The following is a 71,596-nucleotide window of genomic DNA, read 5'->3' on the forward strand; positions in this document are numbered from 1 at the left end:
AGTCACTGATTACATAATTTAAACATGAGCACTGTGCATTAAGTAAACATTAATTAAATATTAATTAAGCATTTTGTATGATATGGTTATTTCAAACCCATTAAAAATAATTACAGATAATCATAAACATATAATGAAATAATCAAATAATTTGCAAATCAATGGACCTTTCATCAGAGTTTGGCATGATTTGTTTTCCAGCAACTCTCAACAAAACCTGACGTTTCTGTTTCATTTGGGGTATTTATGATGCTGCATTCAAACACCCCATTCCCCTGCACCGTGTGTCAATGTTTCATATAAACAAGGCCTATTGTTGCAACATTTTTCACCCCAAATGAGGAAGATTAAAAAAAAGGATGCATCTTTTTTTCTCGTTTTATCAAGCCTTCTGGTACCACATCTGTCAATAACCCAGCAGCCGAAGTGGAAGCGAAGGAATATTTTTGCGCAATCTTTTATTCATGAGAGCGTTTCATGAGCTCCTTGTTTAATTCTGTAATCCAAAAGGCCCCGAACAGAAACACACCATGTAACCATCAGACCTGTTTATAGTCCCTTATGTATGAGGACGAGGCTCGCTGCAGCCTCTCAGTACAAACACTGCTCTTTTGAAATCCACAGTCCTCAGCCAGAGTAAACAACGATTCAATAGAGAGCTAGTACAATATCATCCCTCATTCACCGTCGCTCCCTCTCTGCTCTCATTGGCAGCAGCGAATATTATGAGAGGTGAAAAAAAAACATAGCAAAGTGCAGTTTTGACAGATGTAAGAAATCTTGAGCACAAGATGTGAACGTCTCCTGGGACTTTGTGCTTGGAAGAGAATTTAAATTGTTGTTATAGGAACAGCCAGCAATGTGTCCAAATCTCTTTTTCCTCTAATGACCTGATAATGTCTGAAGCCATATGCAGAAAACGTGGCGTGAACCTGGATGCTACACATGATGGGGATATATCATTTAAATCGCTCAACACATCATGTGTTGTGAAAAAAACATGTCCACTTATGTCAGTTCAGAAAACACCTCAGTTTCCTGTCTTGAACAGGAAACTCAAACAGGAAACTCAGTTGTTTTGTTCTTTCAAATAGTTGCCAGATAAGTGTAAGTATTTTTCCTTGCCTAATTGAAATGCCACAGGCGTCTGTGAGAAACCGAGGCCAGCCCTCTGGAGCCGGAGCCAAGCGAGCTGCACAGTTGCGGCGACAGCGTCTCCAAGGAGATTGCAGCGTGATTCTAAAGAAGTGCCTCCATGTTTCTGCCCTGTCTACAGTGTGCAGCACAATGCAAGTTGATTGTGTAACCTGGGAGTAATTTCAGTCACGCCTGGTCCCACGCTGACAGACTTCAACGGGGACCCATGAAGCAGAAAGCGAGGGAGGTGGGGACAGAGAAACCCACCGTGCATTGATGGCTTGTTAGAAAGTCTTATCAAAGAAGCCTTCACTTTTGGCTGAAAGACAAGTTTAAAATCACTTTGCGTCATTAAACATATTTGAGACGTATTTTGAAGTTTTGTAGAGACACAGGGATGTGTCTGCACATTCGAAAAAAAAATATTTTTACTTTAAAAAACATAACCTTATACAGTCATTTTTAAAGGCCTTAATATGACAGTCAAACCAACTTTATCTTCATTATATTTTAGTCCCACCTATGCAACTACAGTCTATCGGAGAAAACACCAGCAGTCGGACAGTTTGTGATGACTGCAGTATGAAGCAAAGTTTTAATCAGTGTGTCTGCTTCACTCAAGCGTTTGAGCAGCGCTTGAACTGGAAACAATAAGCGCAAGTACTATTATTCACGTTCGTATCTGCGGGGGGTTCTGGCTGTTCTGAAGTGTATTTCTCCACTACATTAATTTATAACGTAGAGCCTTTTATGTGATCCTGGATAAACAAAACGTCGCCTCTTCTGCAAAAATGGAGTTAAAAGTTAAAGGAAAATAGACTTGTGTGATGATCTGCGAGGAGGTTCTCTCCTGCCTGCCGCTCATCTCTTCTGATTTAATACTTAAACACACCGTCATAAACAATACTGACATTTCTTTCTTCTTTTTAAAATATACCTGTTTTATGGCTTTGTATTATGGGAGGGGGGACAACACGCAGCAAAGGGCGAGAGGTTGAGTTTGAACCCTGGGCCACTTCGAGGACACGGTCTCTGTAACTGTGATGCAAACCCTCCTGACACTAATTCTTATAGATTATCAGTGTGGTTTGTTGCCGGCTTTGCTTGCAGAACACAGAAAGCTTGTTAGAATTGCTCATACGCTCAGAGTACGCCAAAGAATGAAATGTAAAAGTGGAACGTGCTGTGTACCTTCTCTAATCACACACAAGCCTAGAGCTTATCTTTATACTACCCTCATGAATTTATAACGAATATCCTTACGGTGCTCCTAGATAAGCAGGATGTTGTTTCTTCAGCAACAAGAAAGTAGACAGGCACGTAGATCTCTCCTGCCTGCAGCAAGTGTTAGTGTGTAAATACGTGAAAACACAATCACGAGCCGCAGCGACACTATTTTTAATTTATTATCAGTGTGTTTTCCTGCCTCTGAACTGTGCATCGCAGGGCACGTCGTCTGGCCAGCCCACCAGGTCAATGTGGGCACTGAAAGGGAGCGCTTCTGTGCACTTAGCTGCCCCTCTGCTTCTAAAGTCGTCCTGACTTGATATGAAGATGGCAAACAAGAGCACCAGCTGCTTGTGAGAAGTGCCGGTATGCAATGATCAGTAATGATACACCAAAGAGTGAACTGTAAGTGAAAGGTAATAAAAAAAAGGGGCAAGTTTCACAACATTGCGAATCTCATAACCATATAAAGGACATTATGGCAGGGCCTTGGGTGAACCATTTTAGGTAAATGTAAATGACTGCAGTCTGTTTTTATCGATGTTTGACACAGCGTCCCAACTATTTTCGGATCAGAGTTGGTGGTCAAAACTCTGTTCACAGCGTGTGCTTTGTTCGGCTCGCAAGAGGCAAGAAAATTGATTGCCAAAGTTTGGTGACATCCTCTCAAGCAGACTAGACAGCCCTGCTTCTAAAATGAAACAAACATGTAATGTAGAGTTGCACACTGAAATTGTGGCTGATAAATTGGAGGCAATCCAGCTCCATCAACGCAGAGCTCCAACTCATTCATAGTAATTCACAGTCTACACTACCCTGAGGCTAAACTGCACATGCCTGATCTCTCGCCTTTACGCGGTAAGTGGAAGGGTGCAGAGGGCCGTCTTGCTCACCATTTATGGACATGTCCAAAACCTTCAGAATTTCTTGTGTCTCATATTTCACTGGTAGTCTATTTACTTTGATCCCTGATCCTGAAACAGCTTTACTTGGGTACTTCAAGGTTATAGAGAATTTAGACCACATCACACGCACACACATTGTTTGACTGTGTGTGCAAAACTCCTACAAATGAAATGGCTTTAAAAAATGCAGGAAATGTTTTCACCACATTTGGTAAGACTCAAGGATGCCCACACTGAGGTCTGGTGAGTAACACTGACTGTAAACAAGATTTGTTTGTTTACACCACATGGCACGCGTAAAAATCCACATGTCTTGTTTGAATAATTTAAAGGGAACAAATGTGTCCTTTTTTTTCCATATTCAAATTTTTATTTTGCGTTTATTATGGAGTAATTTTATATGCTTCATTGCTAAAAACAACACGTGAATTCCCATGTGCCAAACTAGGAAGTTTAGGCAAAAATGATCTCAATGTATGACATAGTGAATGTGATGTCACAACGTCACACAATTAAAGGTGAAATACATTCAGGAGCAGTATTTTCTGGAGGGGAGAGGAGCTTCTGTTGGTGTGTACTTGGATTCTTTTAACTTTAAGGAGTTTTTACGTGCCCAAGAACTAACATAAAACATGAAAGGAAAGGAAAAAATTAAGAAGCATAATAGGTTGTTGTTAAAACAAATACAGAAATTGACTATTAATGATAATCCCAACTCAGGGTTTAGTGGCATTACATCACATGATCTTCATCACCAGATAGTTTCCCTTGTTATCATGAAACATAAATATCCACGTAAATTTTATACTTGGCACTTAAGGACTTTCTGTCTTTTTCATGACCATGTTACCCAACATAGAAATTTGAAAATGTACACTTCCGCAACAGCTGGAGCTTGTTTTGTCAGCTGCTGATTCAAAGGTCAAGACTGAACTTTAAAACTCAAAAAGATAAATGAAACAATTACCAGCCTAAATTTTCGCGGTAAATATTCTTTAGATCGTGCCTCTCTGCTTGAAGCACAGCACTGCACTGTTGTTGCACCGGTTTATGATGCAGTGAATCTTTTTAATGGACATTTTGGATAGGTTAATTTCTGTTTTCATTTGCAAATATGTGGCGTGGATAACTGCATTAACTGGTGATTGTTGAAATTGTCTCTGATCATCTGGACACTTGTTTTCTTGCCCTACGAGACTCCAAACTGTACAGTGTGTAAAAGTTAAAGTAAAATGAGTAGAATGTTATTGGAAACTTATAATAAATTAAGCTCAAATGTACTTTAAACAAAAATATAGAAAAACATCTTTTCCCTTTGATCTCTGGTATGTGACCTTTGCCCTCTCAGGTGAGATTTCTTTCCCCTGACTCCATGCCCTCTCTCCAGCTCCCCATTGTGTCGCCATGCAGACAGTGTGTTTCCTTCCTGTCTTTGTTAAGGCTCCCCATATGAAGCAAATAAGCAGGGATCGTTGGCCGAAGATGGATGATGTACCCTGTAGAGGAGACGGCTCGAGGACGAAGAAATATGTTTGTGAAAATTCCTGAAATACCTCGAGTAGGTAAAAAGAGTGCAGCAGGAACACCAGCTGTGATGTGAGAACTGACATAACATTCAACAGTGGCATTGTTTGCGAGGCATTTTAAATCATGCTATTATATTCATATCCTCATATTTACTCCGACACAAAACCACACAAAAACAACACTTTATGTTCAAAATACCATTTTGAACGAGCCTGGACTTAACCTTTGGCAAGAGGCAGTAAATTGTGTCCTATAGCTCTTTTACAGCCTCCCACCGTAATGCTGGAAGTGTTAGTTTACTCTGCTGATTTATGTCGCAGGTCGGTATTTGCTGTAGCGTTCTATCCATATGTCTGACTTGAAAGGGGTTTCAATAAATCAGCCCGCCCTCTGTCTCTAGCAATGACTCAATCAGAGGCCATTCGATGGGTGTTACTTCCGCTATTCTGAACGGAATGATTAAGAACTGCCTGGTAGAAGAGAAGCTAACATCCTCAGTCATGCATCGATCGATTATACTGTTGTTTTCTGCTCCTGTTTTAGACAGTGTGTGAATAAATCTTCACCTGCTTGTGACTAAGAACAGAATTGGATTGCATAAGTCAGAAGAAATGTACACATTATAACTTTGGCAGAATTATGAATGAATTATGATTCATGCTTCAGCACCCTGATGAGGAAACCATATCATGCTTCTCATGGCATGACACGATGTTTAGTGCTGATTCTGACACTTCACAATACACTACACAAAGATGTGAGTATTTACTGATGAACGAGTGAGTAAGTAACTACGCAAAATAAATGAACTAACATTCTCAACAGATTGTGAATGAACAACAGCACTGACATTATGTCAAAGATGTCTGTGTTGCAGAGACATCAAGTTAGCATGATAACCAGCTAGCCCTGGAAAGTTAATAAGAACACATAACATTTGTTTTAAGAAATCTCTTTGCAAATTTTCTGGAAGAAAATTCATGCTTGGTTTCAAAAGCTTTTCAGGCGACCTTAATTGCCCCATTAACTCGTTATGAGACACATTACTTTAAAACTGGACTTTAACAAAATAAACCTCACCAAAACCATATTGGTTTGTCTTTCCACAATCACCTTACACCTACTGCTGGTGCTTGACTGATCTCTTTGTCCTCTGCCATTCCACGCATCTAATGTTCCCACCTAGTGTGTGTTCTCGCCTCTGACATAATAGTCTTGTCAGCATCACTGTAAATTACCTTCATACTGTATGCCCTGTTGTCAAACTGACCTCAGTTGGTTTTGAAGGCTCCGTTTGTTCCAGTTCGGTGTCCAGCTGAGTTCCTTCTCTCTGCCCCTCCCCCTTTGATCTGAATCCCAGGTCCAGCCAAACTCTCGGGCCTCTGACTCCACAGCTAACTGAGCCATGAGCTAATAAGCTAACAGTAGCTAGCCACAGTCAAGAAAAGCCAACAAAGAGCAGCAGTTCCTTATTGGTAGAGCCAACACATGACCCACACAGGTGACCCGCACAGTGGTTAGTGTGTCCCCATGAGGAGCAGCCAGCTGGTCAGAATGGACTGCAACAGCTGACAAGGGTGATGTGTTTACTGGAGTAACTACAGATCACAATTCCCGGCATGAACAGCAGAGAAGCTGGAAAATACAATTCTAGCAAGCGGACCGATCACAGACATTGTGGATTGTGTTGCTGTAATGTGCAGTTATGTTTCTGGGTAAGTGAACATCAGGCTATGGTGTAGGGCATGCACCTGGGCAGAGGTTACACTGTAGGTACGGTGTAGGTTCAACGCAGAGCATAAGTCAAGCTGTACTCTGATTCAAGGACTACATAGTTGATGATGATGAGTTACTGAAGAACAAACTTCTCCTTCATGATTAAATAAAAAGGTTTATTAATGGTAAGGTAATCATGAGTTAAAAAGGGACCGCAAGAAGTGTAATTCATTTTTAATTCACAGACACTTAAGTACTTATCATTACCTAACATTTAATCAATATTATATGTCCCAGTCTGTTCCTTGAGTAACTAATCATTATCTACTAGTTCTTGAGTATGTGGGTATCAGAATAACAAACGTGCAAAGCCTTCTCTAGAGCCAGTTTGGTTTGTTCATTTTGAGCTACTATAGAAACATGGTGGTGCACCATGGTGGAAAAGAACCAGCTGCCTTAAGTCATTTTGGTTATATGTACATTTTTCGAAAAATAATCCTTCTGACAAGAAAGTAATGACATCCATCAGTCTATAGATTGTGTAACAGATTCCATGACAGGTTCATAAGTAATGGATACAATTTTGCCTTCAGGGTCTTGTTAATGGCAAGAAAATTGAACTCCTCAGACTTGGATGTTTACATTTTTCATGTTGTGGTGTTTATTTAAAAAAAGTAAAAAATATGCACCATATGCATTACAACGCCGTGGAAGCTAGTGTGTGTGTCTGTGTGTGTGCGTGTATGACCACTTGCACACAGATTGAACACAAATTTTCTCATGAACTTTGACTCTTGCTGTGTTTAGCGCCGAGGACTCGTGGCCTTGGGTTGATTCACAGAATTGTGGCTGAGTCAGGCTCCGTCTGCTCGGACACACCAACAGGAAAAAACACTCTGATAGAAGCCGCGGGGGGTTTTTACCAACAAGAGGACTTAAACTTGTAACCCACACTTGCTCAAATTGTTTGCCCCTGATTATGAGTTTGTTTCCCTGTCATGTAAATTCACAGTTGACTTGATTGAATAGATTTTCTATCAAACTTTTTTTCAATTTGTGAGCACATTCATGCAAAACCTGTCAAAACATACAATCAGTTTAGTTCACTGCCACTAGGGCACTGCTCAGGATTATCTTTCCCATACTGATCTCCTGCTCATGTCCTTGCATAGTTTTCTCAGCATCTCTCTCTCCTGTGTTAGTAGCACGGGTGGCCGGGCCATGTGAGAAATGAAAAGAGGACTTTGCTTCCCAGTGGAGAGAAAGAGTTGGACCTGGACCAGCCTCGGGTCAGGAGAACTTCTCTTCTGTACACCCCTAATCATCTTTCCTTTAAGGGCATGTTTATGTTTGCACATTTTTCCCCTTCGATTGTGCTGAAGGAGGCTAAACTCATGAGAATGCTGTTGGTTAAGTCTCCTTGTGTCCTGCAGTGCCTCTCTTCCGCACGCTGTGTAGGCACAGTCTCAGCACCCTACCTTTCTCATGCCCATTTTTAGGCCCCAATCTGGCACAAAATACATAGCACAGACATTGTTAAGTGGTAAGTCACTTGATCCAGAAAAGATTGTTTGTGGGAAAACACTATTTGCATCTGTATCTACCATAATGATGCTGCAATGAGTAACCGTGACGGGAATCAAAAAAAGAAAAAAAAACAAACACTGGGAATGTTAAACTACAATGATTACTCTACATCCTTCAAAAGAAAACAATGTGAACACTCTGTCTTTCCCTGAAGCTCCTGCAGACAGCTGTACTGCTGAGCGTAAGGTGTATTTCTGTCCGGGACAGATCTCCAACTTCTCATTCTTACTTCGTCTACTTTCACTTCCACCCTTTTTCCCTCTCCTTATTCACATTTTTCTAATCCTCTTTCACACATTCAGACTGAAAATCTGACCTCAGTCAACTCATTCTTTGTCCCTCTTTTCTTATCCCTGCCATCACCCAGCTCTGTGTCTTCCAGGAGTGCTTGGAGGCGTTTCCGCTCCCAAACATCCCCATGAGCTCTGTTCTCCCTAGTGGGATATTAATAGGAGAGAGGAGGGGGGACATTGAAACACACTCCCAGGAGAGATGAGGGTGGGAAGTAAGAAGTGGGGAAAGGGCCGGGGCCCCACAGTTGCCGGGAGCAGTGGCCATAAATCCATCATGTATGAACTGCACGCACACACACAGACATCGGCAAGCAGATTAGAGTATGTTCTTGAAGAGGAAATATTGAAATAAAACAAGAGAGAGACAATAAACAAAGAAACTTACTTAATATTACATATCAACACTATTTAAGCACACTTTATTCTCCCACAGAAAGTGCATAAATATCTGCAGTCATCTCTTTTAAGAGCAGAAAATCTCTGAACTGAACATTTTTCATTGTTGAAAACTAAGAATACTAAAACATACTTTCACCCCTACTCTGTTTACAGATAGTGAACCCAATATGTTTGATTTCATGGATTTATATAGTGGTGTTATTGAGCTTAAAGTTGGATTTATACTTAAAGTTCTGATATGTAGGAATTTGGCATCCCAAATGTTTCCAACAATGTTCAACCCAGAGAAATCCACAAGTTTACTAAATGTAACAGTGCGTTCCATTAGGTCACCGTCACCACTTTTGAGAAAGGGAAGTTGGCAAACGAGACTAAATTTAAGGCGAATAAAACTTTAAAACATGACCTCATCGTGTATATCTGTGCCTGAGTCATCGGCAGTGGTGGTTGTTCTAATGGTGAAACAGCAACAGTGAATTGAATTTGATGGCAGGAACATTTGTGTTTATTTATCACAATAACTAACTAACTGTACTCTAACTAACATTAATGTGCAGTGGCACACAGCACTCACCCCTCTCATCTCTGTAATGTCTTCATGAAGTAGTCAGCAGTCAACATTACAGAACATAAACACCTGAAAACGGAGGTCAGCTCTGCAGATCGCTGCTGCAGTCAGGTTGATGGTTGGTTACAATTTTTGTCTGTATTGAACACAGACAGAGTGCCCAGGTCTGAAATATGAAACCAGCACCTGGGGTGCCTTCAACCTGCATTATTTCTAATGGCCAGTAGGAGGCACATCCTCGACTTTTTAAAAGGAAGTCTGATGGCATGTAAGCTTATGAGAAGGTAACCCCAACAGTTTCCCTGTGAGTTTATGTTAGGAATTTATTGTTTCGGTTTTCTTAAATATAGCGTGACATTCATTTTGTAAATTATGGTCCCATTTCCAGTAAACTAGATGCAGGGTAAGCAGGGTAAGCTTTAAGGCATGACTATTGATATGTCCCCATATTCTCAGTCAGATCCAATCAGAATAACCTCCCCAGCTCCTCCCTCTTGTCCAAATATGGCCACTTCTGGCACCAACAAGATGGCGACAGCTGTGATGCCAAACTTGAGGCATCAGAACCCCAAATCATTGGGCGACGTCATGGGGGGTTTACAGTTGGTTACAATAATGAACACATGGTTAAGGTTAGGGAACCGAACCTGGTTATAGTCTGACATTTTGTTGTCTGACTAATCCACTGTGGATCACATTCTAACATGGACTTTGGTGGTCTATAATACTTTGATTTTACTTCCTCCTTTCAATTAAGTATGTAGTCTCTCCAAATAGCCTACAATAAGGGGATACAAACACTTGCTGATTTATAATACTGGGTGACTCAAATTGAAATTGCCAGTAAAATATTAGATTAAATAAATAAAGGCCACAATAATTACACAAGTTTGTCAATACCTACATTTTGAAATATTCATTTAACAGTTACAGCAAATTAGACTGATTGTAAATAATAATAGACATATTTTATAGATAAAATGTTATTTTGTATCCAGTTCACCATGGCTGTTTTATTGCAATTGCTCTGTATAATTTAATGACACCTAGTCTCTGTTATCTATTTTAAATGATCAATTCTTTAGGAAACCTTACCTGAATAAATCTAAACCCTTTTAACAAGTTTGTCACCTTGACATGTGGAGTGGTCAACAAACTTTTTAAATGTGCCTAAATGTGAGGGGTGCTTCAAGGTTTGTGTCTTATCAGGCAAACACATTTGGGGAGTCGAGGTCATCTTAAAGACCGAGGAACTGTTTACCAACTCAGCATGTTTACTCCAGAGGTAACAATGGATCCTCTAGTGTCAGCAGTATTGCAAATCAATGTTTTCTCTTGTCCGCCTGCAGTGATGGATCACTTTAGGGGACCTCAAAGTGACAAAGAATGAAGCTGTTATGTATATACTGTATAAGCATACCCATCATTCTTGACTTATCTTAGATCTGATGGATAAAAAACTGAAGATTCTGTCGGTGTGTCTGTGCTTCAGTTCTTCCACCACTGGCAGCAGCCATCAAGCAGCCATTCCCCGCCTCCTTCACGACTTCTAAAAATGACACAGATTGTGACCTTAGTCGTCTCACTTCTCCTTCTCTGTTTGCTCCGCTTTGTTTTATCAGACATCAGCAAAAGTCGCCCACCCACAGTTTTGTCAGCACTGGCAATTTGGCCAAGCACCAGACCAGTTATTCGGCTCCAAATGCCATTTTTAAACCTTTATCTCTAGAGCAGATTGACAATGGCTCCAATTTGAGCCCAAACAGGAAATAAAGGGTAAACAAAACTCCTGTTGTAGAATTTGAGCAAGTTACTACGAAATCTTGCAGTCCCTGTTTTGGTGCAGGCATATTGGCATTTATTTTTTTTTATGCAGTCTTGGAACTCGTTGGCTTAAATCTGAGATGATTTTTACCTCTGGGGGTTTCTGGGGTAGCTAGCGGATATCCGGATAACAGATATCCGGGTCAAGACTTCCTCATCCATGTGCCAGTCATTGTTTAAAGTCCGATTGGCAACTTGACACGAGAAATTAGTAAGAAAAAAAAGTTAAATCTTTGTCAGACAACAGCCAATGGATTTTGAGATTGCCTTTCAATCGCATTTCGATTGACTTGAAATGCCTTCCAACTGCTGCTTGCCAAACTGACTCTTAACCTGCATGCGTTTTTTATAATTTCAGTAAACAGCTTTCTTTCATATCTACAGTGTGATTTAAAATACGGAACCCCCTAAAACAATTGATGAGTAATATTCTCTTACCACTTTCATTCCAGGGTTTCACTTTCATTATGTTTGTTGTTGGTGTGGGACATCTGAGAACAGATTCACAGCTAAGAGAAATGATGAAACCGAGGACACCAATGTGGGAGGACAGTGATCTATGGAGCACCACAGCAGCTCAGTGGTGGCTGACAGAGTTGACAAGTGGAGGTGAAGATGGGCCTGTCAGAGGGGAGCGAAGGGCAGATAAGAGCTGGCAAAGACAAAATGTTTCTCTTTGGCTGCTGTCCTCATATCTGACCCTTTCTTTCAATTAGTAATAGTCAAATAACAATGACCTTTGAACACATGCATTGACACATGCACACGCACGCACGCACGCACGCACACACACACACACACACACACAGAAGAATTGTGGCCATATGATTAATTCCAATTGAACATATCAAGAGATGAAGTAAGTAGAATAAGACAGACATGAAAACTTCCACGAGAATTGAGGATAAAGCAGCACTGTTCATTCAAATTCTTCAATTAAAGAAACCAAGCAGCAGAAGTGAGAGTAAGTCTGTCAAAAGCGAGTCAGGAACAACAGATGCAAATTAGCTGCAAGCCAACTCTGGTACAACTTCTTTTAATACATAAAAAATTCTTAACCTTCAAGTCGCAAACAATTCTCAAGTTACTGTTGTAACAAACAGCACAAGTCAAGTTGAACTTAAGAGAACCTTCCCTTAAGTTTCTACCTTTCAGGAATTGATTGAGAAACGTTTCTCGAACTTTACATGGATTGCTGGGATGTTTTATCCCTCGAAAATGCAAATATTTGTCCTTTAGAGTCACCTGTCTCAAGCCTCAAGTGAATACAATCCTCAAACTTGCGATCACTCGGGTCCCCCATCTCTGCTAACTGGTTAAAAGTTTCATTCAACAAAACAAAATGTTCTATAAAGGATCAAAACTAATGGAGCTATTAAAAAAAATATCTAAATTAAATTAAAACAGGATTTGGTGCAGGGTATTGTTTTCACTCATAAAGGATGACAAATGGGTAGAGAAAGTTAAACAGTGGATAAAAGAGGGAAATCCTGAGAGTGGAGCTTGTGGCAGGAAGTCAGAGGAATTACTCCAGTAATCAGACAGCTGTTGATAAAACTGCTGCAGCCCGTAATTGTAATAAAGCGGCAGGCTGAGGACTTTTTGACTTTTTGAGAAATGCCTTGAAAACAACTCATCACAGCTGAGTGCCGCTACTGATGACGATGAGATGAAACTTTTATGATCCCTGTGGAAAATAAGGGACTCATTTAAAATGCCCTCAGCCCTGTGAGTAGTGCAGAATAATTGAAAAGCCTAGAGTGACATTATTGATTTTTTTAATTTTTAGTCACCACACAAGCTGTAAACAGACCCAAAAAGTAGGATCCTCGAAAACTGCTTGTGTCTTACTCAACCATAAGGTTTTTTAAAAAAAGTAAAAAATCTTATTTCGGCTTCTTTTAAACTTCCTACATTGAATTAATGTGGGATTGCTTGTTGCATTTGGCATTTTGTTATCCCGTTACAGGTGACAAGCTGGTCTTAACTCAGATGTGGTTTATAACAGCAGATTACATGGACCCATTTCTCAGTGAGCTCATCGTGCATCACAAGGAGCCAAGTCCAAAAGTAGACAGGACTAGTATTGATTTCCTTCCTGATTTTCAAAAAGGGAAGTTAAACCTTCAGTGCATGATACCATCCGTCTCGAAGTGTGTGGGGAGAGAACATCTTTTCCTCACTTCAGGACATGGTTATACAATATCCTACATACATGCGTGGTCTTTGTTATTTTTTCCTCTCAATCCTGACCAAGGGTGAGTCGATATTCTCCGCTTTTTTGTTTGCTTGTGTTTGTAGAGTGCTTGTGGGTGTAAAAGCGACGGTGTGTGTGCAGGAGGGTGGGTGCATTTGTGGCCTTGACATTTCAGAATTGCATCGCAATCTAGTTCAATTAAAGTCCTTGATGTCTTTCACAGTGTCTTCCAGCACCCTTAAGGTCACTGGCTTCTATGGAGACAATGTGACTTTGTCCTGTAGGTATGACATCCAAACTCAGAGCGTCAATTTCCTAAGTTTCTGTTGGGGACAAGATAAGGTGCCCATATCCAAATGCTCCAAGACCATTCTCTCCTTCGAGGAAGGGGCTGTGCGTTATAGGAAGTCCCCCAGGTACAAGCTGCTGGGAAGGCTGGCAGACAGAGACGTGTCCCTGACCATCGTGAACGCTCAGTGGACTGATGCTGGGGTGTACGGCTGCAGGGTGGAGATCCCAGGGTGGTTCAATGACCATAAGGCCAACGTACACCTTGTCATGGAGGAAGGTAATGCTCATGAAAATCATACTGGGTGAACCATGTTATCATGTGTTAAATGTCCACTTTGTAAGAAGGTTTATTTTTGAGTTTCATTCTTATCTCGTCACATACTGATGCTTTTGTGTTGGCATCAGAACAGACCTACAATCCCAAAGCGTCAGTATTTAAGCTGGCTTAAAGTTATTTCTTTCATTCCAGCTCCTACAGAACATCCCGTCACGGAGGACAGGACACTTGGAACTCAAGGTGAACGATCAAATATATTATGTTAAAATCTCTTAATGTCTTTATGAATCTTTTGTTTTTTTAGGGAGAAAACACAGTGTAAATCACTGCATAACATTTTAAATAAACTTTATTTTTTACGTGAGTGTAACTCACCATTTCAACTGGTTACAGAAAAATTGACCACATCTGCACCTCAAAATGAAGAAGTTGATGATGCAAGACTTGACCTAATTGGAAACCCATTGGAGGAAACAGCTGAGGTATGGTAGTATTCATTTTTTAAATTAAGAAATTAATTTATTGGTTGAAATAAATATTCACATTAGAAAATGTATACAAATAATTATACTTTTTTTACTGCACAGGAGGCCCCACGAGTGAATGAAGTGAAAACCTACGGTGTTTTTACGTTTGAGGTAATGTTTTTAAATGAGAAATTATATAAAACTGAAGGAAAAATGCACTCCTCGTCTAGAGCGTTCTTTCAATTAGACTTAAAAATGAGCCCGCGGCTTTGATGCAGTCTGTTTAATTAATTTAAAACCAATGTTTGGGCACATCTGGTCTTCTTTAGGGGTATTTTTCCTTAGAAATGATTAGACAAAAGTTGAATCCTAATTATAAACATGCTTCTGAAATTATAAGTGTGCATCTTTCCTGTCTTTTTTATAACAGACGATATATATATATATATTCAACTGTCTGTGATATTGCACATGTGTAGGTGTGAGTTTAGGCTGGAAGTGAGAAATGGAGAGTACAGAAATATATTACAGTTTTCAATATACCATGTATTTATGGCACATATTTCAAACAATGTACCAATTATATTTGACCTAGTCCCTCACGATAAGGTTTATTTTCATTGCAGGAAAAATTCAAAGCCTCCCTGGCAGTCGGAGACATTGGCAGGGCGGCAGCTATTTTCCTCCTCACCATAATCGTAATCCTCGTCTTCATTTTCCGTAAGTGTTGAAGGGCTTATGCTTTGTGACTCATGTGCCACTCAGATTAATTTTACACATTTAACGTGGGTGTCTATTGAATATCTGAAGTCACTGCGTGCTTCTTCCTCTTATAGACAGAGAATATCGTTAAATGTTTGCATTTCCTCAAACCAGGGCGAGGTTTTCTGCCAGGGAGGAAGCTTCAAGAGCTCAACACCTCAGCTGCTGAGAACATCTATGAAAGTATCCCAAATCTTAACTGATGGTCAACATTATGAGAACAGAGGAGTCTGCCGATTTATGATAGCTAAATGTGTCTGCTTGTCATGTTCTGAATCTATCCACATATTAAACGCTTATCTGTAAAAAAATAAGGAGGAATAAGAGAGCGGGAACATAAACCATTTCCCCAGTAAAGCAGCTTACAGTGTCCCTCTATTTTCAGATTGCATTGACAGAGGCCAGTGTGAGTCACACATGGCTGAGAAGATGCAAAAATATCCTGCAGATTAATTCATTTGCTTTTATTTTCTATCTGTCTGCTTTAGTAGCAAAATTTATCTCTAATATCTTAAAAGCTTGTGGACGGTTTATACTTGTGGACACGATGCCACCTTCTGGATATTTTAAAAAAAACGAAAGAAGATTCCACTCTGAAAACGATGCACAAACATTGTTTAGGAAAGGAGATGGGAGGGCCAGAGAGAGGAAACTGTGGGATAAATGTGTATTCCCACCGTTTGTTTTGAAGACTGTCTGAACATCTTAAGTGTATATTGAAAAACTCTGCTCACTAAAACTTCAATAAAACACATTATAGACAAACTCAGTATTTTGTTTATGAAAATACTAAATCCACACTCCACACTGTGCTCGATCCTAACTTTAACTCCATATTTCCAGTTTATGATGAAATTGATTAATGGCTGAATTTCACAGTGAAGCACTGTAAAACAATTCTCTTGGTAAGATGAATGAAAATTGGTGTTTCACTTTCTGCTCCCTCTTGTTATCAGGGAAATCAGAGGTGACAAAATAACTTCTGAATCAGTGAGATAGATGCAAAAACTGATTAAAAGAATAAAAAAACAAAACAAAAAAAAAAAAAACAGGCAGGCAGCAAAAGCTAAGAAAACAAAACATTCAAGAACAAAACCAAGTGCAAGCTGAGCAAAACAGCAAGAGGAACACTGGCAAGAACACAGATGAAACATGAGGAACAAACACAGAGAAACTGAAACCAGAAAGATAGAAAACACATGGACAAAATACACAAGAGGCTATTCAGGGACAGGTGAAACTGATCCAGACAATCACAAGGGAGGGAAAATAAGACAGTGACAGGAAGTAACACACCATGGCACATGAGGATTAACTTTACAAAATAACGGAGGACACAATAAAACTGAATGCATCTTCTTATTTATTTATTTATTCATCCTCGTTTGCACTAAATTGTCTCCTGTTTTTTTTGTACTGTTGTTGGATGTGCGGTGTCCTTGAGTGCTTTAAAAGGCGCCTTTAAATAAAATGCATTATTATTATTATTATTATTATTATTATTATTATTATTATCATGACAGGCGGTGACTCTCTGGTTTGCAGCACCTTTGTATTTCATGACTGATGAGGGAAAATCAGCTGAAATATGTGAACCTTGTTTTATCGATGGTTCAGTGTGTATGATTCAAGGTGTATCAATTGGCGTAAACTGAACAACATAGTTAAGTTCATTACCTTAGAATGAGCCTCCAGAGGGAGAGATTCCTCTGTCTCGGAGTCTGTTGCACCTTCAGGCTAAGTCCATTATGGAGAAACCAAATACTGGCTCTGTGTTTCATGTTTGGGCGGGTGGGTGTATTTAGTTGTTTGCAATCTGACAAGGTGACACTAAATCCTACACACTGGACATTTGAATTGCTGCTGCCGTGTGCAACTCTCACCTGTCAGGTGTTTATTCTGATGACTATAGCAGAGCACACCTGTGAAACCAAGTTGATGCTTAAATGAACCTGTCTGAGCTAATGTAAAAATCTCTCTCTCTCTCTCTCTCTCTCTCTCTCTCTCTCTCTCTCTCTCTCTATATATATATATATATATATATATATATATATATATATGTATGTAGATGAATAAATCAATTAAATTTTTCTGTTGAGGAAAGTTTATCAAACTTTAAGGGGGGAACCAAAACAGCAACTTATTTGTAATTTTGAAATATTGCTGCTGTTAGTTGTACCAGACACATGTTAGTGGGAGTGATCAAAGAGGAAGTTCTGCTCTGGGTTACCAAACATCCAGCAGCGCAAATGTTTACTCATCAGTCTAAGAATCATACAAAAGTCCATGGCCCTTTAGTGAACCAGACTGTCTGCTTTCATCAGTGTCATGTTTCAAGACCTAGTGAATACATGTTTTGGAAAAGGAAGAATATTATGAATCCAAAACTTTTTGTGTTCGTGCTCACATGACAACAAAAGTTAGCACTGAAATTCTGAGAGTGTCTTGAGTCTTTTGAGAAGTATTTTGAATAATTCTTACTAGTATTTTAAAGACACTCAGTAGACATACCTCCGCCAAGGTCAAACAGTCAATTTCTGTGCTCACTCATAGATACCAGCCACCTAAATGTGCCCTATTTATCTTGCATCCATGCATTACTCCCTGAGAAATGTATACAAATTTGAAAAAAAAAAAAAAAGTTGAGAGTAGTTGTGAAAATCCCTGGGTCCTTCTCTATAACCAGATGAAAGACCCATCTTCCATCCAGGTTTCGTGGAACCAACCATATACAATACAATAACCTCTTTGACAGAGGTAAGAACGTTGTTCAGCATTTTACTGCAAAATGGCTGTTGATATGAAGATCTTTACCCAAAAGAGAATTTAAGAATGGTTAAAACCTCACAGTTGTTCTCCTATGTCAGTCAATACATAAGAAAAACTACTCTTTGTGTTCTGCCTAACACCCCACAGCTGTTCTCACTGTAAACCACAGCCTCTTGGGGTTTATTGCTATAATAACAATCCAATTTAATGTCATTTTGTACTCATGTGGGATTGGCTTAAGGCTGGAAGTAAGATAGTGGACAAAGCAATATAGTAGTATCCAAAGTACAACATAACTTTGAATATTCTGCATATTAAGATTGTGTTTAAGATTATGTTCCAATAACATTTAATGCAGCCCCTCACGATAAAGGTCATTTTCGCAGATGGAAGAATTCAAAGCCCTCCAGGGAGTGGGAAACATTGGTGGGATGGCAGCAATTTTCTTCCTCACCATGATCATAATCCATCATAATTTATTTTCTTTAACTTTGAAATGGATTATAGTTTGTGACTCATGTACCATTCAAATTAATTTTACCCATCCTTGGAATACAGTTCATATGTGATGATTTTGCAGAGAAATCCAATGCAAATTTTAGGTACCAGTTCAGGAAAGTGCAGTGGGCTTCATTAAGTTGGAGTGGATTGTTGGATGGGCAGCATTTAATTTCATCAGACTGTAGCACTAAATGTATTTTTCAACCAGCTGTCCACAACAGCAGCCTTCCCCTTAACTAAAGTGTTTTAGTTGCATATCCTAAACGACAGACCAACATTAGTGTATTTACCGTAACAGCAATCTTTCCCCAACATTTACAACACACTGCACTTTAACACACAAACTGTAATGTCTGCAGAAATCAATTTATTGTTAAACAGCTATCAATGCCGATCTTCAACAGGACATAATATGCTCATTTTCATGTTCCATATTTTATTTTGGGTTTCTACAGAGTAGGTTATATAGTTATGCTTTAATTCTCAAAAAACACGTCAGTTTTCTCATACTGTCCAGTGCTGCAGTGTTGTATTCTCCCCTCTGTCTGAAACACTCTGTTTTAGCTCCTGTCTCTTTAAGGACCCCTCCCTGAATACCCAGGTTGCTCTGATTGGTCAGCTCACACACACCTGAGCCAGCACCACTAACAACAACATAGCAGCTTTGCTTAATCATTTCCCACATGACAAACAAGCTGCTAGGCATTAATTATGCAAATGTGTGACTCTGTGACCTAGTGTGATGTCACAAAGTCACAGAATTAAAGGCAGGACTACTGACAGGGCGTTTCAGGAGCTGTGTTTTCTGTAGAAGAGAGGAGCTTCAAATGCTGTATATAATACACTGAAGGAAAGAAACAAATAGTGTAATATGTCTCCTTTAACTCAATAAAATATGAAGGTATAAATACAATGGTTTAGCTATTTTTAGACGTTTTAATGTCACATATAATATCTTTAAATATATTGTATGTATATATTAGACAGATAAATAAACAGTTGGCATTGAACATTACATTCCATGAACATGTCACTGTATTAAACATGCTGAGAACATTTACAACAGTGACCAAAACCTTGAGTGTCAGTCAGCATTACAGGAACAACAGAGTCTGCAGATTTGTCTGAGGAAGCAGTGCCTTTCCTGACGTTTGTTGACTTTATTTATTTTTTCAGCCTTAGAAGGAAAACCTTTTGAACTCTTATCTATTCATCAGTATGGAACAACATGTACCAAATCCCCTAAATGAGCAGCTTATTGGTTCCTACTATTCTCAGTCTGTAGTGAAATGTGTGTCACATGTGGTTTAGAAGATGCAAAAATATCCTGGAGATTAATTAATTCTCTTTTCTCATCTTTCGTTCTGTTTTTTCACTCGCTGGTGAACTTAATCTCACTGCATGAAAAATCTTGTGGATGGTTTATACTTGAGGATACAATGCCACCTTCTGGACTTAAAACATCATAATCTAAATTTCAGAGGAGACAATTTCCCCTACGAGAGTCCGATGTAAACAGTCATAAATGATAATTTGCTGTTGTCATACATATAGGCTCAATTTGAATCACATTATCAACACACTTTTGTTTGATATTAAAATCAATTGATTTTATGTAACTCAATTTAATCACACTCACATAATTTTCCATTTTGGGACTTGCTCTGCCAAAATTCACTGTGAAAGCTTTTATACTGTATTTTACAACGTTTTCACATTTCAGTGAGAAAAAGTTGCTCCTTCTCTGTTTCTGTTCTTGTTTTCACGTGAATTCTCAAGAAACACACATTCACCAAGAATACTGATTTTGTTCCTTTTTTTTCACTGTATATTTTGTGTAGCAGTTTAAGCAAACTCAGGGGTGTGGCGTCTTTTCTGAATATGAGAGGGAAATGCCCTTTTTGTGGCTGTGATGCTGTTTACAGGAATTCCAAATTTAATGACTGATGTGAGAATATCCTGTTAAAGGGATATTGCGGTGTAAATTTGATCCATGGTCTAACACACCATGAAACTGTGTTAGACTCCCTCTCCAGAGATAAAGTTTGCAGACAGCTAGCTAACGTAGTTTTAGCATCCTCAGAAACGACCGCACGACAACAATACATTGCAGTAAATGGGTCCAAATATAAAACCGCTATCAAAAAGCCACAAATAATGCTCAGAACAGCACCAAACTTCAGCAACATTAGAAACAGGGTTCCAGCACATATTTCGATGCATCAAACATTTGATATCGTCGATTATCGAGTGCAGTAGAGTCCCGCAGTAATGATAATCATTGAGCTGCGGAACTCTACTGCACTCGGTAATCGAACCCACAAGGCTTCCCCACAACAAGGAAGGCTTCTCAAGTGGTGAGTTTTGTTTATCTATTCCAACAAATCGGACAATGATATCAAATGTCTGATGCCTTGAAATATGTGCTGGGACCCTATTTCTAATGTTGCAGAAGTTTGGTGCTGTTCTGAGAATTATTTGTGGCTTTTTGATGGCGGTTTTATATTTGGACCCATTTACTGCAATGTAATGTTGTTGTGCGGTCGTTTCTGAGGATGCTAAAACTACGTAGCAAGCGGTCTGCAAACTTTATCTCTCGAGAGGGAGTCTAACACAGTTTCACGGTGTGTTAGACCATGGATTAAACTTACACCGGAATATCCCTTTAACTACGGCTCGACTGTGTGCTTTTTAAATAATTGCTGTTGTATGTAACTTTCCCTTTTATTTTTTGTATTATTTTCCCCCTTTTATTGCTGTGCTCCAGAGCACCTTATTAAAATCTAGTCTAGTTCACAGCCACCCATGGGCCAAAGTTGGTCCGCTTTAGGGTTCAATTTGGACCGCCAGATGTTTCCACTGATAGAAATATAAAGTTATGTTTATACTGTTTTATTTTTTGAGGTAAAATTAACTTTACACATGTAGGATCCCTAATTAAAAATCAGTTTTGATGAGCTGTCCATGTCAGCCAGAGTGACACTTTGTGCAGGAAGTCAGTCACTTAAACTGACTCGGGATTTTAGTCCCATGAAAAAGTTTTAGGTCTGACTCTCCAAGGAAAAAAGGTTTGGGCCCCTCAGCTCTAGTCTGAATGTTACTAAAACAATCCAGTCATTCTATTAAGGAAAGTTCATGAAACTTTAAGGAAACTATTTATTACCATTTTTTAAATCTTGTACCATCCGTTGTCCTAACTACATGTTTCTGTGAGCAATCAAAGAGGAAGTTCTGTTCTGAGTTACCAAACATCCAGCAGACCCAAATGTTTACTCAGCAGTCTAAGACACATACAAAAGTCCATGGCCCTTTAGTGAACCAGACCATATATTTTGGTCAGTATTCTATCTCAGGACTTAATGAGTTCACGTTTTGGAGATGTTTTTGGAAAGGATAATATATCCAAAACAATTCTGTCTGTGTTTACATGCTGAATGTTTTGAATTTATATTCAGAGTGTTTACAGTCTTTTGAGCTATTTTGGTTATTTTCTGCTGGAACAAGATATTTCAAAATGTCTGTTCAGTTAAATTCATGTGGTTGCAAAGCTGCTCATCAATGGGAGAAAATTACAGTGTGATTTTTTGCGCTACATAGGTTAAGAACAACCAACATCGGTGAAGACAGTGTATTGATAACGTTAAGACTGTCTGTGTCTAATCATCAAAATGAAACAGAGTGCCATTTCGAGATTAGGGGAACCAAAACCACAGAAAAGGAAACAGCTCTTTTCTACATTCCTCTTCTGCCAGCAGAAGTTGTTTGTGTGAGCATATCAAGGTCAGCATCATGTGATCTGGAAAGATTTCAAAGCTGAAACCACACTGTGGTTGGGTTTAGTGTCATTTAGCAGCTGTACTAAATCCTTCCACTAAGTCTAAGTCGAGAAAGAAAAAAATGATCTGTTTAGGAAACAGACACCTCCCTGTGTGTCTCAGTCTCTTCCTTTGTCTGCTTCTTGGTATGTCATTTTATCTCAGTGATGATTCAACAATTGTATTTCATTCATCTTTACCGAATATTCCTTTTTGCCAGCAGGACTTTGTGCTTTTTCAGGTGGTGTGTCTGCAGAAGGCATCATAGCCACAGTGGGAACAGATGTCACTCTGCCATGCAACTTTAATGCTAGGTACTACGGCAAGCTTCCTGCATGCTGGGGTCGAGGACCCATCCCCAACAGTGGCTGCGCCAACGAGGTGATCAAGTCAGATGGGTCGTCAATGACCAGCAGACTGTCAGAGCGTTACCTGTTCATGGGTGATCTCAGTGCAGGTGATGTGTCACTGACCATCAGGCAGGTTGAGGAGGGCGACTCGGGGATGTACGGCTGCAGGGTGGAAATACCAGGCTGGTTCAATGATCAGAAGCACCAGCAGACTCTGACGGTGCTGGCAGGTGAGACCCACAGGGATGAATTATAATCTCAGCTAGAACGGAAAAAAGTAAATTAGCATTGTGACTATGTGTTTAGTTACAGGAAAAACATTTAAATGATGTCTGAAAAATCCTCACATTAGAGAAACTACAACAAGCACATTTGATTAATTTAGCTCATCAATGACTTAAATGGTTAATCGATAGAAATATTGTTGATAATTGTGTTTTTATCTGTCAGTTGATTAATCAATTATTTGTTTCACTATACCATCATTAGTAACACAAGTAACAAAAAAGTAACAAAAAACTTAAGTGCAATTATGAGGTAGGTAATTATTATATACTTTACTTGAATATTTCCTTTTTCTGCTGATCTATACTTCTACTTTTTACATTTCAGAGATATTGTACATTTACTCCACAACATGTATTTGATAACTTCAGTTACTTATGATTTGATATTATTCATTAACACCATCAACCATTGTTTATTCAGGGGACACTGGCTCAGCATTAAGCTCTATAAATGCCCTGAAATCACATTCAAATATGGCAACACCCATGCTATATGTGTAGAACAAGCCAGGCAGGGATATGAAACACAACAGCAATAAAAAGAACCTGTAGATCCCTGTAGGAATAATTCAAAAGCTAATCAACAGATGAAGTGTGTAAAGTTTGTCAAATTAAGCCATGCTGTAACAGCTGCAACATTTCAATAATTAATCAGTATTTATATAATAATCCAATAAGATAATACACATTCATTTAAACTGTCCTAGTGTGCATAATGAATACTCTGCTTTTGGTACTTTAAATGTATTTTGATGCTTACACTGATGAAAACTTTGTTCCTATACTAAAGTAAGAATCTGAATGCAGGTCTTTTACTTGTAACAGAGTTTGTCTACACCCTAGTATTGCTACTTTTACTTAATTACAATATCTTAGTCATTTTTCCGCCACTGTAGCATTGTATTTTGTTTTCCTCACTTTTTTAGTGCGTCCTAATCCAATGAAAGTGGAGACACAAGAGGTGAAGGAGAGAGCCTTCACTGTTCGCTGGACTCCTGTGTTTGATGGCGGCAGGCCCATCACATCCTACAGGATCGATATCAAAAACAAACAGGGTAAGCACCGGAAATCTATCCCAGTCATTTTGATAGAATTTCAACATTCTGTGGCTAATTATACTGTATCTATACATTGCTGTTGTACAGCTTCCTGGGATACTGCAATAAGAACTGAAATCTCAAATCCTAAACTGACTCAGATGTCTCTGGTGGACATGCGACCGGCCAAGACCTATAACCTTCGCATGTTTGCTACCAACAGTATAGGCATGAGCGAGGCCAGTAATGTTCTGACAGTGACGACTAAAGAAGCAGGTACAGTCACTCAGTGTTTTTAGGTTCAAGAAATTATTTTTTGATGGATGGCCCATTTAGAGTTTCATTTTCCTTCAGCACCAGACGGTCCTCCCCTGGACATGGAGCTGGTGGGCCTCTCTCCTCAGAGCATCAAAGTCACATGGAAGGTAAAGCCTAATTGTATAACCTGAATTAAAATATATACATATATTAAAAAGGCTTTAGACACTGTGCATCAGCCACTCTAAAAGTGGGGTCAAGGGTCCTTCAGGTGCTTCCAGGGGGGAGCAAAATGTGGAGTAATTAACCCTCACTATAATACTATCGTTAAGCAACACAGTATGAATGTTTCGCATTTCGGTCCTACGTTTCAAACTTTTTTCTGTAATAAAATGTCTGACCACAAAGTACTTCTCAGATTTGGGGCCCTACATGTCATCCTTTTAATTTAGACTTTGGGTGGCTGGAAAACAGTTTATATTAAAGCTGAAATATGGAATGCTTACATACAAATGACAGTCTTTTATATTCATGCCATTGCCAAGAGTGACACCTCGTTTCCTCTTGACTAGCCTCCGAGGATTGATCAGAGAAATGGGGTTCTTCGTAGCTACAGCATTAGCTACAGAGAGTACGACCCTGAAGGCAGACACTTTAAAAGGTGGCAGCACCTAAGTGTGTCTGCCACACGGGAAGTAGAGAGCGTCATCCTGAGCAACCTGAAGCCTTCCACCAGATACGGCGTGATCATACAGGCCAAAACAATCGCAGGGATAGGACCTGCCTCATCCGCACCTCTCTGCTTCACTCTTGATGAAGGTACATTTTGAATTTCACCATTATTGTTAATTATGATTCCAGTTCAATATCAAGTAATTTACAGAGATTGGTAAAATGTATTTTATTCTATTTCTAGTTCACAGAACTACAACACTGTCAACTAGCATGTCTGCTTCCACTACAACCACAATATTGATAGAAGACACTACAAGTATCTCTTCAGGTTTGTGTTATTTGAATGGTGAAATATAAAACATCTTAAGGACTATGTGGATTATGACCGAAAGATGTATTCTTTTTTATCGATCCTTAGTTCACACAACTTCGACGGTTGAGTCTGTTACTGCTGCCACACACTGGGAAGACATCACTTCAATTTACACGTCAGGTATTTCATGTATTTCATGTGGAGTTTTTAGCCTCTCATGCATGAACTGGTGAAAATGATCCATCCAGAGATAATTTTTCTAATAATAATTTTTGTCCGAAGATGAAAAAGATCATGAAAATCCCCCCAAATTTGCCATGTGGTCATTAAGGAATGATTAGGACTTGTTCCACTGACATAGAATTGCTGTTACTATGTCTCACATAACTTTTATTTAAAGGAGACCTGTTATATTTCTTTTGTTTTTTTCTTTCCTATAGTGTTTTATTAATCTTCTTGAGCATGTAAGAGTTCTTAACAGTAAAAAAATTAAAATTAAGTCCACGCAAATGGCAGCTCCTCTCTCCCACAGAAACAACTTCTTCTGAAACGCCTCATCAGAAGTCCAGCCTTTAATTTTGTGACTTTGTGACATCACACTACTTCATCATGTCATACATTTGTATAATTCATGTCTAAATTCATGGTAGAAATTAAGCTCACTGGAAGCTGAAAGACACAAGAGACAGAGTGAGCAGTGCTGACTCAGGTGTGTGTCAGCTGACCAATCAGAGCAGCCTGAGTATTCATGAGGAGGGGCCTTAAAGAGACAGGAGCTAAAACCAAGCGTTTCAGACAGAGGGGGAAGACAGAGCTGCAGCACTAGACAGTATAAGAAAACTGGTGTTAAAAGTATGTAAACCTATTCTAGTAGTAACCCAGAATACATGTATGAACCTGAAAATGAGCATAATGTGTCCTTTAAAGCATTACATCTAAATGAACTTCTGCCCAAATACATCCTCTTCTCCTCTTTGTTAAATGTCTCATCTGTGTGTCTCCTAGTGCCCCCAGATCCCCCAGTGGTTGAGTTAAAGGAGGTCAAAGGTAATGCATTTTCTCTTTCATGGACTCCTGGGTTTGAAGGTGACAGCCCCATTACTGGATATTACCTGGAGTATAAAGCAGTTCATGGTAAGAAAAGATCTCAATATAGTAATTAAATCATTGTCACTTCACTTAAATTCAACCATGAAAGCGTTGGTAATATTCTTTAATCTTCCTATTCCCGATATTCCTTAATAAGTTTTTTCTTTTTTTTTTTTTTGTTTCTGCAGCCTTGTGGGATAACACAAAGATAGTTGTAGACTTAAGCCCCAACCGGACGGCGGCCACGATAATAGAGATGAAACCCTCAACATACAACGTCCGTATGTTTGCCAAGAACAGTTTGGCCACCAGTAAAGCCAGCAACATCCTCACCATCACCACTGGAGAAACAGGTGTTGTGTCTCTATTCTCACTGTCTCTTGTATATTTCTATGGTACACCAGGCAGAATAGGACTGGTGTTCTCTTCACCTGACTCTTATTGATGCAGTGGTTCATTAGCAATTGCTAAATTTGTCCGAAGATGAAAAAGATCATGAAAATCCCCCCAAATTTGCCATGTGGTCATTAAGGAATGATTAGGACTCTTTCCACTGACATAGAATTGCTGTTACTGTGTCTCACATAAATGTTATTTAAAGGAGACCTGTTATATTTCTTTTGTTTTTTTCTTTCCTATAGTGTTTTATTAATCTTCTTGAGCATGTAAGAGTTCTTGACAGTAAAAAAAAAAATTTAAGTCCACGCAAATGGCAGCTCCTCTCTCCCACAGAAACAACTTCTTCTGAAACGCCTCATCAGAAGTCCAGCCTTTAATTTTGTGACTTTGTGACATCACACTACTTCATCATGTCATACATTTGTATAATTCATGTCTAAATTCATGGTAGAAATTAAGCTCACTGGAAGCTGAAAGACACAAGACACACAGTGAGCAGTGCTGACTCAGGTGTGTGTCAGCTGACCAATCAGAGCAGACTGAGTATTCATGAGGAGGGGCCTTAAAGAGACAGGAGCTAAAACCAAGCGTTTCAGACAGAGGGGGAAGACAGAGCTGCAACACTAGACAGTATAAGAAAACTGGTGTTAAAAGTATGTAAACCTATTCTAGTAGTAACCCAGAATACATGTATGAACCTGAAAATGAGCATAATGTGTCCTTTAAAGCATTACATCTAAATGAACTTCTGCCCAAATACATCCTCTTCTCCTCTTTGTTAAATGTCTCCTCTGTGTGTCTCCTAGTGCCCCCAGATCCCCCAGTGGTTGAGTTAAAGGAGGTCAAAGGTAATGCATTTTCTCTTTCATGGACTCCTGGGTTTGAAGGTGACAGCCCCATTACTGGATATTACCTGGAGTATAAAGCAGTTCATGGTAAGAAAAGATCTCAATATAGTAATTAAATCATTGTCACTTCACTTAAATTCAACCATGAAAGCGTTGGTAATATTCTTTAATCTTCCTATTCCCGATATTCCTTAATACGTTTTTTCTTTTTTTTTTTTTGTTTCTGCAGCCTTGTGGGATAACACAAAGATAGTTGTAGACTTAAGCCCCAACCAGGACGGAGGCCAGCGATAATAGAGATGAAACCCTCAACATACAACGTCCGTATGTTTGCCAAGAACAGTTTGGCCACCAGTAAAGCCAGCAACATCCTCACCATCACCACTGGAGAAACAGGTGTTGTGTCTCTATTCTCACTGTCTCTTGTATGTTTCTATGGTATACCAGGCAGAATAGGACCGGTGTTCTCTTCACCCAACTCTTATTGATGCAGTGGTTCATTAACAATTGCTAAATTGTCCCTTCTCTTTTTCTCTAAGAGAAGAAGTAGAGGGACTTGTTCACACCCCACAAGGCAGCCCAACATGCCATTCTGTTTATTTTTTTTTTTTACACTTTTTTCAGAATCACAGTTCCTCAGACCACTGAAATCACACTCTATGTCTACTCAGCTTGGTTCTTTCTTCCATTTACTGTTTATGCAAGTTTAGCAACACTTTAAACAATCCGTCTTAGCTACTTCCTTTTGTTGTTGCTCTTCAGGTCATAACACGAGTGATCTTGTTACCACTGTATCCACTGACACTCATGCTGCTGTAAGTACAAAGTAACACACTGTAAAAATACTCTGTTAGTAAAAAAAATATGAATTGTATAAAAGTACTCAATGCAGAAAAATGGCATAGCTGTACTATTATATGCAATGATTATCACTCACACATTGATGTAAAAGCAGGATTTTAGTGTCATAGTTGAGATGGAGCTTCTTTCCAATTCAAATTTAGGACTGCAAATTATTATTCTGATTATGGATTCATCTGCTGTTTATGTTTTTGATTATCCATAGGATGCTTTGCTTTGTTTTGTGAAAATTTAAACAGTAGAATAGTATCTCTTGAGAAATAACATTAATCAAATCAAATCAGCCAATTTTCTGTCAACTTATCTTTCAGCTGTATGGGTAAACAAGACATAATTTATGCGCTCTTTGTAGGGTGTGGTTTGCAATTTCCTTTAATGTGTAAACTAACTAGAAGGCTAACTTCAGCCAGCTAAAGTCAAGTATTTCCCCCTGAAATGTAGTAGACAACCTCAAATTTGTACTAAAGCAGACCTACTTAATCCATGACTGACTAACAAACAATATGAATATTAACAATGAACCACATGGCTATGGGTATGTTTGCTTATACTGACAAGTTCAATCTACAGAGCTTCTTGTAGGTCATTATTCTACACACCAGCCCTGTTGTCACAGCAGCCATTTTGACATGAAACCGCAGGCTAAGTAAACCCAGGTGTTATTAATAACGTAACTTAAGGCACTGTACTTAAACAGAACAAAAGCTTCATTCATGTTATAAGTAACACCTGTGTTAACATACTGTTTCATGTCAAAAACGACTTTTGTGAAAAAGGTCTGTCATTGAGCAACAATGAAAGCGACATTAGCAGCTAGCTAGAGGCTGAACATGGGCCAAGATTAGCAATGAGCAAGCTGTTCCTCTAAGGTGTCAGCCAAGGCCATAACAAACCTAAAAAGGAGAATGAATTCATGAACTGGCCTGTAACACGACTCCAAATAAATGCTAATGTTTCTCTGTATCCACAGGACATGAAAGTACATGATTGTTGGTTAACTTGTTAGCCAAAACAACGACCTAATAACCTGGTGACTCAGAGGCATCCCGTCTGTCAGCCTGTTTTAAAGTTCTTCCTGTTAATGAAACGGTTAATGTTTGAAAGAAAAGTAGATATTTGTCCCCAGTGAATGTAAAGTCTCACTGTTGCTGAACCCTTCTGCCAGGCGAGCGTCGAGGAGAGTCAGAGCGGTCACCTGGCTGCCATCGTGGTGCCAGTGGTGCTGGTGGTGCTCACTGTTGCCGTAGTAACCACATGGCAGCTTCGAAGTGAGTATTCCTGACAGCGTTAACAAGGCTGATAAATGATCCTATTACTATTATTATGATTAGTCTCGGGGAATATTTGTGTTTTGATCTTCACACTTTCTTTTCATAGGGATAAAGCAGAAAAAGGGCAGCCTGAGCCTGTGAGTGGTTCTGGTATTTAACACACATTTATAGGGAATTAAGATTTCTCACCTCACCTGTGCTGGACTGACTTGTTTCTCGTCTGCAGGTGGCTGCCTGGTAGAGCGCTACGCTACATAGGCTCTGAGTCACTACAAGAGCTGTGAAACTCTCAGTTACCTAAAAACTCACAAATAAGCAAGTAGTTTTACATTTTATTGAAATGTGCCAAGGAAGATTGTGTATTTCTGTTGTATTATGTCGTTGAGGAAGCAAACAACTTGCATCTTTAGCTGATTCAAACTAACCAAAGGAACAAATAATCTGAGAGAAACGTCTAACATCTGTTGTCTTTTTTAAAAAGACCCTTTTTCAATATTTTCTTTTTCAATATTAGTTTGTTTGTCTTGTTTATGTCATGTATATCTTTTACTGAATCTTTTGTATGACATTAGCAATATAACATTATCAATCTGTAATACGATGGTATCAAATCTTTTTTCTTTTTGGTAATAAAGTTTAACAGTGTTTGTTTATCGTCGTGTCCTCTTATTTTATTAGGTAAAACATTTTGGAAAAACCACCAAAAAGAAAATAAACTGGAGGGATTTACTAATTGGTTACCAGCCACATGCTGTACCAGATGTGACTGTTTGATGATATGCCAAAACAAATTAGAAAAAATAAAAATAAAATTCAATTCAAATTATTACAAATTCAAGTTTTATTTAAAATATATCGTGCACATGTTTAAATTATGGCAACATTTTTAGAAAAATGTCTCCTCTGACTAAAATCATTTTAATTGAAAAATTCTGCTTCATCACTCTTAAAGTTTGGTCTACACTTAGCAAGTGTCCATCACCTTAAAACTGAGGAGAAAAAAAAAGACATTTAATTTCATAAGCTCTCAAAACCACTGAGCCCCCATAACCACAAGAGGGCACCAGAGTCCCATCGGTGAGTTCATGTAACCGCTTGCTCACATCTAACTTCATCATCCACGAAGCCGTCCTCTGGGGCCGGCACTGCAGCCAGCTGGATTTCCATCCATCTGTCCTGTAAATCTCTTAATTGTGCTAATTAAGGAGATGGGGGAGAGGAGGAGATCTGATACCTCTGAGGAGCTTTGAGGCAGCTGGGAGTCTCCTACTAATGGGCGATCACAGGAAGGGGATACCCAAGCGCGTGTCTCGTCGGGGGACCACAATACGGATCGATGTTTGTATGTGTATGAATGGGTGTTTAAAAATGGCTTCCTCTTCCTTTTCTGTTTGTTTATACTGTTTACTAAAGAAAGCCTACTACTAAGCCGCCGATGAAGGAACTGTTGTTCTTGTTATTCCTGTATTCGTGTGCTAGAATATTACACTTCCTGAGAAGCGGACTAATTGTCCACAGTGGTGTAAATATTGCCTGATTATTGGTTTGCAGTGGTAGCTCACAAACATTGAGCTGCTGACACACAAAGCCACAGTGCGCTCTGAGTCTGCGGCCTGTAAACACATCTCCACCACATCCCTCCTCTCTGGACTTCCTCTCATCTCTGGACCCCTCACTTCCGTCGCCATTCTCCATCTTTCCTCTGCCTCCTCACTCTGCTTTGCTTACACAAGCGCCGGAGCCTTCCTGTCCCGGTGCTTTCCTCCATCTCTACACCTCTCCGTCCTCTTCTCCCGTCATTCGTCTTCCTCTCAGTTCAAGCCCTGCTGATTACACCACGTACATAAACAGAGGAAAAGAGGCGAGGAAGGTTGTGGGAAGCACTGGTTGGAGTACTTTGATGAGGTCGCTTTGATTTGCCACACAGCCAAAAAACAGTTTACCCCCCAGCCACCTCCACCCCCTCTCTTTTTGGTTCCCCTTGGACTAAGCCTGCCAACGGTCAACCGCACAAGGCAATGAAACCAGTAGTCAATACGACAAGACAAGGAGCAGTGACACAAATGGAAACAGCTGATCTGGCTGACCTGCAGTCGATCAACGATGTCTCATCACCCCAACAGTTTTGTCACCCACCCCCCATCTTTAACATATTTTACTGAGACCAAACATCCATTAAGGCACCAACACAATGTAAGCCTGGCAGAGCTGTGTCAGCTGTATCTGGTAACGGCTTCAGTTTGAGACTGCAGGTGGGAGATTGAGGAGGGAGGAGGGAGTGTATGGTCATAATAATGGCAGTATTAGCAGTGGGGACAGAGTTAGTACTGTAATAAATCATAAATTTGGTTCTGGCCACATCAAGGCACCAGCACTCAGGAAACGGAGACTGTGAACGGTACCACACACACCAAAGGCTGAGCTCCGCAGGAGGGGCTGGTCTCCAGGCCTTGTTGCCCCACAGCGGATGCACGACCCTGGGCCTAAGGAGCTGCCAGATGTTGGCCCTTCTGGAGCGCCTTATGAATTTGGGAGCAGCAGAGCAGATGCGAGTATTGAACAGAGCGGGAATGAGAGGGGCAGGGAGTTGAGGTGGAACAAAGACGGGGGAGGGGGGAGGGACATCGAAGCAGTTTGGTGGCTGATGAAAGCAGTGCTAATTGAAGTCTTTATCAAAACCCCCTGACGCTGGACCTTTTCATCTTGTCGGAGCTATAACATGCCTGAAAACAACGCAGAGCAGCAGTCCTAAAGTCAGATCCATGACTTTTGTGTGAGCTGGAGGAGAAAAGAATCTGAAACTCCTGTGCTGATAAAAAAGAAACTTGTTGAGAACGACAATAATCTCAAAATGATCCCAAAAAATTCTACACATTCATGATGAGATGTGACGGTTCATTTGTGTGTGTGTTGATGTGATCTGATTAGCCAACCTGAGCCAGATGGAAGGCAGCGCACATGTTTGAAGGTCAGACATAACAGTTTCCATGGAGACATCCCCGAGTAGACCAAATAAACCAAGTAAAGCGCTGCACCGCACTGTCGCTTCCCCCGGGGGACCTGCGTCAGCCCATGTGTGTGTGTGTTTGTGCATATCGGTGCGTGTCTGCATGATTGTGCATGTGAGTATAGTGTAAGAGCGTTTGTCAGGAGGTTTCAGTCATCGCTCACTTTGCCTATTTTGCATCTATAAAGGCATTGAGATTAATTTTCATATAATGTATTGCTGCTCCTCAGTCCTATAACTGCACAAATTATTCATGAGCTGATAATAAATCACAGCATGAGGCAACTTTAAAAAATCTGTGAACAAACTACGTTTTAAAGTTTTTCGACGAAATCTGACTGACTGGTATTTTTACTTGTGACAACACAGATTAAAAAAAGGATTTAATGGCTGCAGCTGCGTGCTTTTATCCTTGAAACTCAAAGCCTTTGTGTTAAAATGTACATGTGGATGCATACGGTCGTGCAGACTTTGTCTCAGTGATGCGTATGTAAATAAAATACCTTGTGCAGATCATAGTATGTTATCATTGAGCATATCTAAGTGGCAAATTTCAACCTTCTCGGAGGTCTAAGTTTCCATAGAAACACACAAGACTTTATATTGATGTAGCGAGTTTATCAAATGCTGGAGAAAAAAAAATTATTTGGCAGTCAGTCATTGAGGACAGAAATAGCTATACTGACATGCTTGTTGCCTCCCTTTGCACACCCATAATCCTTAATGCTCGCAGATATTTCCATAAACGTTTGAACATCCAAAACCATATCTTGTACGATTCATATCACACGTCACCTCTCATTCAGGCAGCATTAAGTGTCAGAGCTTTGAACAGAAGCATGGGTCTTAATCTGTTTAAATGTGCTTCCTTCTCGAAACGCTAACACCACTGACTTGTGCTTTTTTATACACCTGCCCAGAGGCGAGTTCTAGTAAGAAGAGGCGTCGAATTGGAAGACCTCCATCGTCCTGGCAGCTGAACACAGTGGAAGTCTTGGATCTGTTCAGGGGGGATTGGACCAGCTGAGCTCTGCCATGGAAGACAAGTGGCTGGCGCTGTTGAATGGGAGAAAGAGTGTGGAAGGATGGAGATGGAGGGAGAGAGTAGAGGAGTGGGGGGGGGGGGGGGGGGGGGGGAAGGAAGAGGTAATCACATCAGGGGATTAGTGGCTGTTATTAATGGAGGATAAGGCTCTTTGCTGTCACTCTCTCTCACATGCACACACATACACACATCTATCTATCTATCTATCTATCTATCTATCTATCTATCTATCTATCTATCTATCTATCTATCTATCTATCTATCTATCTATCCCCTTGTCTCTACTCAGTAATTCAATTACATCTGTCTCTCGTCTCCTCTCCTCGGCCGACCTCTGGCCTACGGCAATGCGTTATGATTTTGGTTTGTAATATTCTCGCTACCTACTTCATGAGGGAGAAAAATGATCTGCTCCCGTGTGCAAATCTGTGTGTGTGTGTGATTGTGTTTGTGCTGGCATGCCACCCCTTGAAAGATGGCCATTCAGTGGTGAACAAACAAGACATTTGTCTAAAGTCTTGCATCACCTCAGGGAAGACTCTGTGGAAATGTGCTTTGCCAGGTTATCTTTGCTGTTATTTTCAGTCTCCCTGTGACTCACAGGAGCCAAACTTCATGGCAAGATTTGTGCAAAAAAATAAATAAAAAATGAAAAAAATAAATAAATAACAATGCTTTTGACACCTGTCTGTCATTTGTGCCACATGCACAGAGACATAATTTGACACACCGTCTCACCTGTTTCTTCACTGTGACGTCTACACACATGAATTAACAGTGTAACCTACACATGTAGACACGCATGGCTACTCTGCTGAGAGTGGTGTTCGTGAGGCAGGTATAGAGGACCATTCTAACATTCAGGACTAATTCTACTTACTATTATTAAGTCAGTATTTTGGGCACTTGCATTTTAAGTCCGTAATTTGACTTGTGATGGAGTATGCATTACACCATGTAATCTACTCAGTTACTTTACAGTTAATTGAGTACTAGGTACAATGTGAATCTGATCACAAACATACGTTGAGTGGACCACTGAGCAGAACAGAGCTGGGAACAGCAAGGCCTCTGATTGAACGCTGCTGTTTACAATACATCAAACATCAACAGTTTAAAAGTAATTGATTCTCTGAGTGGCATTTGAGGAGCATACTTTGAACTTCTACTTAAGTATTATTTTGATACCAGTAGTTTTTACTTTTATTGGCAGTAATTGAGTAATATTTCAGTAACTTGTGTACTTGTACTTGGGGCCAGCCATGAGGTTGGCATTGATGCTGAACAATAAACTGTCTTACAAATTTGACCTTTTAATCCAAAAACACAAATTTACTTCAGTCACTTTTGGAAGAAATGCCATAGACTTGTATTCTATTCACAGAGACTTACCCAAACCCTCACCACTATTTACAGAACCCTTACCTAACTATAACCTAATCTTGACCACAGACCCAAAAATCAGCTGTTTTCCAAATGGGGAACAAACTGATCCTGGATCTGAAATGCATCTATAAAGGCAGAGGATTGCAGCCGCTTTGTTCAGATTTTCTTATTTTCTCATTTTGTTGCTGTGCTCTGGAAGCTCTACAAACCCAAAATGTCAGTACTTGACATCCTGGGAATGTGACTCAACAATCTATCTAATCTATCTTTGTTTTGCGTCTACAAACAGCTTGGACCAATCCTACTGATTCTACCTTTAAGTTTAATAGACTTATTTTGACATTCAGTTAGCTTTGCACAGAAATAGCTGGTACTTGTGAATGTATGTGGGTACTTTTACCACATCTACTCAACATTGGCCTAGGTCATACACACATAGGCCTACACGTTTGTCTTGAACTACCTTTGAGGACCCTTGTCTCCTTACTCCAACCTTAACAATCAGAACTTAATGCCTCGTTCCAACCCTAACCTAAACCTAATTCTAACCATAACTCCAAATCCAAGGCTTAACCCTTAAACGATGACCAAAATGTCCTCACAATGCTGGTTTAAAGCAAAAAATCTGTCCACACAAAGATGTAAGCACAAACACACACACACACACACACATGCCCAGGCAGATGACAGTCACAATGGCTTCTCAGTGAGAAGATGTATGGGCCCGGGCTAAAGAGGCACATTTGCAGGCTCTTTCATCAGTGAGAATTCGCCTCAGCCTCGCAGAAAGCCACAAAGACTCCAGCGTCCCACCGTGAGCCGCGACACAGCTGCACCACAGTTTCATCATCTGAATGGAGTTTCACAGCAGTGGCAAGGAAACCAAAGTCCCCGAGCCCTATCACATCACCCGAGGACTCTGGAGGTGCAGCAGCATGTCAGAGACGCTCGGAGGCGACACAAATAAGTAAATAGACAGAATCCACATGCAGAAAAAAAAATGGAGGGAAGGATGGAGAGCGGACGAGATGCAGCCAGCTGTTTCTTTCGGCCAAAACAAAATTATAACCCAAATTGTGGACTTATTTGGTCTCCGCTTCTCTTTCTCTAAGAAGCTTACAGCAGATAAAAGCGGAGCGACGGAAACTTGCACGTGAAACTTCTTCACAAGTTCCAATTAAGATGTAGTAACTTAAATAAATTGGTGCTTTGTTGCACTTTTCCCCAAAGAAGTAAACAATGCTAAAAGTACAACTGCCTGTGTGTTGTTACATGGCTGTGTTTTTTAAGTTGGTCCCTATGAACAGAGGGAGCTGAAGGCCCTGTGGGGATACACACACATCCTCAGACACACACACGCCAATCTCTCTGTCTGTCAGCTCCGCGCTCATAATCACATCCTATCCCCTCGTGTTCCCGTACACACACACTCTCTCCCCCCCCCCCCCCCCCCCCCCCCGCGTCACTGTGGAGGGAGAGAAACGAGATCCCTCCAAACGCTCTCTAAGATTAAGGCTTTGTGTTTTACATGTGTTATCGTTGCTTCCCTTCGTTATCCCCCCTGCTTTTGTCTCAGCCTCCTCCTCTAATTAGAATCTTGTCCCTTTCATTCCTCCGCGCGCCTTTTTCTTACACCTGTGAGAGCGAGAGAGAAGAAGAGCACGGAGAGAGAAGAAGAGAAGAAGAAGAATGAGGAAGGAACGGGGAGAGGAAAGATGAAACGCGCGCCACACGGAGCGAGTGGCGGAGCGTTGTGGAATGCGGCGTCTGAGGGGAGGATGAAGGCGCTTGTCACGTCTCATCACACAAACGTACGCACACACGCGCGCGCACACACAACCTGGCTGTGGTGCAGCAGAGACACAGTCCCGCTGAGCCGAGCTTTGAAAAGAAGAAAGTGCAAAGGGAATGAAAAAGAAGAAAGAAGAACAAGCAAGAAGAAGCCACCGTGTTGGATGTTTCATTTTGACCCATATTTGTCCTGATGCATAAATCAAACAGGCGCTGAGGAGCCCGGCGCATCTGTCACGACAGGGCGTTGGAGAAAATATCTAAGCAGATCCACCCGAATGCACACACCGCTGGTGGCATGAACCGCAATTAGGAACTGCAAATAATAAGAATAGAATATATACAATGTTAAGGCAAGTAAGCCTTGATGCCGCCGTTTTTTTTTTTTTTTCAGAAATGTGAACTGCTCTAACAAGCATAAAATCATTGCCTCGTGCACTCTTTCCTTCCCTGCTCCATTCCCCTCTCCCTCTCCTCCCTCTTTCCTGCAGCCCGCTCCGGCGCTGTCTGTCCCCTGGCCCTCAGTGTGGCCTCCTTGGCTGTTTGTGTGAGGTGAAGGCATGCTGGCACCGCGCCTCTGTGTGCGGTCAGGCCGTGTTTACATCTGTCTGGCCCTGGAGCCTGGAACCTGGAGCCGTGTGCCGGTGCATCCTGGACATCTCCCAGAAGACTGCAGCGGGACCCGGGGACCAACTCTCGGCCGCTGATGAATGGCCCACAGTCTCGCAGAGCCACGCGTGTCCCTTCGCATAACTGACCCCTTTTTCTCGCATTGCTCTTAAACCGTGTCGTTTACTGCCTCCAACTATCGCTGTGCTCCACACTCTCCCCAGACTTCCCGGTATCCAAACAACAACAACAGAAAGTATAAGGAGCTTTTCGCCCCGCAAGAAAACTACAGACTGTCTTTCTCTGACTGAATGTCTACATGTTGGTACTTAGGATTTGTGTGTCTGAGATATGTTTAACATGCACTAATCCCCCAGAAGCAGCAAAGAAGGGAGAGAATTGAATAGTACTGGTTGTGGTACATGACAAACAGTGTGATCTGCCTTTTGTTTTTGATAGCTGATGAATATGCATGTGGCCCCGGGAGTGACTGAGTTTGGTGTGGGGTGGGGGCTCAGAAGAGCATGTTGAACAATGGAATTACATCTCTGACATGCATCCACCGCGAGGCTGGGATTAAACCCAGCGCATAGAGAGAGAGAGAAAGAGAAAGAGAGAGAGAGAGAAAAGGAAGGAGGGAAAGAAGGGGAAAAGGATAGAGATGGAGAGCGGAGCGATAAAGAACAGATCCGCTGCTTATCTATTGAAGAAATGGAGGCCTCGGGGAGAAGAGGGGAGGAAGGAGATGAGGAGGGAGGCAGTGGCGGCGAAGAGCGGGGAGAGGGAGGGGAGGGCGACGGAGGGAAAGTGGGGAGTGGGTCGTCAATCCGATGTATTTAATTTCTTCTGCTGTTAGTGAATCATCAAGGGGATGATCCAACAGCGGATCAAAAGAACGAGCAGGGGAACGGGGGAAAAAAAGCAGATTAATGCAACAGAACAAAGGAGCAGTCTCTCCAAGATGATCGCAACTCCTCTTCCTCCATCATCCACTTACTCTCCCCACTCCTCTGCCTGCACTCATCTCTCCATCTTCCCCTGTTTTTCTCAACTGAAGACGTGAACAAGACGTGAGAGCATTGATAGGAGTTGACCACACGCTGGAGAAAGGCTTGTCACCGGCCATTCTGGCCTCTCGAAGGGCGAAGATCTGGTAGCATGTGTTTCTTCTTGACGCGCCTCATCTGTGTATTGTGGGCAGCGTCCCATGGGGCTGCAGGCAGACCACTTGTTTAGTCTGAGCTGCCCTCCCTCGCTGGGCGAGACTTGAACAACCTTTATGAAAAGGCTACAGATCGGAGCGGCGGGTGTCCAGTCAGCATGTCCGTTTTTATTTTGAATCCCCTAGTCTGCCCGGACACTGTTCATGTTTAAACTGAGGCCTTAATCTGGACTGTTATTTCCCAGTATAGCCATAGCATAGTTCCCCCTGAGTGCCATTGGTTTGTGGTGGTGTCTCAAGTGTTTTCATGTAGTATTGTTGTTGGCCCACAACTGCTCCTTCTGTCTTTCTGCTGGTGAGAGCATTACGGGCCATAGCTCTGGCTACAACACTGTGGTGAAAGTGTTCAGCTCAGGACGGACTGGGTTTCTCTCTGTGTGTGTGTGTGTGTGTGTGTGTGTGCAGGAAAGGTGGGTGAGGGGCTTTCCAGTTCAGGCTTGAATGGTGCTCCAAAAGACAAACGGGCAGCTGAGATGGTTTGACCGTGTCCAGTTAAAACAAATATAAGAGGCCTCAGTGATGCTGTTATAATCCCATTTCTCTGCACCCCCTCCCCCTCCTCCTCCTCCTCCTCCTCCTCCTCCTCCTCCTCCAACACTCTCTTTTTTTTCCTCTCACTTTCTCTCCCTCTCTCTGTCACCTTTTCTGTCACTCTGCCCAAACCGCTGCAACTCCCACGCAGTTCACTGTAAAGCCTCCTCGTACCTGCCTGTCTTCTCCAGATGGCAGATCGGCGCTGGCGCGTGCGCACATATGAGTGTTCGCGCAGGTGCGTGCACGAGCTGTTAAGCCCCCCCCCACTTTCCCTCCCTCCCTGTCCGAGTAGAATGAACTGAAGTCTGAAGAGTCAAGCGGTGTCCAGCCAAGCTCACGGATGGTTGACGGTCAATATTGACCATGGGCTCCATGTCTCTCTCTGGAAACGAGGCATAAACCCCAAACCCTCCCTTCCCTCCCTCTGTGTCACCTCGACTCCCTCACACACAGATAGGACCAAGTTGCCAGCAGCAGCTTGACCCAACCGCTGACCCTAGTCTGAGTATTTTCTCATCCTCCTGCTGGTTAAGAACAGGCTAGGAGAGGGTGTGAATCTGCTCTCAGTTGTGCGAGCCAGCAGCGGGTGATGGATTGGAGTGAGATATTGTCACTGATGCTTAAGTTTGAAGGTGCATCGTTAACCGCTAGTTGCCAAACGACTACAGTAAAGCCAAATCCTCATGCTCGTGTACTATACCGTCAAAGCTCAAACCCAGTTCTAAGAGTTTGCATGTCTGGAAGGAGACAGAGAGAAAGTAAAAAGTGTGGTGCGTGCGTGCACTGATGTATCAGTGCGCCGCTGTGCTCTTGCCTTTGTGTGTTTGTCAGCACAAACACCTAACATTGAAGGAGACAGGCTGCCTCCTGACAGTTATTTGCTAGTTTTGGTCTCTCTGTGCTCTGTCTAACTTTCTGTCTCTCTTCCTCTCCCCAAATTACCCCTGAGGAGGACTGAGCGAGGGTAAACACAACAGCTGAGAAAAGGCTCGCGACACACCACTTGTTATTGTGAGAAGGCTCCACTTTCTGTCTCTCTCTCTTCCTCTCTCTCTCTTTATTCTGTTTATCTGTAGCTTGTATGATTCCCTATTTGTCAGCCATCAGGGCTCAATAGAGACCGCCGCGTGTTCGCTTTTTACGCATCTGCCACAAAGCCGTGTAAGCATTGTGCAGAGGCATTACATCCCAGGGACACGCGACACACACAAGGTTGAAATCCAGAGAAGCTGTGTCAGCTGCTCTGTCAGGGCAAAATTATACCATTGCAAGAATGAAAGCGCCAGTCCTCAGAGCGCTGGGATGGGGCGATGTGCGTGCGAGCGAGCGTAGGAGTCTGATATTACATGAAATCATTTCAAGTTCCATCAATTATCCAGCTCATTGGCCGAGGTGAGATGCCACCAGCTTGAGCATGGAGGTTTGAGCCTCACTGAGGAGAGCGAACTGATACTAAGTGATTTATTCATGACACCCCATCTCCATCTCTTTCACTCCACTCTGAATATGAGCTGCCTTTGGGATTAACAAATTCCTGGTTTGCCTGATTATGAAAAAGTGTTCTGAGACAACTCGCTCATAGATAGATAGATGGATAGATAGTTGGATAGAACACCTGAGGTGGCTGCAGCCAAGCATATGTCAGGCATGCTTGAACACTCACATACACCATAATCACAGATGTCCTCGGTTTTCATCAAAGCCCCTAATTTTCCCTGTTCACATCTTATAACCCCGCCCCCCACCTCAGTCTCACATCGCACCTGCAGTCAATATGAGCCCCCTGCCCTCCCCACCACATCACATACGCACACACACACACACGCACACACACACACACACACACACAGATGCGGTGTGCAGGACCTGCTCATATGTTCCTAAGCGGCCCTTGGCCTCGTCACCACTCTGTGTGATGTGTCCACCAACAGGCATTACACATGAGCTACCCCTGCTACGCCCACCCCGTTCTCTTTTATTCAACCTGGAGTTTCATTACAACAGGATATCCTGGACATTTTACATTTCCTTCAGTTGTGCAGCAGATGTTCTCGACTGGCACAAAGTGAAAGACAGGGAGAGAGAGAGAGTGAGAGAGGGAGAGAGAGAGAGAGAATGTGGTAGAGCTGGAATTGCTCTCAGTCAGCCCATGAAAGAAAAGAAAAAACTAGTCAGCTACCAGTTCACATCCATGCGTTTCCTCTTTTCTCTTCATGTTCATGCGTGTGTCTGTTCACTTCCGCTCCGCTGCATCCTCAAGGTGACGGCTCGCTCGGGCCACCAAGAGGGCCTAAAGGCTATCGGCCGGCTTTCCATAGAGGTCTGTGGCCAGAGGCCGTCCCTCCCCATCGATTGTGACCTGATGTTTCTTTGATGACTTCTGTCGGGATCAGTTAGCATGACTTACTCTCCGTCGCGATCAAACTTATCCCCAAAGGAACAAGCAGAGGCGCTCCGGTGATAACCACCGGGCCGACATTTCGGTGTTAAACATCTGGTGGAGTTTTTCCTTGACAAACTGTGGAATCTTAGAAATCCCAAATAAACATACACAGAATCCCAACCCCCCTTACACTCTACTTAAAATATCATTTGTTTACACCCCCCACCAAAAAGTCCCAGTGCTCTGGAATGCGCAGGGAAAAGCACTCTGAAGCCCCAGTGTGTTTGCAACCCTATAAATAAAGGTGGCGGTGGGGAGTGTGGTTGACCATAATTACACAGACTCTGTTAAAGCTGAGGCGCGCTCTCTGTCTGTCTGTCTGTCTGCTGCTCCCCTCACCAGTCATCGCCACTCCCATCCACATACAAACACACGCATGCACGGGCGTGCACACACAGTTACACCCATGCAGAAACACTTTTCAGATGGGATGTGGGTCAAAAGTTTTGTTTTTCTACATCTGTCTGCACTTTTAAACTATTGCGACTGTTGACAGCGTATTACATAATTTAAGTGTTTGAACAAAAACACTTTCTTCGTCTTCTTTTGTTTTTCTCAAATGTACGGACTCCTGATGTGTGCGTGCGTGTGTGTGTCATAGCTACACTGTACCGCGTTTTTTCTAATATGACTGTGATTGATTAGAAAATATTGATTCAGCGTGTAATCTGTTGGTTTTGAGAAATTGAGTTTTTATGTCTTGAGTGGACATGTTGGTTCAGCTGCTGAATGACTGTAGAGTCTCCAAAGCCTTGTAATTGAACAACACTCCCCACTGCCACCCCCACCCCAATGCAAAAGCCGCACTCAGTCAGACCTGATTAGAGACTCTCTGTTTTTAGTCCCTTTCGCTATGTGTATTTTCATCTCTGTGGCGCGCATGTTCACATGCTAAATCTCCATCTGGCCGCTGTGAAACGAAGTTCACAGCATTGGAGTCGAGATGTAAACACACATTCACACAGTGTTCTCTTTCTCGCTAAGCTGCAGAGACAGACATTTACCAAACTGTGCTGTATGTCGCATATCTGTACCAGCCAAGAGTGGTTTAATGGTGTGTGTGTGTGTGTGTGTGTGTGTGTGTGTGTGTGAACATGCACCTGTGTGTGTGTGTGTGTGAGTGCACATGAGCAGGAACGTGTTCATACATCAGCCAAGATTTTCTTTCTTACACATGGAGCAGAGCTGCTTTAAGCAGCCAGAATAACGCTGCAATTTCTATACTCTGTGCCGCACGGTACAATTTGTTCCAAGGCACTTGTCTTGCTGTACAAATTACAGCCAGGCGGCCAACTATAGCTAGCTCAGTCTATTACCATCAACAGGCCAACTGCCAAGGCAAGAAACACATCCAACAGTTTTAATACCTTGTTTTCACACAAGCAATTTTACACTCCAGCTTATAAAAGCCAAATGACAATAACAATAGCGTGTACAAGAAAACCAGCCTTTTTTTGGTGTAAACTAAAGTCTCCTTAAAGCTGGTGTTGTTGCAGCAGCAGGCCGATGGTCTGTGTTCCCCCACCCTCTCCGTCCTCTTGTGGTTTGGCAGGGGAAGCGTGCGGTCTGCACAGGGTTAGACTGGAGAGATAGAGCCCAGCCAGGGTTACATGTTTTAATGTCATCTGTCTGCACTCTACATAGTGAATACAATTCTTGGTCCGGTTCTGCTATTGTGTGAAAAATGTCACACATTCCTACTCACACGTTCAAGATTCTTGCACACTGAATGTTTGAGAGTTGGATGAGCTCGCACCCCCCCCCCCCCCCCCCCAAAAACCGCAGTGGGCAAGGATGGAAAATTGCTGAAAAGCGTCAGGTCAGTGTGATTACTTTCCCCTCATCTCTCTGCTCCATTCATCTCAGAGGTACTCCGAAGCAGAAGGCTGGTAATGTATTTTAATGCACCTCTACATGATAAAAGTTGACCGGCTGCTGCTCCATGTGCCACACTTGAGTATTCATCGGCCCACATTTTCTAAGTCTTCATATGCACCGCTGGGCCTCGTAGCATTAAACATTCAGGAGAAACAAATGAAAGGCTCTCTTAAAAGCTCTAACCAATAGGCTTTTACAAGCCTACCAGGCTGCATTCGAATAAAACCCAAGACTAAAGTGGTCTAGACAGCAGGAAATCCAACTTTGAAAGAATACAACAACTGAAGTTAAACGTTTTCCCCTTTGGTGGTGGTGGATGCATTGTAGTGTACCATATATATACTCGTTTGGTTTATTGCTTGCAGAAATTGAATTGGTGCCACAGAGATGTAATATTCAGATCTTAAGGGGGCTGGTGGAGAGTGGCTGGTTGGCCATAACGACAGCTGAGTGAAGGATGGAGAGTTAGTGGAGCGCTTGATGAACGGCGATGTATCATCACATACTTTAACTGTCGCCAACACTCGGGATCAACTCCAGTTATCCCAAACTGGGGCGGCGACAAATTTCACCTGGGAAATGTGGGAAAATATGAAATTCCTCGCTGGTCTCAGGTTCAGAAATGACATTAGCGTTGGACGGTAAATCAACAGCATCCAGACGTGTCCCTCCATCTATCTGTCTGTTTGTCTGTCTGTTTCCGCCCGCTGTCCTCTAGGTGTCATCAGAGATGTTCATGGACCAGATGAGGCTGAGACTTCTCTGGAGTGTGTGTCCACGTGTGTGTGCGTGTGTGTGTGTGTGTGTGTGTGCGCGCCTGTGCGTGCAGTTTCTCCTGTGCACTGACAGCCTCAATCCAGTTGCCGTGGTGATATCCTCTCCCAGGTGCATCAGTCACATTCACACACACACACACATACACAAACACACACTTTCTCACTTTGTCTCTCGAACACACACACAAAGGGACACACACCTCTGTCTCCGAGGAGTCGGCTCCACTTCCTCGCATGCCTCGACACCCACAGCTGGCTGTTTGTGCCCCTCTCTCCAGTAGCTTAGACAACCATCATTAACACCAGCGTCCCCGCGCTGCGCCCGCGCGAGCTCCTCCGTGTCACTCTCTCCCCGCGTGGCGCACCCCGCTTTTCCGCAGGTGTCCAACCCTTCCCACCCCCGCCCCTCCCACCCACCCACCGCGCACTCGTTAATGAGAGTGAAAATGAGAACAATGGGGAGAGGAGCGCGGGGCCCGCCAGCTCATCTGGGCTCCGTTGATCTTGTTAATTGCGTCCGTGGACGCGCTCCGCTCCCTTTGAAGTGTGTCTGAAGAGCCCGCTTCAGAGACTGGCAATTACCGCACATCATGTAATTGCTGCAAGACAGGCAGCCATATGAGGGAACTCATGTTACTGTATGTGTGCATCAGGGTGGGTACACGTTGGCAGTGTGTGTGTGTGTGTGTGTGAGAGAGAGAGAGAGAGAGAGAGAGAGAGAGAATAAGAAAGAAAGAGTCTGATGATGCCTTCCGAGGTGTTGTAGGCATGTCAAGTAACGTCCCGTCAAACCACAACACCTTCAGGATAAAATCTTCACAGCTTTGATGCTACAAACAGCTGCATTTTGTAAAATGACTACTTACCACTCTGTTGAAATCAATTTGAACGCATCAAAAGAAACTTCTCCCCCTTCGGAATTCAATTAATCTGTTTATTCTCACAAAGAGCCATTGCTGTGGTTTCATGAGGAGACGTCCACGGCCTGTTTACATCCTGGCCCCGCTGCTTATAAATGTTTCGAGGTCAGTGGAGCTTTGTGTTGCTCTGTGGCGAGAGTCTTGCTGTGTCTCATCAAAGGCCACGTAAAGTCCCTCTATATATGTCTCTTACTCGCCTTCGACCGAAACACGCCAAGTTTGCTGTCGTTTCCTTTTGTCGTGTCGGGCGTGTTCCCACAAACTATCCTGGCGACCGACTGTTCCGAGTGTTCAGACGCCTTTACAGGGCATCGCTTGGCAAAGGAGGGAGCGCAAAGAATAAGTTGCATTATAGGTGTGATCAACATCTGAGCTGTGAAAGCAGACCTACAGTAAGTACATGAGCACTTAACTGTAAACAGCCTGATTATTGAGATGCCGCCCGAGGTATAGCGCACGCACACACGGCAGTGAAAGCAGCGGGGAGAGAAGTGGGTGAGTTGCCTTCACAATCATGTCATGGCTGAATATAATGATCCCCCTCTGTCATCACAGACTCTATGTTTCCTGCACTTACCTGGAATTTATAGCTCTCATCTGTATTATAGATGGTCATTCTGCCAAACATCTCTACAGATAAGTCATCCACAGCGTTTATGTATTGCAGAAGTAGAGGCAGGAATCAAAATGAAAATTTAGGAGCTGAATTTGAACGTTAAAAATGTGACTAAAAAGTGAATTTTGGATAAAGATTCAAAAGACCTTGGCAGGATCGACGTCTTATGTAATACTGTTGATACAATCACTGGCAAATGAAATAACCAACTTTCTTAAATTAAAACCTATCTATCTATCTATCTATCTATCTATCTAGTCCGTCTATCAGTCTATCTGTTCCTTCAATCACTGATTCAATATTCTTTGCACTGATGTATTTTCAGAAGGAAAAAAGCCCACTGCTCGCTACAAAAGACCCAGCTGATGTACGCTGCCAACCTGCTCCGAGCTGCAAAGCCTCACACTCGCCCCCCTTTGCCATAAATCAGATAATGTAACAGTAGCACGCCACTGTGCTTTGTGAGAGATCCAGATACAGCGAGGCAACCCTGTGCTCCCACTCCCACGTCTGAATACAATTGAAAGTGGTACAGATGAAATGTAGCACTCGGGGCTAACTGCAGCTGTAAGATAAATACTGTGCCACATACTGCTGTGGCTGCAGACGGGGATTTGTCTCTGTGTGATAGTCCACGCTATCAGACACACACACACACAACTGCATGTCTGTGTGTATGTGTGTGTGTGTGCGTGTGTGTGAACCATCGTGCATATGATTAGGAATATAAGTAGCAGAGGAGCTGATAGAAGATTTTAGTACCTGGCTGTTCCTTCTGTGACACTATGCAAATGTTGTTTTCCTTCTTTGTAGCAATAAAACAATTTCAAAACAGTACTTAGGGTAAGTGCTCCACCTGTCTCTTTATCTACTACGAGATAAATGAGATATTTACAATGGGCACGGACAGAAATCTCTCATATTATCAGGTAAACAAGTCTACAGCCATGCTAGGAGCTCCGAGGCTGCTTACACAATCATGGTTTTTGGAAAAAACTGTAAACTTCTATGGCGGTTCAGCCCTCTGAGCCTCTCCATGTGCACAAGGATTGTTATCATAATATTGCCGTATGAATGTGGAGCTTTTTTTTTAAATGCAAAGGAAAAACTTTTCTGTTCTTAGCAAAACTGTTGTCATGTCAACAGGAGTGGTGCTTTTAGTTTGGCAGGCTATTATTTGTTAATTCAGCATTCAACACGAATTACAGTGTCAGTTGTTTTACAGAGACTCATGTTCGTTAGACAGAGGCTAAGGCAGAAAATCCACTTTGTTAGGGATAGGAGAACATCATGGTTAGGCTTAAAATAGACTACCTGTTTTGCCACCAAAACAGCTGAAAATGTTTCGTTATTAATGTTTTGTTATTGACATTAAAGTGGCTGGGGTCGAAAGTCGAATTGTGGTTGACAACCTTTGTTGACCACCATCCCATCCACCTCCTGATGCAAAAGTAAGCAAATAAGCAATCTAAATAATGTGAATGTGATATGCCAGATGTTGGACGGATGTGTGGTTAACTGCCAACATCATATCCTGGTGAACGCAAATGTCAAAATGTCATGTTGGTGTGGAGATAAAGTTGGACTTCTCTGAGGACCATTAATATTTTTTATTAAGTTACATCTTCATCCATCAAGTAGCTGTGGAGATATTTCAGTGGTGGTGATCCGATCAAGTAAAATAAGTTAAAGTTGCCATCTCTGGACTGGCTGGAGTGGCTTAAAAATCAGTTTCCTCTGACAATTTCATAAACTATTGACGCCAACGCAAGAGTGACATCAGCTCTTATTAAGAGAAGATGATGGACCTCGCCGGAGTTAAAAATATGAACTCTCTGTGTCATAAATACTTTTTCCCCAACCACAGGCCTCCAACTGTAAAGAGAAGTTTGAAAAGCTTTTCTATCTGGTTTTTCCCTCAAGGTGACAGACGTGTCTTCAAATCCTTATCTAGCACATTGTCTTAAATGTATTGAATATATCTCTTAACCAAAGTACAGCATAACCCTCTCATGGACTTCAGAAGTGTTTCTCAAAACAAGTCTTGCCAGACAGATCCACAAGTGGGCGGCAGCTTACCCAAAACAAGTGTTTAAGACAAATATTATGGTTATGTTATAGACAGTTTGCATACATGTTCCACCCTGAGCTGCGGTGTTAAAATGCATTTACTAGTCTGTAAAAACAGGCCGGCAGACATTTGGAGGGGGCAGGGTGAGGTTAATTGCTCTGTCAACACAACAGGCCCTCCTGAGATTTTCCCTACAGACACACAGGACACACAAACTTTGGCATCACCTACAACATACTGTAGATCGGGTTTACAAGTGGAGGTACTGGCAAAAATGATAAACACACATACATGCACACACACAGACTCACACACCTAGCAAGAGGGCAAGGGAAAAAAAAGGATTGCACTGAAGCAGCTTGCCGAAGGGCAGCCTGCCAAAAGAGTGGGAGAGAGAGACATACACAGAGCAAGAGAGAGGGAGAGAACAAGGGGAAGAGAGGGAGAGAGGGCAGGAAAGTCCTTACATAGCCCACAGGAAGAGCTGTGTCAGGGCAGGAAGCGCCTTGTTTGGGCATGGAGGTTTCCTGGCTGGCTAGAAGACTGACATTTCCTCTACTGGCTGGCTTCTGGAGAGGGGATCACATGAAGGCTGGAGGGAGGCTGCAGAGGTGGTGGTGGGCCGCCAGCCGGGCTGGGCCAGGCCCGCTCTCTGGTTTCAGCTCCAGCGCTCCCTCCCTCCACCTCTGTCTGTGCTCCGCTCTCTGTACAGCCTGCAGCTAGTGGCTCGTTGCTGTGGCAGACACTTCACAGGCCCAGCGTTCATTCTCTGCATAATGACATACGGTATACCGCTGTGCAGTCTGTAATGTAATATGACATATGTTGCTGTATTAGCATAGCGATGCATTTACTATATAGATCATATATGGGGGTGGAGACACCGTGATGAATGTGTACGTGGGTCGCATCTGCTCAAAACTATAAATATGCATTACTGTGCCAGTTGTGGCAAACGGTTTGCTTTTACGGTGACATTCATGTTATTCAGGTTTCAGTCCGCCTCAGTCAATTAAGACTTTTGAACCACAGGAGCAGCATGACAGATAGTGGTGTTACTCTGAAATAGCGCGACACCATTGGATGGATTGCTGTGAAATTTTTGATACAGATGTTTATGGTTCCAGAGGTCAAAATGTTTATTTGTCCGTACTTTGGTTTATTGTCAAATACAGTAGGCTACCTGCAAAACCTAAATCATTCCCATGAGTGACCCATGCTGACACGTCAAACTCAAATTGCTAATGAGCGCAACTATCGATCAATCAAATTATTAACGATCTAATACTGTCAATGCGAAGTGAAGACATCAATCCAATCATCATCTTTAGGTTACACCACCCATCACCTTTCCGTGTAAGTCCACCTCCTTCTTAACATTTCTAAACTGCTCTAATGCCAAGTAGTTAATGGCAAATAGCAGAAAGAAACGAAGAGGATAATTACGCCACTCTCGGGAGTAAACCAGCAGCATGGAAATATTTTGGTTTTGAAGAAAAGATGAGTCAACAGACAAACAGGACATCTCTCTCAGCAGTCTGCTAACTTTTTGCTCTCATTACAGTGAAATCTCTTTCAACCATGATGCAGTGACTTAAACCAACGGTGAGGAAGAAAAGTTTAAATATACGGTATGATAAGTCCGCTAGCTGCAAGGCTAACATGAATAATGGTGACTAACGTTAGCAAAAAGAGCTGAGATACATAGTTTTGTCGAAAGCTTTTCTTGTGAAGCTATGCTTTATGTATTGATGGAGTTATTTAACTTCACGCGACTTAGTTACAATTCATTCAACTTTTTTATTTCTTTGTTGTTTTTTATGCCCAGAAGCAGAAAAGAACGAGGCAGCAGATTGTTCTTAACTGATTCTGTGAAATGACAACGCCTCATAACGATCGCTGGCACCTGAATTGGATTGAATCAGAATTAGTCCTACTCAGCACTCAGTTAAACTGTGTTGCTTCAGCAGACCAAAACCTCAAATTAAATTACAGATTTTGTTTGCTAGCCGATATGTCTGCTCTGTAAATAATGAGCCCTGTGTTCTTTTCTAGGAAGAAAAAAAGTCAGTCAGACACCCAAGACAGAGAAATTTAGATTCAATACTTTTTTGGTTTCATGATAGGGTCCCCTAATTTTGCATTAATGCCAAGAATTACAGTTCCACTAGATTTCTACGTAGAGTCACTTTGGTTTCCGTTAGATGCTAGTGTGGTCCTAACAACACCCTGCCGAGTTTGTTTATGTTTGTCTCTCATGTAACAGCAGCACTCTGGCAGCCTGGCTTGTTGCTATGAGCTCATTTTTGACTTTTGATTGGTGAATTTATTTTTTTCTTGTATTTGTTGCTTTCCTATTATGTATCCAATAAAAGAAAACTTGAAGTGATGCATTTTTATTTAAATCTGTTCCCTTTCAAGTGATTGCGGCAGTAATATATTTTGAGCTCTGACATTCAAAGCACATTCTGCTTTCCATTTAATTTCCAGTTAAAGTCCAGCATCACGTCGGCTTGCTGTGTTCGAGCCTTTTCTCAGATCATCTGTCTTTTGTGATGCTGCTGACCTGTTTGCTCACCCGCCTTCTATGAAGCTTTTAAAAAAAAGGGTACCAAAAACTCAAAGACCCAGGCACTTTTCCGTCGGCGCCTGAAACCGTGTTGTGGGCTCATGCTTCATTGCTTATTGATCGGCCATCTGTGCGTTTGTGTTGGCAATAAACCTAAACTGCTCCCAGACAGACAGGCAAACAGACAGACAGACAGACAGACAGGCAGACAGACAGACAGATGTTTCCTGGTAAACAGCGAGCGCTCCAATCAGACATAAATCTGTAAAGTGTCATGTTAAGTCCTGCACCTGCTTTCTCTCTCTCTCTCTCGCTCACACACACACACACAGACACACACACACACACTCTCGCACTCAGGAAAAGCAGTAGACTGAGAAAAAGGAATTAGGAGAGAGAACGAGAGAGGATGGACTGTAGACAGGCAGCAGGGTGTGAAATACAGTCCTAGACACAAACAATCACAAATAAAAAGTACACACACACGTCCTCACACACAGACATTGGCAACCTGAGGCATACACACTCATGTTTTTTCCTTCTGTCATGTCTCTCTGGATGATGACCTCATAATGCACAGCCAGTGGAAGGCGTTGTAGAAAAATTGTGCTCTTTACTTTCCACGAAATTTTACTCAGGTACGAAATATGTGGATATTAAATGATGATGTTATGTAATAGAACTATAAAACCCACAGTCAGCTTTAGGCTACGTGAAGTGCATTAACATGTCAACATTTAGAGTAGGGGAACAACATTAGGCCACTGAGCCGTCTCTACAGACGGGCACTCTGAAGCCTGCATACAACCAATTATCATCTCGAAGAGTAAACAAATTATTTAGAGAAGAGGATAAAACTGAGACAAACAAACAAAAAAATAACCAACAATAAATGAAATGGGCTATGGCACTAGGGGTGCGACAAACATTACTACACTACAGAAATTAAATAACCTGCCACTTCTTATAGAAACAACAGCAGAATAAAGTTACGGCAGATAACACAGCGATGTATGACCAATATAAGCTCCACAGTGGCTGCGGCCACAGGCGTACGTATAAAAGCAAAAAGGGCTGCATGGTTTGCACACACACACACACACACACACACACACACACAAAACCCTACATTGCTAGGCAACAGAGCGGTTGTTGACGCTCTCCTCTGAGAGAGAGTTACATCCCTCAGTGAGTTTGTTGTACTCAGGGGTGTGGGACTTGGGGGGAAAAGAGGACGGAGTGGGGATTTTCTAGGAAGGTCCCTAGAAAATCCCCATGAACAGGGACAAGAATTTGATGCTATGCCCTCGATTGAACTCACCTGTCTGAACAGCACTCTGCAAGTCTTGCGCACCGCGGAGTCCTTCACAGTCTTCTCTAGGTTCATCGTCTGTGTTCGTTCATTCTCAAAGCTCGTGAAAATTTAATCCAGTGTTCACCTGTTGGCACACAACAGTTCAGGTGTGTGTCACATCCACTGTGTCACTGGGTGGTGCATTTAACACACAGTAGTATGTCGTTTCTGCTGTGGGGGGTGTCACTATAAAAACACAAAGATGCAGGAGGGTGGTATCATGGGAGTCGTCGTCTTCATTGTCAATCGGCCGGTGTTGCTGATGAAAATCTATTTGCATGACTCGGGTAGAAATGTTCACGTACTAGACAATGTTACAAAGGTTTTATCATGTTATATTTAGTCATGTTAGCCTCACTCTCTCTCCTGGAAGTTATCAAGACAAGCACGCAAATTAAACACCAGTTTACCTAAATAGTTTTAACACTGTTGAAAACATTTGCGATAATGTAAAGTATACATTGCAACAAAATATATAACAAAGGTCTAGTTGGTTTTTGACAACTATAATCAGCAATTAATTAAGGCAGATATTACCTTTTTTTCTAAACCATGAAACCATATCCCTTAATGATGCCAGCCTTAATTTTGATGCATTGAGCATTTTTTTGTTCCCTTCAGAATTTGTAAAGTCTGACCCAGGAGCAACCAAATTGCTCTCACGCCCTAACACACTGGTGAAGGTCTGCCTGTAGACGATGGTCAGCTGGGTGCAGAGTGCTCTCCTGCTCTCCTGCAACCGCTGACACGCCAGCAGCTTCTTTTCTGCTGCAGATGCCGATGTCTTTTCTTTTGTTCCGTTGTCACAGTTCATCAGGACCATTTCATGTGACTATGTGTTCTTGCTCTTTTACTCTGTTCAAATGTAAAAAGTACAATTCTTGAAAAAGAAAAAAACACACCAACTTTGTCATAGGTAGGGTAATGTAATCTGTTTCTTACTCTCCGTGCACAGAACCCCTGCTGCTTCATAGCATCACTTGCATGGCTGGAGTGGTGATGATGGTGTTTGCGGTTGCCAAGGACAATGTGTATGTGTGTGGACGTGTTCAAGCCTGAAGTCATGAGCAGAGCGGTAGAGGCAGAACACTGTTGAGCATGTGTGGATGTGTAAAATAAGTGTGTATTAAACCCTAATGAACGTGTTTGGCAAGAAGAAAAAGCGGCAACAGATAAAGGCAATAATGAATGTTAATGGTAAAAGTCAAGTGGTGGGGTGTCAAAGTGCACACATCAACAGAGGGAGATGGATGAGGGGAATCTGGGATGCGGTGAGTAAACAACCATTAATTTAACAGCAATTTCTCCTCATTTTACTGCTTTGGAGACGGAGAGACACCCTCGTTCTCATCTTCACAGCAACTTTTAGCCCGCTGGTCTGGATAGAATAACAGAATAAGGCTGGGGTCATTACTCACAATGGAGGACTCTATTAAGCCGCAGTGTACAGAGCTAAATGCACACACACACTTACAAGCACACGCACTCACACCCCGAGGTGCAGATAGAGCACGCTGAAGTGTGTGTGTGTGTGTGTGTGTCTGTGTGTGTGCATGGGTCAAATGTGTGGCCCTCCGTGTGTGAATTATACTTAACTGCAGGGATATTTCCGAGCTGTAAAAAAACACAGGCACACATGCACATGAGCTACGCGCACTCTTTGTAATCTAACGCCATTACTGCCGGCTTCACATACATTAGATGATGAAAATGATGGAGGGCAGGAGGGGAAAGGACCGCTGAAGGGGTAATTTCAGCGAGGGGGCATCCGAGGTATTTATAGACAAGCGATTGAAGCGCTGAAAGCGTACAAGAGTTCGTGATCTGATCACAGCTGTGTCCTAATGGTAACACGATAGCCAGGATACAGTAATGCACGGCCAACACTAGGCTGGATGTTTGAGTCTACTATATAGAAAACTTTGCTTGTCTCACCTTGTCAAAGCATTTCAGTGCTGAGCCCAAATTTTCCCGGGTTAAAGTTGGGTTATAGCTGTGGTCAAGGCTCATGACTTCACTTTTGCAGTAATAACCTGTCAACTGTTTCACATTTAGAGGCGTAAAAGCCTACATACACACTTGACAGAGCTGACAGATGCTGACATGCCACCCCATGCAGTCACAGGCCCTAAATGAGGACCTAACGGCGTGGTTGTGACAGAGATGTGGCTGTGGCTCAGCTCGCCACAGCACACACTGCCTATTGTTAACTAGCTGTTAGGGAGGCAGACAAGGAGAGACAGACAGAGACTGAGAGGGGAAAATAAGATGGATTTATGTCTATATAAATAAGTGGAAAATTAGGTAACATTAATGGACTAGTGCAACATTTTGGGCACACACATTTAAGCAAGGCAGCGTATGCCACCAGGCTGCTCCTGGACATCTGGCATTGAAGGGTGGCTCTGGAGAAGTATAACAAGAAGAGCAGCAGCTGGCTGGTCAGAAAGGACTGCAACAGTCAGAGAGGGCAGTGTGTTTACTGGGGAAACTATATGTAAAAATCCTCTGTATTAGCACCAAAGCTCAGTCAGCACCAGTGGAGAAGCCTCGAAATGCAATCAGGGTAATAGTCCGTGTTGCTGCAATGTGTGGTTATATTTCAAGAGTGGTCTTCATGCTAAGCTAAGCTATTGCACACGTGACATGAGTGTCAGTGACATGCCAATCTCATCCATCTCTAAGCTTATTTCCCCAGAATGCTGGACTATTCCTTTTAAACACTAGCAGACCCTTGGCTGTCCTAAGAGCTTCCATTGAGAACATCACGTATGAAAACAAGCAAGTTAATGAGTTAATGTAAAACATTTATACATTGTGCACTTGCACCAGTGGACAACAGAGGCTCCCAGCAGGTATCTCTGCCGCTCCCCAGGCGCAGCACACTGATGACATCAGCTGGTGTGAAAGTGGCCATTAGTTCCACCTCATCACTGTGGGACAAATATAGCAGCACAAGGCTTTCATCAGACGTGGAGGACAGCTGTAGTGAGGGGGCGGGAGAGGAAACCTGGCCAGATGATGATACACATTCACTGTATCCCTCCTCCTACCCACTTCTCATTTCTAACACTCCCTAGTGATCATGCTGTCACCCCAGAGACTGATAACACCTTATGGTTGAGTATATATATAAATGTATATATGCATATATGTACCGTATACAGACACCTGTTTACCTAATTCTACAACATTTCCACAAAGCATTTCCAATTTTTTGGTATGTGATTGTGTTTCAGTCTTTAAATGAGGCTTAGCAGCAGCCAGATGACAAGCACTGCTTTTGTAATACCTGGTGCTGTATTATGAAGGCAGGGCAGCAGCGGCGCACAGTAGCATTGTCAGTGTAAGTCAAAACTATAAAGCACCGAGACAAAGGATGTCTCCTGCCACCGCGGTTAGTCCTGATTCTATTATCCTTGGCCCTGAACCAGCGATATTGTTTTTTCTTCGTTCAGTGCCTAAAGCTTCATATCTGTGGCAGATTACAGTATTTGTTATCGACTCACTCCACAGGTATTACCTAATAAGTGGGTTAGGGATTATTTTTGGCAGTGCATGGACAAAATACACTGGCTGAGATTAAGTTATGGTCAGAGCTGATGTACTGTGGAAAAGCAGTGCACTTACAGGATCGTGTGTGTCAGTGTGTGTGTGTGTGTGTGTGTGTGTGAGATGCATCTCAGAACAGGTGGCTGCGGTGTCGGATCAGACACCTGGCCTCCGCCTTTTGAATGACAGGTGGTGAAGTCACTGCAGGGCACATCTGGGTGGGTGGGGGGGGTAGAGACAGAGATTCTCTATTAAGTCTCTATCTCTCTCTCTGGGCTTTTGATGTACGAGAGTGAAACACAGGCTGCTCTGATCTGATCACAGGAGGTGCTTAGTTGGTTTTGTATTAACTTGATTATTCCAATCTCATTTTGTAATGGTTGTAGCGATGCTCCTTGTGAAAATATGCAAATCACTTGGTAACCAGCGACATGTAATAAAAACCTAAACTCTAGGAAGTAAATTTGATGGGAGTTGTATTCTCACTTTCTCAACCCATCCAACGATAAATTAAATCTTTATTTATGTTGCAAATTCAACGTTTTTGGTGGTTTAATTTTTCTTTTTCTCTCTCGTAACAACACAGTGCTTGAGCTCTGGTTAGCTTTAAGCATAAACACCACTTATTTATGGTTAGGAAAATATTGTGATTTGGCTCAAAATGCGTGTTTTGTGAAGGCTGAAAACGGTTAAGACTTCTCCTCAAGAATATCTAGCGGTGTCACGCTTACAAATGTTTAAACGCCTGTTGGTCCCTTGTCAAAAAATTTCAGTAGTCTCACAATTACAAATGCCAAAACCAGTGGCGGACTGAGGATGTTTGAGAGCAGGGGCAAAAAAAAGGGCACCAGCCGTATGTGGTAGGGCTCCTTTCTTTTTCTACCAGGATCCCCACACGCTTTCACAAGACAAGCAAATGCAGAACAAGCCAAACAAAGAAATAATGTTTGGAAATGAAAGAAAAAAAATATTCAGTCCCAAAAACACACACATATACACACACACACACTCACAGCGCTGCAGCTCTCACCTCTAATCTGGGCCGTTGTGACAACTGGGTGGTTGCTCTGAACTCTTGAACCACAGCTCAAGCAAAACCAGTGACCCTGAAATGCATCCCTACTGCTCCACGTGGAATAAAATGGGTCATGGAAACAGGCAGCATAATGAGGGGGGGAAAGCAGGGGGGGTATTGATTATAGTTTTGTTGCAAAATTAGCACAGCTGAGCGCTCTATTAATCTACTACAGCTCTACAGATGTTCCCAAATGAAGGCATGATGATTTACACGAGTCTCCAATATAAATAACCACATTATTTATTTTGTTTGAACTGTCGTTATTTAGGAATCGACGTCTTGCACGGTGCCGTCAGAAGCCTCTCATTTGCAGCAGGAAGCCATCTGCTGCTGAACATGTATCCCTCTGATAAAAACAGACAGGTCTCTGTGAGGCATGACTGCATTTATTTACCCAGCCTCAGAGACCCCGCTCAGGGACTGCATATGATAGTCAGACTCGCAGACAGAAAAGAAAACAGCTCGAGCCCACTCACTAGCCTTAACACATAAAGACTTATGAGGGCCTGTTTGCATTTCAGAGCCACCCAGGTGCCTTTTGTGAAGCTGTAGTGTACTTGATGCCGAGTTGAAGAGGTGTCATATTTGGAGGTACTTAAGCATGCACTGTTTTGTTGTCTGTTCAAAGCCATGTACTTCAAACAAGCATGGCTTATTAAGTAGAGCTAAAGTTGCCAGGACACCTGTAGATTATTGTGGAAGTGATACGTCAAAAAATCTCTTTTGTGTGCCACAAATAATTTCAAAGACGCTTGTGTGAGTTGTGCGGCTCTTGCATCTCGTGGGGTTTTTTGAACACACACGGAGCCAACAAACATGCAAAACATTCCCACATCTTAACACAGAAAATGCAGAGCAAATTTGTGACATTTTGATTATCTATTATGCGCCTCTTTGTCTTGATGTGCGAGGCGGAGCGTCTGTTGGTTCAGACTGGTCTGTGTGTGTGTCTCATGTACAGCGTGAGGGTGGCATTAAATATAAATGGACTGCCACATTTTGCCCAGGTTTGTCATACTTACACTTTCTGATTGATGTTTGTTTCAAACTGCGATATGCCAAGCACGTTTCCTGAACGCTGCGTCTGTAAGTGTTGCAATCTACCTGAAATGTGAACTGAGAGGAGGCTGGAAATCAAGCAGTTTAAATATAACCTACTTTTCCCAAAAGGCTCAACAGGTGTCGAGTGTAAGAGGCAGAACAGGAGAGAGCACCTGACGACTGTATCAGCGCTCCCTATTGGCGCGATCAGAAAAAGCCGTATCCCGGTGAGGTTCTGAACATGAGATCAATGGAGCATATTTAAAAGACATTAGAGTGCAGTCCTCCTGTCATATCCCTGTGATAAAGTACAGGAATCCAGCCTTCCAGCATACAGTACTGTGTCTGTATGAAAGCGATTCTCCTGTGTCTTTCCTCCCGTGTTTAATCTCCACGTGGTGATGAGGGATGCTGTTAGGCCACCGGTGCACACGTACAAAACTGGACTCTGGGTCATCCTATGGGCCCCTCCAGACTGGCCCGGGAGATGTCAAGGGTTGAGGGCAGAGGAGAACGAATAGCTGCTGGCCCCGGAGCCCCTCATTCACTCTCTAACTTGCTCACATTAAAGAGAGTTCTAATCACTGCGGGGACTTGGCCAATGATGTGCTTATCAAACAGCATATTTCAAAAAGGCATCTTAAAAGGCCCGAGGGCGAAGAGGCAATAAGAGCACATTTGTATGTGGATGAAAGGGAAAAGTGTAGACAGACCTTGCATCAGAATACAGAGGGGGGGGGGGAGATCATTAGCATCTGCAGCAAAATATGCACCACCAGAGAGGGGCGAGCGAGGCAGAGACAGAGCGGGAGAGAGAGGCAGCGAGGTGGCAGTGGGATTGGGTTGGAGGGTGGTTAGGGAGGGAGAAAGAGACGTTCTTTTCGCCATTCGTCCTTTTTTGTTTTACGCAGCTCCCAAAAAGAATAGGAGAACAAATACATTTTTGAACAAAGGCAGGGCTCTTGAAGTGGAAGCCCGTTGGGGGGCGTGAGGTGGCTCCGTTGCGGGTTACAACAGAGTGAAGCCACGATGCAACTGCACTCTCGCGCTCCTCTCACACCTCCCTAAACAGATCGGGCCCAGCACGTGAGCTTTGATTTGCGAGGAAGAGCCTTAAATCAGAGCAAGAGGAGAAGATGGGCTACACAATCCCCCTCACGATCTGAGGGATATCGGCTGTCTGTCTCTCCAGCATTTCAGTTATGGACTGTGACAAGACTGGTTGAAACGCTGTCTCTCCACATGAGAAAAGGGCTGAGAGAAGCACAGCCTGTGGTTTTCACATCGAGTTAAAGAGTTTCCTAAAAGCATGGTTGTATGAGAAAGTTGTGATGCAAAAGCTGCTGAATGGCTCTTGATTTGGAGCCAGAGACCAAAATAATGCTGTAAACAATGACAGGAAATGACAGATTTCAGGATTTTAAGCCACACAAGGAGGCTAGAGATTTGCTCCGAAAAGCTGGAGCGGTGAACATCTTTGTTTAAAAAAATCAAGATGATTTAAGTCGGCATGGAGATCAACCGCAGTGCCGATTTGTGACTCGATATCGTCTATCCTCTTATCTGTGTGTATTTCATTTATTTATTCAATTGTAACAGTGGTGCAGGAAAATGGACCATTGTTGCGTGCCGCTGCCATTTTTGCTGCCTTTTGCTTTATCATTTGGGAGTGTCAACACATAATCAAGCAGACTTACACACACACACACACACAGTCACACACGTGAACTGTGTCAGCAGATGCGAGGGTGGTGTCCAGGTGGATGTGTTTCATGGGGATACTGAGCTTTAACCAAGGAAACGCAGGGCAGAACAACGGCTGCTAACACGGCAGATTTCACACAATTACACACTTACACATCGCGGCAGCAGCATGCAGACACACAGCGGGAAACAGCTACATTATTCAGAGACTATACGCAGCCACTGTGTGTATCACACAAATGCCAGCATACGTGTGCGCACACACACGCACACACCGATACAAACACGCACACAACTCAACAGACCCAATTTAGAAAGTCAATTTGGGATCAGGAGACCAATTATCTTAATTATTTTCCTTTTTCCCTCCATCACTCTCTTCTACTTGATTTCCTGCTTTCTATTTTAGCTGTGTTTGCATTTGTGAGTATTTTGGTTAGTGCATTTCACAACACAAAATTACTCCAAAGCTCAAGGAGGAAAAAAAAAAAAGAACTTCGGAGGCTTCATGTCTACACAGGCTTAAAAAAACCAAGCTGTTTTATTTTCATACTCAAACATGTAGCAAGAATCCCTTCGCCTCGAGAACAGTGGCAGATGAATAATGACGGTGCGACGAGGCTGTTATTATATTCTGCTTGAAAAAAACCAAAAGAAACAGCGGTTAAACCTTCAGGGCCAGTCTGTTCAGCTGCACCCGTGCAACAATTCGGTCTAACCTACACGGTTAATGCCCAATTGTGTGTTACGGCTCATTCAGTGCGAGGTGACAGCATCTCACCGACCACATTTTGCGGAAAGGAAGGTAATTATCATGTGATGGATTTCACCTGCACTCTGTGAAAATAAGCCCTGTGCATGTCTAAGCACAGTCGGTTTCAAAATATCGCTCTCCAAAAAAAAAAGGGAAAAAAAAGGAAAAAAAATCATTCCTCTAACAGCACCAGCACACAGAAGGGAAAGGAAATGTTTTTTTTTGTAATTCTGCCTAAAGATCAAATTGCTGGAAGTCTGTGTGCTCAACAGTGAGGACCAGCGTGTATCACAAAATCTAAAATGAAATGGGAATTTAGATAAGCTTAATATCTTCAAGAGCACGCCGGATCTCGATAAGAGTTCCTCATCTTCAGTGTTTATAGGCATGGGAGTCATGCGTTAGTGTTATCATTAAGACAGGGTTCAATTGGAGAACAGCGATTGAAACGGAGAGTACCTATAAGATCAAGCCATACAGATTTTTTTTTTTCTCAAGTCAAAGGCTTGCCTCCTTGTGATGTGAAGTCGTCGTACAAATCTGCTAATAATCTGCATATAATTAACATATAAAATGATGGAATATATTACGGTCATGTGTGAAGGATGTACATGATGAAATGAAGGGCGGGATAAGGATGTCATTGAGACGCCTCTCTATGTGGAAAAACCCAAAAGTCGGACAATAAAGAATGAAAACAAATATACATATATATTCATATTTTTATTTATATTTCATTTCTGGGAGGATATCTTGTACACCAAATATCCCATTGGCAGTTAAGCGCATTCAATGTGTTTAGAAGCCAGAAACAGTCACTTGTTTTAACAAACACAAATACAAAATAAAGATAACCACAAAATAATGAACTGCATGTATATAACATACAAAAGAATCCCATGCCTACTCAGTAGGTAACTTCAACATTCCAGCTCTTGAAGATGTGGATATTTACACTTAAGTTTTACAAAAATATACTTTATAATTTTTCTCCTTTTTTGCTTACATTCTAATGAAATGAAGCGGTGCCCTCATAGCTCGTCCCTTTTTCCTCCCTCTGAGTATGACTTACATTCTGTAACAAAAATATTCCCTCAACCCTTAAGGCGAGATGCAGTGCATCCTCTCTCGCGCACAGCCGAGTCACAACATCAGCAAGGCTTCACAAAAGGCACCAAATAACGGGAGTGTTTGACTTGTTTAGATTTTTTTTTTTTTTAAACGTTTTCTTTTTTTTTTTTTTGTCTTCTCTCTGTTTTTCCATATAACCGAGCGATATGTCACATGTGAGAGAGAGAGAAGGAGATCGTACCAGTGGATGATATTTACAAACAGAAACTAACATCACTCTTACTCATGCTTGAATACTTAAGTGCTTTTTTTTTTTCAAACAATGTCAAAACGTATCACAGCATCATCACTACATAATAGAGAACGTATGTAGAAAATATGGCCCTGCTCACTTCAAATAATACAATGCAAATATGCAAATAATTTTTCACATCAATGGTACCAAAGAATGATAAAAACGAAACATGGCACATGTACAATATACATATATGGTAGCTTATGTATATCATTCAATGTCTTTTGTACTGTATGAGTGCCTGCAAGGGCGAACGTGTCTCAGCACCACAACGGCTGGCAATCTGTTTGTCTCTTGGTGTTTGTGTACTGGATAGTAGAGACCGTCAGTGCCGGTTTTTACTCTCTATCTGTTGAGTCCCGTATGCATTTGAAGTGCTGCATTTGTTTTACAGAGTCAGAAAAAAAAAATCCCTTTTCATCTTCTATTGTCTTTGCCCAGTCCTTGACATGTGTCTTTTTCTCTCTTTCAGGTAAATCTCAAGATTCACCTAACACTGCACAGGGAGCAGACAGAAAAGTGCTTTTTGGAGGGGAAAACAAAGTCTTTTGATGCTGATTTCTTTCCCCTCAAAGAACCTTAAGGAAGGAGAGGCGCGGAGAGACTAAAAAAAAAGTTTTTCTCTGTCTTAGCAGATCTCGATTGTCCTTGGGGAGAGAGTGGTCTGCATGTCTGATAACGGGGTGGGGATAGGGGAGCTGTAGATGTTGGAGGCGACTGAGGAGGGGAAGGAGGAGGCGACCTGGGACTGAAAGGTGCTGGACATGGACACCGATGGGTAGGTGGTGGCGATGGAAGGAGATGGGTAGGAAGTGTGGACGGGAGAGGAGTAGCAGGAGGTGACGGGAGAGGGGTAAGAAGACACTGGAGAGGGGTAGGAGGTGATAGGTGAAGGGTAGCTGGAGGCAGGTGAAGCGGCTGATACTGGAGCTGCTGTTACTGCCACTGCCCCCGCCTTCTCTGCTTTCTTATCCTTCTGCCGTAAGTGGATCTTTGTGTGCCTCTTCCTCTCGTCACTGCGGGCAAACTTGCGTCCACAGATCTCGCAGGCAAAGGGCTTCTCACCGGTGTGAGTGCGGATGTGTGTTGTCAGGTGGTCGCTGCGGCTGAAGTTGCGCATGCAGATGCGGCACTGGAAGGGTTTCTGACCCGTGTGGATGCGGATGTGACGTGTCAGCTCATCGGAGCGTGAGAAGCGACGATCACAGGTCTCCACGGGGCAAGCATAGGGCCTCTCGTGAGGAGGTGTCTTGCTAGGCCGGGTGGGGTACTTGCGCATGCGGCTGGGCTTAATCAGCTGAGACTGATAGACACCCTTTAAGTCCTGGGAACCAGTCTGGGTGGCAAAGGCCTTGATGGTAGACAGAGGAGTCAGGGAGGGCTGGCTTGACTGACTCTGGAAGGGCTTTTGGTCAGGGGGCACCAGGCTTATCTCTCCCTGCTGCTGAGGGAAGAGGTAGTCGGGAATCATGGGCACAGGGAAGCTCGTGCTGCAGGTTTTGCCATTGGGGTAGGCCGGAGGAGGGTACTGCACGCCTCCGGTGGCGCTGGAGAAGGCCTGGCCTTGGTCTGGGAAGATGTCAGAGTTAGGGCTGGAGTAGGTCGGGGCAGCTGAGTAGATGGGGTTGGGCTCGCTGTGGTGAATGGAGGAACTGAGGCTGGAGCTCTGAGATGAGGAGGTAGAAGAGGAAGAAGTGGAGGAGGACGGGACGGATATAGAGGAGGAAGAGGTGGTCTGTGAGGCAGAGGAGGAAGAGCTGGAGCTGGGGGCAATATTGCCCATCAGACCTGTGAACAGGCCCAAGATGGGCTCCGCCCAGAGGCTGTTGCTGCAGGTGGTGGCAGGTTCCAGGGTGAAGCGGCCCGTGTAAGAGATGGGGGGCAGCCTCTGGGTGGGGTAGGTCTGGTCCGGCTTCTCACAGTTGAAGGGGATGTCAGGTAACGTATCTGCAGGGAGCACAGAGAAAGGGGAGACATTAATCAAACTGTCAATATCCACAGGGAGGGAGAGGGGGAATCCTGCCAGAGCGGTGGACAGTGTGTCACCCTGATCAGTCAGGTGCCTACGCAGAGAAACACCCCCCAAACTAAACTCTTCCCCCCCCCTAAACTCTAAAACTGCCTCTTCCACACCTCAACGGGAGCTGCTGTGCAAGCTTTATTTACTCGCATTTTCCTCTGCTCACACTCTGTCGATCGTTCTTTCAGTCTTCCTGTCTTCCTGTCTTGCACACATACACACAAATACACACACCAACACGCACATTCTTGAAGCCCATCACAGAGCCCGAGGCAATTGATTACCGAAACTGCAGTTCAGCTGGTTTTAGGAATGCAATTTGAATTGAGCTGTAGGAGCGTCTAGAGGCATGCAGTGACTGAGCAGTGTTTTGAATCCTCCGAGAGTCGACATGGATTTACAGCTATGAATAAATTGGTATTATGTCAGATATTTTTATCTGATTATATTATATATATTATATCTCAAATTTTGTTAATTTGTAGGATTTTATTGTATTGATGTCTGTCGCCTGAGTAGCCACAATTCTTATTCACTTGTAGCCTACAATTGCAGTTTTTAGTAAACAATTTGTTACCAGAATCCAAGATAAAACACATTTTCTTAATATGTCATCTGTGGCTATATGATCAATTCATGATGTAAATTAACATTCAGTGCAGAGCATAAATAATAATGAAAGTTGTGCTATTTATTTCTCTTAACTCTTCTCTTGGTTTTAGTGCAGTTCAGCAGATGAGATCAAATGTTTAGCACAGAGAACCAAATGTAAAAGAGGAAAATCTCCAGTTCTTACCTCCAGCAAGGTGGTCATACTGCTCTCCTGGCTCCCCGGAGCCAAAGCCTGCACTTTCGGGTGCGGAGGCGGTCAGGAAGGGGGTCCCTGTAGAGCTGAGCATCATCACCTCCTCCAGCTTTGGGTAGTTATCCATGGGGGAGTGAGGGAAGCTCAGGGGCTCTGAGATCTGCAGGGCTGGGAGGATCATCTCGGTCTTGGCTGCAGCCATCCTCTGCTGGTGCTGGAGCTGCACGGCTGAGGCTGCGCTTGTAGCTGGTGAGGAGTGCAGGGAGGCTGGATGCACGCTGGCAGAGCGGTGCCTCGCAGGTGGAGGAAATCACTTAACCCAGCTCAGGGAGCACTGCACACTTCTGCTGATGCCGATGAAGATGCCGTTTTCTGCTCCAGGACTCTTGTTCTCCAGTTGTCTTGTTGTTTTCCTTTTTCTCTCAGAGATGAGTACAGATCCACTTGTCTTTTCAGAAAAAATCAAAAGTGTCCTTTATACTCATTCCCTAAGATTCATCAAAATTAATCAACAAATTAATCTTGATTTTTTTTTTTTTTTTAAATCTATGTATTAAATAACTTATCCAATTAGGTTTTGACCCTCTTGGATAGATGTTGTTTTGAATTGACTTTTTACTTTTGTTGTGATATTTCTCTGTAAGGGAGTTCTATGTGTTTGTCTATCTATCTCTGCTCTAACAGTTGCTCTTGTGGGCGCTCAGGGCTCTCTCTGAGCTGAGAGGTTTCCCTGCGTCTTTTATATTCTCTTGCCGTGACGTAGATGTCCATATTTGGAGCGGAGGAAGCCCATATTTAGGCACTGCAGTGGAGGACACATGACGCTGGCCTGGGGGGAAAGCAGAGAGGAGAGACTTTATATTAAGCTCTCGCAGTAAATTGCGAAGACTACGCCGCTCTTCCTCTTTCCCGAATCAATGTATCTTCATAGCAGAACAGCTCCGCGAGACAGCAGCATATTTCTTGCTCTGTCCCGGTCGCCCCATAGATTTGATTTGGATTTCCCATCTGTGCAGCAGGCAGCGCTGCTGCCGGAAAGCCCGGCTCCGCCGTGCCATATAAGGTCGTGACTACATAAGGACCTATTCCGGTGGGTTTCCATTTCCCTGTCCTTATTTGGAACTTCCTGAGGCAGCGCTGATCGCCGCTTGGCAGTGAATGAGAGGCTGGAGTGCAAATCATGTCCTGCGCTCACAATAACTAATGTCAGCAGCAGAATCCTGCTTCTCTGCTTTAAAACCGAGCTTCAGCGGAGCTGTTCGACTTTATGTGACGGACTCTGTGCAACAGGCAAACTGCTGTACACGTGTTTTATTAATGTCAGAGCAACAAAGAGCGGAGGCTCGTGTGTACATGAATTCGAAAAGCACAAATGAAACAATCATGTGTTTTTATGAAAAATCAAGCAAAAATAATACAAAACTGTTCAAAAGTGTTTTTTTTTCTTTAAGGCGTAAACCTATTTTACGTTTCAGTAATCAACATTGCCATCCATTCCCAGCCTACAGCCTTATTGATTATGAATAACTAAGCGGCATGGTAAATTGATTTGGACTTTTGATATAAATGAGGGTATTTCTGAGGCTGTAGGATTAAAATATAATACCGTGCAAACTCTGCTGGCTCGTTGCAAACTTCCTCTAAATTAACTTTCCATCTCTCTCGGCCGTGTCATTGATTAATGAGAACAGATAGCCGCGGATGCTGACGAGGTGCGGGGCGATCGGTCTAATTGAGGGGTGTCCCCGGCTCAATATTCGGGGAATCTCTCTGCCACTCAGCGGCCTAATGGGCCGCATTAACAACGCTGCGCACAGCTGCCAGGACGCCTGCGGGATACCGATGTTCCCCCCGGCTGCTCCAGCTTCGGCTGGCGCGCCAGCACTCCTCGGTGGATGCTGACGGGAAATCAATGTGTTTCCCTTGCTGCTGACTGAATCTATATGCGAGCAACCTCATTGGGAAACATCGTGGGCAGGACACTTTGAGGTGGCCTGAGAGAGAGAGAGAAGAGGGATGGTGCTGAGGGCAGCACAGGTGAGATCAAATATTAATTGATTCAGACTGAAAATACTGTTTAACCATGTTTGTAATCTACAGGTGTCGGTTAGTTATAAGATAGATAGATAGATAGATAGATAGATAGATAGATAGATAGATAGATAGATAGATAGATAGACATAAAACATAATCCAGGTGCACACAGTAGGTTTTTGGTCTTTACTGGATTGTGTTCTCTCCCGGGCGTTTCCCATTCAGCCTCTGGCAAATCTCTCTGTTTACCCCCATTAGACTGATAGCAAAATTCTGTCATATATTATGGATGATCTGGAGCAGAGGCTCCTTCACAAAATCCAAATAAGCCTGAAGTAGAGGGCGCAGCTGGAGAATGTGTAATGTTGTTTATTCATGCAGTCAGATAGGTATAAATGATCAAATCTAATCACTTTTGAAGGTATGTGGCTCTTCAGAGCCGTGTTGTATTTCAGGAGGAGAATGGTGCTCCCACTGCACACTCCTAAAAAAGTTTACATTTGCTTTTTTCAGCGAGGGGTGCCACTCCTCTCCAGGCCTCGAGGAAAGCAAAGGGCCAGCAGCTCAGGACACGGCAACGACAATGGTGAGTTGTACAAAGTGACCAGATCTGAACTCCTGTCTGCATCCTTCTGTGCCGTCATGCATCAGTTACCAGGGTCGATAAATTTGTAGCAAAGCAAAGAAGAAAGAAAGGAGAGAGCGGATGAGAGAACTCATCATCTGATGACAATGTAATAAAATCAGGTTAGGGAAAACTGTCAGAAAAGTAATAAAGTAATAAAGATGATAAACAGTTTGCAGTGGCTGGTTGGGCCTCCCTTCACTCTGATGCATGGAGGGGGTGGAAGCCAGATGCTGTAAGGGCAGGGGAAGGAGAATTAGTCTGTGTTTGTGTGGATGTCGATGTGCACGGTGTGTGCACTGTCGCATGTTTGTGTGTGTGTTTGGGTCAGCCGGTTCATTCTCCTCGGTGTGTTCCCCATCCTGCCCACACAAACCAGCTAGAGGAGTCCTCACTCGCCTGATGAAACACCAACGCTCTGCCAGCCGGCGAGAAAGCCAGGCTCTCCCATTACCTACGCAGCCACCACGCCCCTGCTCTCTCTCTCACACACACACAAACATACACACACACAAACACACCCTGCATGAGATGATATTTAATCATGCCCCAATATGCCACTGAGAAAAGATGAGGAAGTACACGGGGAAGCCAAAAAAAGAGAGGAGGAGGTGGAACATAAAAATAAGAGGAGGGGGAGGGGGATGGGGGGGCGAAGAAATAGAGATGTAATACTGTATGTAACGAGGCGATGGAGGCAGGTTGAGAAAAAGAGATGGAGAAGGTGGGAAGGAAGGGCGAGGGCGATCGAAAAATAGAAAATAGAGAGAAACCGAGAGAGAATCCTCACACCCACATAGTGTACGTGGGAGCAAATACCAAGCTTTGTGCTGGCATTTGTCAGCAGCCAATGCCAGGGAGACAGACAGACAGAAAGACAGACAGACAGACACTCCTGCTCCTCCGTCACACCTCCTCCTCACCTACTGGGCCGCCCACCGGTGGTGCAATCCCTCCCCATTAGCATACAGGTGTGTTCAGCTTGTGTTCTCCCATGATGGGCGGACCAAGATTAGAGTGCGGACGATGGCAGTTACCAAAGCCTGCGTGTTACATAATGTGGCAGAAGGGATGGGGAGGGAGGAATAATGTAGCGATAGAGAGACAGAGAGGGAGAAAGAGAGAGAGGACCTGGCTATTTTGGAGCACTGTAAGCATAGTTTTATTTTGTGGGACCGGGGTGAGAGACTTTAAGATGATAAAATACGCGGCACTGATGTGTTGGGGCCTCTGTAACACACAGGGAGAGTTGATTATTAAATAGGAGAGGAGCAGAGGCCCGGGTCGTCTCGGGCAGAGTGACAGGCTGAATATTGGCCCATAGTCATAGAGTGATGGGGCGAGGAGGAGTGAACATGATAGGAGGGTATTTGATAAATGTCACTTTTCTCCCAGCTTTTTAAAGTGACGCCGGCAGGAGTGTGCGGCCTGACCTTTTACACGCAGAGTGAGACGCGCCTGGGAAAAGACGAACTGGCATGAGAGGGATAAAAAACTGTCGGAAATGTCGGGGAAACTGGCAGCGTGGAGGGGTCATGGAAAATCTCCTGACTAATTGACATGCATGAAAAAGCCAAATGGGTCTAATAGGATTCCAGTGGATGAAGACATCCACCACTGTCTGTTCGAATACTTGACACCTCAACTCGGCGCTCCAGTTATCATAAACCTTGGCTCACTTATTGAAATCCAACCCCTTTACAATACAATGCAGAAGATTAGGGGGCACCACCTGTTGCTGCGCTGAAGCAGCCACACATTTTTTTTTCTGTTCTCTGTTCAGAGGAGTCCAGGAATGCCACTGTGGAATGATTATATGGGGAAGGATCACAAGTTTTCTTTTACTGCGGGAGCTTTTTTTTTTTGTTTGAAAAACAATCTGCTCGCACTTCACAGTCACTGCAGGCGTCCCTCCCTGTCGCACTACACTCGCCCCCCTTAGGCTGCGGAGCAGGATTGGTATTAGCGTATCACACAGAAACAGGGCCCCAGCTCTATCTGCTTATCTGCCTGTTGTTGCCTCCCGAAGGTGGTAGGTGACAGAGACACAATTACCAAACACGTCCCCCAAGGATGTGTGACTCACCGAGCCCCCGGCATGTTTGTTTGATGCTCATGACAAAAGATCTGACCCCTGACCTTTCAGATCCCGATGAGTCACTGAAGGACGGGGCTTCCCCGCACCACGCTGCAGTCACAGCACAGCAACGGGTAACATTTAAAGGTTGTCACAAAACACTTTTCAGTTTGTCTGAGCCGTGCGTACCATCATCTGTGGGCGGCACGACCCCAGTGCCGGTGATGATGTTTAATAGGTCAGCTCTTTCTGGATTTATTGTTTGGGGCCTGTTCAGCAGATCAAGTTCAAGATCACTGACCGCTGAGGCTTAAAATAACATATTCTACTTTAGATCACTACTCGATTTTACCTACCTCGATAACTAAAGGCACCCGTTGTGCTGTTATTGATTGTGAGATTTTGCTCATCCGACAGTCTTTGTACAAACTGCACGTGAGATCAAACCTGAAGATACAGGCTTTTCCTGAGAGAGGCATCTACCACAAACATCTCCTATTGTGCTCTGCTCTTTCTTGTCAGTCAGACATGGAAAGCACCTTAGTAGATTTAATCAATTACTGTACTGTAGAACGGTTTTGAAGTGCTTGTGCTTAAGTTGAGTCCTTCTATTTTATGCCACTTTATACTTCAATATAATAGGTTAAAAATACTGTACTTTATAGCCCACTCTATCTCACAGTTATAGTTTCTAATGTCCTCTAAAGTGAAGAGATCACATTGAAAAAAAATTAAGCTTATGTAAATATGCATCAGTATTAACAATGTAATAATAAATTATATAACAATCTGTGAGAAATGCCATTTTTAAGCAGAGTGTTTTGACTTTTATGAAGATTTTGATGATAATACTTCCGTACTGTACTTTAAAGGGTAACACCACCAATTTTACACATTAAGTGTGTTTACAGGTTTTGGTATAGGCACCAGGGTTTGAAAAACATTTCACTGGTCTAACACTGTTGGACTCATCATGGACAGTTTAAAAAATAAATGGTCACAATCAATACAGCAGAAACCAAAGATATCACTGTTTTTTATTCCACACATTCTTCTTCCCTTTCCTTCCTTCCTAGAGCCCTCATTACCCACAATGCAACTTAGCCTCTGAGTGACATCACTGAAGGCAATTAACCAGATCACATGTAGCTTCGTTTGTAGCCACAAAAAGCTTGATACCACTTACTCAAATACGCAGTAACACTCCACGGGACCTGTTAACACACTTTAATGTGTAAAACTGGTGGAGTTACCCTTTAACTTGCTCTTGTTCTTCTTGTATTGATCTGCAGATTTTCTCCCAGCACTGCTGTCATCTCTAACATTTAACCTGCCCCATCAGCAGTCAGCCACGTTGAAGAGGAGTAAATCAGGCACAAAACCAGACTAGATCCATTTAAAGTTCACTTCAAAGCCGCCTGGATGTTGTGCCTTATTGCACCGGGACAAAGCTTCTTATTGGCTGACGGACCGAGCTGACTAAACCCAACTGCGCCTCACACTGCTGACGTCCCCATACGGACAGAGGCGCCGACAGGAAGGTGCGAGGGAGGCAGAAAGATGTGGCCTCAGCGTCCAGACTGAGCAGCAACCCGCTTGTTGTCTTTAGCCAACACGTTTGGGTGTGACTCATGTGCACACACAGTTCGGAGCAGACAGAAAACATCCAGACTCACAGACCTGTTTTTATTCTACGACGGTCTTCAGATTTTTTGTTCAGGAATTTAAACTTTGCTTTAGTCCGCAGTCAAGTGGAGCCCTGCCAGTCCACATCTGTTTATGTGGAAGAGCGGCTTTATGCAGCGTGGGTTTGTTATTGCATCAGACCATCACGCCATCACCCTTGCTCACTCCCTGGACCTTGACGTTTATTGAGAGAATGGTAAGAAAAGGGGAGATAGTTTGGTTTTTATCTTTTCCTCTCTCAACCAAAGGCTATAAACACAGAGGCCAAGCTAATGAGAATTTGGTCAACTCGAACCTGAAATCACCCCGACTCTCTCAATGGATGACCTGTCTAAACCTGGTGTTATACAAACAGGCGCACACACGCACACACACAAGAACCTTTAAGTTGTTCTCCAGAGTTTATTTGAGTTTTGAGTCACATCAGAAGTCGCCAAGACAAATAGTCTCCCTGCGTCCAATGGCCGAAGCTGTTCCCAATAACTCGCTGTGAAGTGAAGATGACAGTCAGAGAGAGGCACATCAGCTCAGGTGAGACTTATTTGTTTTGCGGTGTCGAAGCTAAAGTAAAGTGAAGGGGTAGAGAGGGTGAGAGGCAGAGAGATAAATGGGTGAGGAGGGATACAGAGGCAGAGCAAGTGATGGAAGAGCGGAGCCAGAAAGCGACGGAGACAGAGAGTGAAGGAGAAAGCGACTGTCGCTGGGTTGTTGACAGGTGGGCCTCGGGGCAGGTACGACAGGTTGATTCAGGTAAGCCCGTCTCCCTCCTTGCCCCCCTCCCCCACCCTCCAACCCTTCCCTCTACCTCAGCTGGAGACTGCCGATGTGGGATAGCCTACAGGGCTGAGGAGACAGGTCTCCATCAGAAAAAGCCCCCCAACTCTTTACAATCATGCGATAATCATTTAACTCTGAGTGCCACACGTCAACAGGCATGACGGCTGACGAGGCAGACAGACAAGACGACAAACAACAACGAGCCG

The 71,596-nt window shown here is 42.9% G+C and overlaps 3 protein-coding genes across 6 annotated transcripts; 2 read left to right on the forward strand and 1 right to left on the reverse strand.

Annotated features, from left to right (window-relative positions):
* Positions 1–13,271: 13,271 nt before the first annotated feature.
* LOC115568348 (T-cell immunoglobulin and mucin domain-containing protein 4-like) lies at positions 13,272–15,942 on the forward strand. 2 transcript variants are annotated; one of them, XM_030395547.1, is made up of 7 exons: positions 13,272–13,441; positions 13,604–13,948; positions 14,141–14,188; positions 14,342–14,430; positions 14,536–14,586; positions 15,042–15,135; positions 15,292–15,942. In XM_030395547.1, exons 1-7 carry the CDS (start codon positions 13,375–13,377, stop codon positions 15,378–15,380), a joined length of 783 nt encoding a protein of 260 aa, XP_030251407.1. In that variant the 5' UTR covers positions 13,272–13,374; the 3' UTR covers positions 15,381–15,942. The 2 variants fall into 2 exon arrangements, with proteins under 2 accessions (XP_030251407.1, XP_030251408.1); XM_030395548.1 differs by lacking the exon at positions 15,042–15,135 and having other exon boundaries at positions 15,314–15,942.
* Positions 15,943–22,220: 6,278 nt separating this feature from the next.
* LOC115568239 (Down syndrome cell adhesion molecule-like protein 1 homolog) lies at positions 22,221–30,303 on the forward strand. Of its 3 annotated transcripts, XR_003981352.1 has the most exons (16): positions 22,228–22,408; positions 22,483–22,842; positions 23,826–23,954; positions 24,045–24,212; positions 24,291–24,361; positions 24,767–25,013; positions 25,111–25,197; positions 25,288–25,362; positions 26,188–26,316; positions 26,460–26,624; positions 27,477–27,605; positions 27,748–27,914; positions 28,281–28,333; positions 29,545–29,647; positions 29,757–29,787; positions 29,877–30,303. XR_003981352.1 is itself a non-coding variant. In XM_030395350.1 (14 exons), exons 1-14 carry the CDS (start codon positions 22,345–22,347, stop codon positions 29,932–29,934), a joined length of 1,737 nt encoding a protein of 578 aa, XP_030251210.1. In that variant the 5' UTR covers positions 22,221–22,344; the 3' UTR covers positions 29,935–30,303. The 3 variants fall into 3 exon arrangements, 2 of the variants coding, with proteins under 2 accessions (XP_030251210.1, XP_030251209.1); XM_030395350.1 differs by lacking the exons at positions 27,477–27,605; positions 27,748–27,914 and having other exon boundaries at positions 22,221–22,408; positions 22,486–22,842; XM_030395349.1 differs by lacking the exons at positions 27,477–27,605; positions 27,748–27,914 and having other exon boundaries at positions 22,222–22,408.
* A 30,401-nt stretch (positions 30,304–60,704) lies between these two features.
* Positions 60,705–64,937, reverse strand: egr1 (early growth response 1). The gene is made up of 2 exons (XM_030396900.1): positions 64,183–64,937; positions 60,705–63,313 (listed from the first exon to the last, which is right to left on the reverse strand). The coding sequence occupies exons 1-2, from the start codon at positions 64,391–64,393 to the stop codon at positions 61,995–61,997; spliced, it is 1,530 nt and encodes a 509-aa protein (XP_030252760.1). The 5' UTR covers positions 64,394–64,937; the 3' UTR covers positions 60,705–61,994.
* Positions 64,938–71,596: the final 6,659 nt, after the last annotated feature.

The sequence above is a fragment of the Sparus aurata genome, chromosome 18 (assembly GCF_900880675.1).
Source record: "Sparus aurata chromosome 18, fSpaAur1.1, whole genome shotgun sequence".
Lineage (NCBI taxonomy): Eukaryota > Metazoa > Chordata > Actinopteri > Spariformes > Sparidae > Sparus > Sparus aurata.

Excerpts from the sequence above, each read along its gene's own strand:
- LOC115568348 (XM_030395547.1), top strand. The coding sequence starts at position 13,375 with ATGGTTATACAATATCCTACATACATGCGTGGTCTTTGTTATTTTTTC. Across the intron at positions 13,949-14,140 it reads ACACCTTGTCATGGAGGAAG|CTCCTACAGAACATCCCGTC; the intron begins GTAATGCTCATG and ends CTTTCATTCCAG. Across the intron at positions 14,189-14,341 it reads CAGGACACTTGGAACTCAAG|AAAAATTGACCACATCTGCA; the intron begins GTGAACGATCAA and ends AACTGGTTACAG.
- LOC115568239 (XM_030395349.1), top strand. The coding sequence starts at position 22,345 with ATGATCTGTTTAGGAAACAGACACCTCCCTGTGTGTCTCAGTCTCTTC. Across the intron at positions 28,334-29,544 it reads CCACTGACACTCATGCTGCT|GCGAGCGTCGAGGAGAGTCA; the intron begins GTAAGTACAAAG and ends CCCTTCTGCCAG. Across the intron at positions 29,788-29,876 it reads AAAAAGGGCAGCCTGAGCCT|GTGGCTGCCTGGTAGAGCGC; the intron begins GTGAGTGGTTCT and ends TCTCGTCTGCAG.
- egr1 (XM_030396900.1), bottom strand. The coding sequence starts at position 64,393 with ATGGCTGCAGCCAAGACCGAGATGATCCTCCCAGCCCTGCAGATCTCA. Across the intron at positions 63,314-64,182 it reads GTATGACCACCTTGCTGGAG|ATACGTTACCTGACATCCCC; the intron begins GTAAGAACTGGA and ends TGCTCCCTGCAG.